Source organism: Amphiura filiformis, chromosome 14 (genome assembly GCF_039555335.1).
Source record: "Amphiura filiformis chromosome 14, Afil_fr2py, whole genome shotgun sequence".
In the NCBI taxonomy this organism is placed as follows: Eukaryota; Metazoa; Echinodermata; class Ophiuroidea; order Amphilepidida; family Amphiuridae; genus Amphiura; species Amphiura filiformis.
In genome coordinates this window covers 48,147,085-48,219,173 of record NC_092641.1, presented here as the reverse complement: position 1 = coordinate 48,219,173, position 72,089 = coordinate 48,147,085, and the positions used below count along the sequence as shown (strand labels likewise).

The window sequence follows — 72,089 nt, the reverse complement described above, 5'->3', positions numbered from 1 at the left end:
ACACGGTTTTGGAGTTATAGCAATAGAGTAACAGTGTGACGTCATATGCTAAATTTGGACCACGTGGGGAGCGAAAATAAAATGAGATTTATTGAAAATTTTAGTTTGAACTCTCTAGGGTAGGACCTAACACAACAATTGTCAAGGTCAGGGAACTCAATGCGACCAGGGGTATGAGATAACCCTGCTGTGTTACCAAGATAACGAAGCATCCTACATAGTGCAAACTATTCTTTCTTTTTATTTCCCATGGCATGACAAATAGGTAGGCCTAGAGACTATTTTCCTCAAAATCGGGGTAATTGTCATTTTCTATCCATAAGGAATATCAGACCTTTGACGTCACATTGTTACTTCTTTGCCCATGAAGTCGTAGGTAAGTCAAAGTATATTTTTTTCTGAATCCCTTGGCCAGAGGATCACGATGGTGTGTGTTATATGGACCCGGGTTTGAACACATTTGAGTAATTTTGAACTTGACCCTCTGCGCAAAGTTCAACGACCTTTTATCCTCTAAATGTGGGTGTTGTTGAAATGGCTTCATAGCTAGACCTGACCTAATGATCATAATAATAAGTAAATATATCTTGGCCAAAAACGGCAAATTTAAGATGATTTGTACGATGGTTACGGAAATCTATTTGTGGAATTGTAATGCATATCTATTTACAAAGTAACATATGTTATAGAGGCCTTGCATGTGACGTATCATCCCGTAAATATGGCGGACTACTCAAATGCATTCAACAAAAGCATGATTGCAATCTACCGTGACAGTTCGTCTCGCTCATATAACCCTGCACTACGATCGAATAGGTTGATGACAACATTTGATTGAATGGACTGCACTCCGCCATAACTACGGTGAAGGACACCGGTTCAAATCCTTTGTTTGGAGCCAATCGATAAAAGAATGCAAGGCCTCTATATGGTCTCTAATATTTTTCAAATAGCGACAAATTTATTCGGATTTGGTGAAGACATTCTACATATTCATGATATTCTAATAGTAATATATTAACATACCATCTTTCTTCCTGGCTGACGCCATGGTAACACTCAGCAAAAATCAACTTATCTGAAAAACAACATAAACAAGGAGAGAGTAAGTCATTCATTGTTTGTTTTTTATTCATTTTGTCTCGTTTATTTTCCAAAGTTAACACTCTTCTCCCTTTCCTTTTCTTTGTAGGCTTCTTTCTTTGTTTTGCCCTTTTGTGTGTGTTTTTTTTTCGTTGAAAGCAAGTAAACAAACATACTCCCATACAAGACCACACACCCAGGGCCGGATTACCTTTGTGGGTGCCCTGGGCCAGTCAAAAATGTGGGCCCCAAAGTCGCCGTGAGGAAGACGTGCACTCAAGTGACTTGGTTTAAGTATAAGATCGACGGTGGTGGCAGGAGCATTATATAAGAGGGAGACAGGGAGGGAGATGAGCATAGATTTTACCAGAACATTTGGCCCAAAATGAAGGTGAATTTTGCTATATAACTGGCCAGTGCGCGCGAAGCCCGCAAAAGTTGGCAATTTTGGCCCAAAACATGGTGGTTTCTGGGCTTAAAAAGGGAGATGCAAGGGCGATTTTGGGAGCCCCCAAAATGTGGGGCCCTGGGCCCGGGCCCATCTGGCCTAATGATAAATCCGGCCCTGCACACACCGGTAAACAAACACACCCCCACACCCCGATTTACACATCGACCCTACACCCCCAACTGTGGTATTCCAAATAGCGGTAATATGCATTGCCACTGAGTGTACGATATGTTTAAAAGGGTGTATATCTCAAAAATATCTCATTTTTCCCCGCATCAATTGAACTGTGGAATAAACTGCCTGCCGAAGTAGTTGAAGCAAAAACCTTGCAGAGCTTCAAGTCATCACTGCGCAACCATTGCAGTGATGTTCAACTTAATACAATTCATTAATTTTTTCTGCACATCTCCATGCGAGCTCATCGGTCAAGTTGACTTTAATATATGCTTTTAGCACAACGTCGGCTTACCAGAACCAGAACCAGAACCTCTTGGTCACTACTGGGCGTCTAATAGCATTTCTGATTGGTTGATAACTTGAAATACTCATTTCAATTGCCAATTGTGATTAGGCTTTAAACTATTTATGGTCAAACATGCATTTGCAGATGATTTTATACCTTCCTTGATTGGTTCAAAATTGGACACGATATTCATTTTGGCCAATCGGCAGGTAGTTCTCATGGGGTTAAATTTTTTTTTGACTAGAAAAAAAGGGATGGACCCTATCGGAAATATTTGCTCGTTGGTGGTGTGAAGTATGATGTACCAAGTCCATTTTTTTCTGTGTGATTTTGAGCTTTTGTTTTAAAGTGACAGTCAATTTACTGGGGCATGATGATGCATCAAAATGATTGGTAAACCCGTGCAGTTTTAATTTATAATGGATGAGTCTGACGCACCAAATTCTAAATATACGGTTTATTCAAATAATTTGTAGATTAATTCAAGTCATAAACTATATTATACAGTCTTGACATTTCAAGAGTACCCAATTCATTTGAAAGAAGCAAGCTTTTCAACTATAAACATCAAAAAATTGGTCGGTACCAATCATTTTGATGCATCATTACTGTCCCAGTAAATTGACTGTCACTTTAAAACAAAAGCTCCAAATCACGTGGAAAAAATGCACTTGGTATACATCGTGATTTTTAAAGTGACAAGTAGGCCTATACAAAGAGAAAAGGTTTGAACAAACGGAAAGAAAGGACATGACATTTTCTTCAGTCAATATTGATTTTATGAACTGAGCAGTATGTAGTTTACATTTTTCTTCTTAGTACTTTTTACAGCTTCATTTTTTGTTCAGTTTCCTTGTTTCACTTTGCTTCAGCTCTCTTGTTTCTGTTTTTTGTATTTTGTACGCTTTTGTAATTGGAGATAGGTTTTGTATTATAGAGGACAATCACGACAACGCCCGACTCATACGGATTTAGACTGGGATATTGACTTCGATAATTTTATTGGCAACATAGATTAAATTCAGAAAACGCTCTTAATAAATGCGATTTAGACTATATTTTTGGGTACGATTCAACAGCAAATCCACGCTGGGCAAAAACGTTTTTTAAGGAAGCGAACAAACTAATGAACAAAGCTAAATCTTCTCTTAATGACTGTTTTGTATAAGAAAGAACTTAGAATGGAGAAGTATAAACCGATTTCCACGGAGCAAGTTTCAAATTTAAGGCACGGTCTAACACTGAGACCATAATACCTATTATGGTCTCAGGTCTAACACTCTTCCCCATAATGGTAGAATTCATTCCTGGACTGTAGGCATGGACGAAAATTGTCCTTTTGTGTAAAAATGGTACAGAAGATCTTCACCATTTCCTCTTTACATGCACCGCCCTGAATGATATACGTACTGAAGAATTCTCCGAGCTAGAGCGTAATCTTTCGGACCAGAATTTAGAGATGTTCTGGCAATTTTTTATGGCGGGGGACTTGGATGTAAAACTGTGCCTTATGTTGGGAACCCCCTGGGACTGCGAGAATGAAGTCAACAATTGTTTTGATGTCTTGCAAAAGTTATTTAAAACGTGCATGGTCTTTGAGATCCTCTGTCTTGAAGAACATTTAATGTCCATTAATTGTCATGTCATGCCAGTATGTAATTTAATTTTATATTTTCATTTTCTACATTTTGTTTTATTTCCTGCTAACGACCCATTTCAAACCAACTTGGGTTAAGACAGACAGTTTCTTTTGCTTTTGTATTAATGCCACAATTTTACATGTACATATTCATTTTGTCTTTTTAATTTGTTTCTTGTATTATAATGTTGTTTTTGAACGCACCACTGGTTAGGCGTGTGCCACCGATACAAAAGTGTATGTTCCAATAAATAAATAAATAAATAAAATAAAAACCGCTCTGTCCAATGGTGAATTACGCTATCATCGGGTATGTACGCGGCGTACACTGACAGCTATGCATTAATATTGATAACGTAGTTTTACCACTATTTGGAATACCGCGTACCACGGTTTACCCATTTTAGTGCGTAGGCCTATACCACCATACTGTTAATATAGGCCTACAAGAGCTTACAAGGTACCCACACACACAATCAAATTTGTGTTTTGTGCATCTCTTTAATTTAGTGACCTCTGAACCCCTTGGGCTTTGCCTGGCTTCGCCGAATAATAAAACACACTCCCCCACCCAACACCAAAAAGTGTCACATTCACCGTATAGCTTCCAGGATGTCAACAATATTAAAGCCCAGCCTACAGGATGAAAAATAATTATTGCCGAGATCACTTCCTGCATAAAATGCAATGTTAGCCCGAGCGACCAGTGTGCAATATATATAGGGCCTACAGATCTGAGTATATATCATCCCGTATATCATATGGGCAACGTACATTAACAATGATTAAGCCGGGACATATATAGCTAAAATAATAAATATATAACCCCACATTTTACATGATCTTTAGAAATTACTCATTCGGCTGAAGATAAAACTAGTCATTTTTTCTGGCTGCACACAGCTGATGGGCACATTTACCAATACGAGCTACCAGTACTATTTAATAAGACGTGGTTAATATGTTTAAGCTTATATTTATACCGGGATTTGTATGTCTACTTACATTCACTATATAGTGCAGTGCTGGTATCATTTATATTTCGTCTACCGTAAAAGGTATAAGGGTACCGTGTTTCACATCAGCGATATCATAGTCGAAATATATTAAATGTTCGATGTATCTTGCAAATCCTTCAAATCCCTGGTTAAAATCGGGTTAAATTTATCGAATTCAAGCGTTTACCAGTGAAGAGTATGCTTACATGCATTAGGAAATTGTGTTTTATTTATGTACAGGACGCCACGCGTGCCAAAGGTCATACAGGGTTTGCCAAGGCTTTGGCAAATAATACAAAATCAGCAAAGCGTGTAAAAGGACGCGAAAATTACACCCACGCATTGCGGGGAAGACCTTTAAACTTCAAGTACAGATAGAGTGCAATTTATTTTGTTATATATTTCTATAATTCTATTGTTATGTATATATTTAATTGGCGTCAGATGCTTTACATCGATACAGTAGAGCAGCAGTACCACGTGTAAATTTATATAAAATAAAGTGATTACCAAATTCTTTCTGACGGTTTACCGTTTTTTACATTATTTTAATATAAACATTCATTTTTACCATTAACAACCGAGTCTGAACTGAAGCTATTGGATAAAACAGATAAAGTAAATACATGTTATAGTAATCAAAAACTATAAGGCCAAATAAAAAAATAAACATGTTTCACGTCCCCTCCCGCTTCCTTTTTTGAGGTTTTCTCAAATAAATTTTTATTTTTTGAAATTCAGTTATAACTTTTCAAAAAATATTTCTAGGAAGTTGTGATGCTTTCTATAGCCTTGTTAAGATACAAGAAACATTTTAGGAAGGTTTTGTGATCATTAGAGGGGGTGTTACTCTCAGAACAACAAATAAAAAGGGCCTCCTCCTTTTTCCAGGCATTATTGTATGTACGGATTGCACGCTAAAACAGCTCTAAGTATGGGTATTTACACCAATTTTGCGATAAAAAATAGAAAATAAAAAGCCCCCTCTTCCTCCTTTTTTTCGAAAACCCGGACGTGAAACATGTTTTATTTTTTACTTGGCCTAATCAAATTTAAAATTATAATACTTAAAACTTCTTATAATTTTTGGCGTTAATATCAACGATGATTTATGCAATATTTTAAAGTGTAGTGTATATGACCAAATTATCGGATATAAATAGTGTGACACAAAATGACTTAAAAATTATTTATTATTAGTAGTAGTATTTAATACTATGCCATCTACACCAGTCCAGCACCTCGGATGGGTCCATTTTTGAAACCGTTTTACATGAATTATTAACTTAGTTGTAGGCCTATCATATAAAACGAAATAAATAAATAAGGCCGTATAAAATTAATGTTTTGGTTCTCGTCCAGAGGATTTTCATGAATTGATGAGGGAGGAGGTTTTTTTTTTTTTTTTTTTTTCAATGTAAAATTAGCATTGTCAGTAGTTTTCGGTCTTCTCCAACAGTGCTCGAGGAAACGATGAGGCCCTTTTTTTTTTTTTTTTCAAATGTGAGATTCTGAGGGATTTAAACCCCCTAGAGTACCACAAAAAGACTTGGAAGTGATGCTTGTTCTCTAATAAACTTATTCATATGTATGAAGATTTCATAAATCATTCCAAAGTCTAAAAAATTGAAAAATCTAAAAAAAAAAAAAATCTGACAAATCCCAGAAATTGAGGAGGAGGGGACGAGAACCAAAATATTAATTTTACACGGCCTAAAATGAATAAAATAAATAAGACAAATAAAATAAATAGATAAATAAATAGATAAAATAAATAAATAAATAAATAAATAAATAAATAAATAAATAAATAAATAAATAATAGAATAAATAGAATAAATAAAATAAATAAAACAAATCAAATTAATTAATAAAATAAAATGATAAATAAAATAAATAACATAAATAGAATAAATAAAATAAATAAATAAATAAATAAATAAATAAATAAATAAATAAATAAATAAATAAATAAATAAATAAATAAATAAATAAATAAATAAATAAATAACATTGAATACCTGATTGCCTAAGTTCTTATCAATCTTCGCATAGTCAAATTACATAAATTATGTAAATTGTTAAAAGCTGAGCTAAGAATATTTGTATAACGTTTCTGATATTAGCTTATACCAATTAATTAATGACAATGATCTTTCATCGGTCATGACATTAAACACACTCATATATGAATCTCGTCATATATATCACAGGGTTTGATAGTTCTATCAAGATATACATTGAATGTTACATAAAATTGGTCATTATAGGGTACCCTTTAATTATAAGCATTAAGCATAAATGTATACATGATAACGATAACGGTATTACAAGTATAGATATTGGATATTACGCTGAATTATCTTCATCCATTTACTGTCAAATTAATAACGGTATTTTCATATTAAAGCTGATCTTGTTACATATCCAAAAACAACGATATACCAAAGAAAGCGCAATTCAATTTCAAGACGCATTGCTGCAAAGCTGAGACGAAAACAAATTTCGTCTCAGTTGCAAAGTGCAGTCACAATCAAGTTTCCTCTGATCTACAAACTCAGTTGTAAACATTATAAATATCTTTCTTCCAATAAGTATGGTCCTATTTACAGATCCGAATCATATTGTTGAGTCGTTTCGACGAAAAGTTCGCTGATATTCCTCTACCGTTCCCATTATAGCAAATAAAAAATGATCACATTCAGTGGTATAAAAGACAAGAAATCCATCATAAATGGCATAAATTAGCTCCCAAAAAGAGTTATACACTCCTATACCATGGTGGAAATACTTCATGCACAGTGAAACATTATAGACAGTATATCTGTAATTATCTTTTGCTTGAATCGTGTACTTTGATGGAATAATTTTACCAGATGAAGATCCACTAAGCTCAGCCACAACAGAATGTTCTGATGTTGATGGACATGCCACAACTTATAGCGTTCTGTTCCTATAGTTCTGGTCATAGCATATGCCTAAGCCAATTCTGTGTATCATTGTGTATAGGTTCAATGTTCATTAATCCAATCAGATTTTATCAGATGCCGAAGTGCACTGATTGATTCCATAGCAGAGTCTCTTGATGCTGATGTACATAGCTTCTGGTGTTCCATTCAGTTTAATAGTATTATATTATATTTTTAGTACTGATCATGACATATCCAAGTTCTTGAAAAAGTTTCAATAGATCTTATTCTTTGGTGGAGTAATTTTATCAGATCAGATACTGACTTTCCACTAATTGATTCCATAGCAGAGTCCCCTGAAGGAGTCCTGACGCTGATGGACATTGCCTCTTGTCTGATTGTAACTCCTACAGTTTTAGTACTGATCATGTCATATCCAAGTTCTTTGTAACAGTTTCAATGGATCTTGTTTTTTGGTGGAGTCGTTTCATCAGATGACGGTCCACTAATTGATTCCACGGCAGAATCTCCTGATGCGGATGGACATTTGCTCTTTCCTCCTTGTCTGTAATTGAGTTCCGGAATATCTAAAAAACAAAAATTAAAATAAATGATCAAACATTTAGTTCTGTGAAAATGGTGATAATTCGTACTAAATATTTGAACATGTTCATAATGTTTCAAGTTTCAGAAATGTATTACTATAAAATTATTACGCTCCTATTAAAACACAATCATCACCATCAGAATTTAAAGCAAAAATCAAGAGTAAAATAATTGTAACACAACTTATATAATAATTGTTATTGTATCTATGGTAACTCCAAACATTCCTTACCATTCTGTTTGTCAATGTTGTTCAAATTCCTATCGACTCTCACTGGAAATTCGTCAGAAATTTCTGAAGGCAAACTGCTGGAATTGGACGAGGTTTCGTCATCGGAATCTATCAGAAGAAATGTTGACAGACAAGAGTTATATTTATGGTTCAATCTGATCCAAATAGTCTAAGTTGCGAATAATGGGCTATTCCAGAAATTAAAGGCACCCAAAGAAGACATGGGATTCCCAAAATTTGCCACCATTTCTTGCTCTGGGAATTCCCCCCAAAAATGGTCATTATTTTCATTATTTTCACAACCCTAAAGAAGACAATGGGAATTCCCAAGAAAAAGACACCTTTTTATTTTAGGCTTGTGAATTCCCAAACAATTTGGCAAACAAATTACATGTCTTCTTTAGGGACACTGGGAATTCCCAATTTTCAAATCATTTTATTGTCAAAATGGGAATTCCCATTTTTTTTTGATACAATTTTGGTCTGGGAATTCCCAAAAATTTATGGTACAAACTTACATCTTCTTTAGGGGGGTGTCATTAATTTCTGGAATAGCCCAATTGAACAATTTAAACACAAGCAAATAAAGGTATAGGTAAATTAGTATAACTTGAACGATAAGACCTATTACCGATAACCTATATCAACTCAAGTTCTCAACCTGAATTTTCGACATAAATAATAAAAGGCTGGCTAGTTACAAGAAATGTTTGATAGTTGATAGTTTGTGTTCGTATATTTGGTTAGAGAACATAAAACTAAGCCACAATGTTATATTACTCCCAGATTTGAACAAAAAAAGAAACGGCAAGATCCCGTTTGTGGTATACTATCAGTGATATTCAATGCGATATAGTTTTGCATGGAAACCCGGCGACAGGAAAGTCTACGTTATATTAACACGAGTATGGTACGTGTGTGTGTTTGTGCAGTGTGCAAGTAGGTCTGACCGCTTTGGCTTCCACACTTAAATTGGGCACATAATGCTCAAACCATACATTTCTGGTTATTTCCTTGTCCTGTGAATGAATGAATGATGGATGAATAAATGAATGAATGAATGAATGAAATAAAAAGATGAAAATAAATAGATAATATATGTGACCGTCCACGGCGAATGAGCCGTAAATTCCTCCCCCGGTCAATTTTGTTTTATATCGTGTTTAAAAAATAAACATCCTAAACTTAAAAATGGTATATCATTTGACTTCAAACGATATCCAGAAGCGAGGTTATGGTTTGTTAAACTTTGCTCCTTCAACAAAATTATAGCTTTTTATTTTTTTACATTTTCTCTTTTTCCACATTGTTGGCAATAAATATCAAACAGTCAGAATTGGCGGTCATTTCAAATCATCCCCAAGTCAACGAGGTTTATGAAAGTTCTCTCATTGTTAATTGTTGGTTATGCATAGGCCTACCTGTACAAAATACAATGCCTGGTAACCCACCACTTCAACAGGATTTAGCAATATAAGCAAACAAAGACCAGAGCTATTAAAAGTTCTATAGCCATCTAAGGTAGAAGCTTATTATCCACTTCAACAATAGGATTATTGATTAGATTTTGACTATCGAAATGAGACGGAGTTACCGATGAATATGACCTTCGTACACATTTTACACCGTAACTCAGAATACAATTTAGGGAATTTACAGCTCATTTGTGCTGCCGGGTCAATTATTAAATAAATAAATATATTTAAAAAAAAAATAATAATAATAATAAATAAATAAATAAATAAATAAATAAATAAATAAATAAATAAATAAATAAAAATAAATAAATAAATAAATAAATAAATAAATAAATAAATAAATAAATAAATAAATAAATAAATAAATAAATAAATAAATAAATAAATAAATAAATAATGTAATTAATAAGTTAATTATGAAACAAGCCCATTACCTCCTTCCTTCGCTCCTTCTCTCCTCCGAATGGGAATTTCATCGGATATTTCTGATGGAAGGCTTTCTTCATCCGACACTGATTTCGCTGAAAATAAAACGAAATCAGCTCTGATCAATTAAAGACTGTAAAATAATACAAAACATTCTGAATACTTAACGCTAGTTAACAGTAGTATTTCTAAGTAATTTCAAACATTATTACAACCCTGTTTAAAACTTTCAAACAACCGGGTTGTTCATGTGACCTGCTAAATGTGACCTGCTTAAACCACTTGTTTAAATAATTTATTATTTTAAAGAAACTGTTTAAGCAGGTCCTCCAATCAACCCAATTTTAACGTTTTTAAAATATCATTTCAACAATGTATAAAGTTTGACTATTAATTCATAATCTAATGCTCAGATTGAAAGAAAGGAACTCTAAAACTAACTTTAAAAACAATAATTATGCATTCAGCAGATACATGTACGCAGAGGATATGGGTCACTGTGGATGCGTGCATGGAACTCCCGGATTTGGTAAATCTACATTACTTTATTGTTTACAAAATCACGACAAACACAAATACAGCTAGTCAGACACGTGCATTGTGTAGGCCTACAGACTCACACTCAACCACCCCCTAGAGTACCTACCCTCAAAAACTACCATACATGTAGGCCTACTAATGTAGGCTTACTAATGTAGGCTATTGCTTCAGCAACAACATGATCAAAGTAGACTTTCCGGTCTCTGGATGCTCTTGCTACATCAACCAACATGACACTATGCCACGCTTTATAATATAGTCACAGCTCTACACATTCCAGAGCAATCGGTACACAATCAACACCCCATATCGACATTCGGCACACACTGTAATGAAGATATACATTTGATTAAGAGATTTTGGGTACCGTACCTGGTTTTTGAGTAGTTTTGGTCTTGACAACTGGCAGTTCATCAGATATCTCGGAAGCTATGCTGCTTGCGTCAGATTCGGACGATTCATCATCTGGATAAATGAACGCAAGAAGATTATTCTTATTTTTAAGCTCGATATTTATTTTACTATTTATATTACACATTATTATGCCAAAAAATCAACTTTGAAACAAGGATTATTAAAAGAAGATTGTACATTAAATGCTTTCTAATCAAATAAGTAGCAACTAACAACAAGGTTTTCTGGTCATAATAACAGCAGAGCAACACTTAATAAACACTTCATAAACACTTGTTTGTACAGTGAAGGTATAGGGATGTTAATTTATAAATAATTATGTTTTTAAACACTATCTTGTGTTAAAAAAACATAAACATCCTGAACATCCTTATATTTGCAAACGTGTTTTGTTGTTTATAAATTAACATCCCTATACCTTCACTGTACAAACAAGTGTTTATGGAGTGTTTAAGTGTTTATGAAGTGTTGCTCTGCTGTTTTTGAAGTAGTAAAATGAAGGAAAAGCACTATCTTGGTGGTCGCTTAACTGTGAAATTGCTCTGTTCGTACAAACACAACAAGTTTGGCTGATTAAATTAATGTTACATTGGGACATGTGTAAACATTACAAATATGCCGAAAAGTTCCCTATTTGTCAACCTTTTGTCCCATTTTCAGTCAATCTAATGACACTTTACACTTTGCCTTCACCATTTTATGCCTGAAAAAAAAATCGGGGGGGTAATGTGCCCCAGACTCTCCCTGCGCTCCTACTAATGGCGATTATAATGATGTTCGTACCTTCTTGAACGTGTTTTCGTGGTTTAACAGGGCATTCATCTGACATTTCAGAAGGCAAACTACTTTGATCAGATGCGGAGTCGTCTCCTATACAAAAGGAAAAAATACAGAAGGAAGAAAAACAACTAAAATAAAATCTGTAACTAAAAAATTGTGTTGCTGTGTTTGATATTATCGTTGTTGTTGTTGTCGCCGGCGGTGTGGTGGTTGTTGTTGTTGCGTAATTGTTGTTGCTATAATATGGCTATGACCATGCTGATTAACACGCCAACACTTTTTATTTGCACATTGGTAACTTTGCATTTCTTTATCAAACAGTTGGATCTTTAGAAAGCAACATACCTGAGTCGAATCCTTTTTCTTCTTTTTGCTTTGTCTGCCGTTTCAATTTACCTTTGGTCGATGCATCTTCTGCGTCCTAAAAACAAAATGACGAAAATTTAAGCAAATTTTACACATCACCATACCCATTTATTTATGCATCATGTTAATCCTCCTGGTCATTTGTAGAGCGTCCTTAAAACCCAGAGCAAAGTTCGTTGGTGTTCCCGCACAATTTCGTATTTTTTACGCAATTCCTCGCAATTATGAAAAATTGCTATCTTCCGCAGATCATCATGATCATACTAACCACTGGTCATAGATAACTTCAGCATAAACAAGTTTTAACGTTATCATTTTTAACGTCACGTCTCACCTTAAATCGTTTGCGATATGACGTTAGTGTCGACTGTTTCTGTAGCGTCACCATCATGGTCTCAATACTCGTCTTTAGGTGCTGCCAATCATCACTATGAGACAAACCTCTTCCCCATAACTCCTCCTCAATCTCCAACGCCTCATTGAAGTATTTTCTTGCCTCACGGTAGTTTCTGGACTTCAAACATACGGAGCCTAGCACATACAAGGCGTGTGTTGTGTCGGGGGACACCTGTCCCGATAGCGTCTTTCGGTGTTCCAGTGACTGTTTCGCCACTGGAAAAGCGTCATCATACCTGGAATATAAAAAGGTAATTAAACAAACTTTTAAATAACAGGTTGTTAAAATTGCATGTTATCTATTGTCCTCCCTTGCATTAAGTTTTAAAAGGTAGAAATCAATTATGTGTCTGGCCTCAAGACGTGAACTTAACGTCATTTGTCCTTAGCGTCCACGTGAAGCCAATTTCAGACACCTGTCCAGTGTGTCATGTTCGCAAAAGACATGACAGCACCCGCGAACTCATCTATACGCAAGACATTTCAACCAACACGAAGTCGTGTCCCGCACGCGTTATTTCTTTCTGCAACCATAATATACGTATAATGGGCCGCAATGCGATAACACGTAGTACATACATGTAATTATAGGCCTATGAGGCTAGATATAACACGAGTTTATTACCATTATTATTTCCTCTTACTTAATAAAATAAAAAGAAATCGATAGAATTAAAATTCTACAAAGGTTTACCTGGGGTTCGAACCCACAACCTATGTATCCATAGTCTAATGCCTACACGACTGTGCTACGATTCGTTGTGCCAGAAAAGTGTTTGTTTATGATACTTATTGATTACGGAATAAAGTGCATACACACAATATACTATTACTAGTATATTAGTACTAATAAATACGAATATAATCCTAACCCTAACCCTAACCCTAACCCTAACCCTAACCCTAACCCTAACCCTACCCCTAACCCTAACCCTAACCCCCTAACCCTAACCCTAACCCTAACCCTAAACCCTAACCCTAAACCCTAACCCTAACCCTAACCCTAACCCTAACCCTAACCCTAACCCTAACCCTAACCCTAACCCTAACCCTAACCCTAACCATAAGACCCTAACCCTAACCCCTAACCCTGACAATAATGAACATTGCCTCGGACTATGCGGTTAGTGATATATTGCGGCCCATTATGGTTGCAGAAAGAAATTAAGCGTCCCGCACGCTACTTTCAGTAAGAGCTAGTAAGTAGGAAGCCTGTGAACATGGTGAAGCCATTCTAGCCAGATATAAGTGATGTGCTACGACAGGAAAACAGTATAGCAGCAAACTCCTTACCTTTCCAATTCACAATACGACGTTGCGATCTTTTCTTGCGTCCTGCACACGGCAACAGCACCGCCCATCCCTAGTGCGGATTCTAACTCGACGCTCCTATTCATACATTCGATAGCGTCTTCATGTTGGCCCAGCTCACGAAAGACGTCTCCGATGTTGACGATGTATCGTGGAATGTCCAGATGCTTGTCGGAACCATTGGCAAGATGACGGCACATCTCGTAAGCCTGAATATTACAAGAAAGTCAACAGAAGTGAGAACAAATCAATACCACCGTAAAATGGTGTTGTTCTTAATTTTAAACATAATCTTATTGGTTCCCAGTTTTGGTTAAATATGTGAGCTGCTTTAATGCATCTCCCAAGATCTATGCCACTGCATTTAATTAACATTAAGGACTGTTGGCCCTAATAACCCGTTTCCTTTTTCTCAATACAGGCGTGAGAATTTCTTTTTTGAAAACTGCCTGAAAAAGCGCGTGAATTCAGCCTTAAAAGGCCCCAAAACAGGCTGAAAGAAATAAAAAGCATAAATTTGGACAACAAAACTGCATGAATTCAGGCTTCTCATGTCTGTCAATTATAGATAAAGTAAGATCATTCCGTAGCATGCCCACATGCCGAAGAGTACATTACATTTTCTTTGGCATTTGTGCCACTCGCTATGCGATCACGATCTAAATGGAAGACCGTACCGCTGCGTCACAGTGCCCTCCAAGGTTAAATAATTGATTTAAAGTGGTCTTTTATCACAAGGCAATTATACGTCTCTTATCCATGCTTACCTGCAAGAAGTACTTCTTTGACATCATTTTCTCCGAATCAGTATCTATTGTTGACGCAGCCTTCACCTTCATCGCCATACCCAAGGAATTCAACGCTCTTGCAATAAGGAAATGTTGTCCATCTCCCATGAGTTGCTTACGTAGACTAACAGCCTGTTGTAGCCATTGAATGGCTTCTGATGCCTTCTTGGTCTGAGTTAAGAGTTCACCACGTAGACAGTAGCAGGTGGCTAAACTGAACTGCTTACTGCGAACATCTCCAGAACTGTCGATCTTTGTGTTGAGTATGTCTTGTACTTCTTTGAGTTGTTGTAGTAGTTCTTCGGGATTATGTCCAAGTTCTTTGCGATACGTTATCTCATGGCACTTCAGATCAGCATATGCATGCATGTCATCTCTCTGTTTGGCCTGTTCTGCCATATGTCTGTAAAACGTCTGACCTTCTTCGGCAGACAACAACAGCTCAGATGCTAGCACAACCCACCAGAGGTTCTCAGATGGTTTGAAGTCTTCCGCACTTTTGAGAACCTCCAAGAAGCCGAGATAGTTGCCTAAATCTTGACGCAGATGAGAAAGAGCATTACATGCATCAGTTTGCAGCAGTTTGCAAATGTTCCTCAATTTCTTCCCGAAGAGCTGGATGAACCTATTCTGAGCTTTGTAGAAAGCTTTCAAGTTAGCACCACCTTTGGATTTTACAAAGTCAATAACGAAGGCACGTAAGGTATGTGACATGCTGTAGATAGCAACTTTATCAGAGAACTGATTGGATGCATTTTCTCGCTTTATATCGAGTAAACCAAGATACTTGAGATCTTGGAGATCATACTGAAGCATGGCTAAGTGCTTCTTGCGATATTTCACTATCTTCCGCGCTGTTTCTAATGAAAAGCCACCAGGAACCGTGGCGAGCTTAATGATGTTTAACCTTTGTGCTTCGTGTAACGATTCGAGTGCCGATTGTAGGCATTGCTGTCGTTGTGTACTGGATGCAAGTTGGAGACGCGATGAGGACTGCGTCACGTCTTGCTTCTGAGATGATAGTGCTGTTGAAGTTGGGAGTATGTCTGTGAGTTGCGATCTTCCATCTTGCAGTCTGTTGGCGATTATCTGAAAGAAAGTTAGAATCACGGTTATGTCACTTAAATATGGACCATTTAGAAAATTCCCCGAAGCGTATGCACTTATTACAACCATAATGTGCACATAATACTAAACCCTAACCCTAACCTTAACCCCTAACAGGTTTGCATGTTGCAGCCCGTTATGACTGCAAAAAGAATTTACGCTGGCCCGTAAGCCATTGCAATTTAACCCTAGCTATAATGTGCACGTGGTTACTGCGCAGTTTAAAGTGCGAAGTTATGGCGCATTGACGATTTGTCATGTGATCTGCCCATCTACTTGTCCATTCGAAGCGATCATACAACAATCATACATATTAATTATTATTATAAGCATAAAGTTGACATTGTTTTCATACGCACAAAATATCAATTTGAAAGAAACCATGGGAATGTTTTATCAAAGTTTGCTGCTCAAAAGGTACAGAAAGCAGCTTGTTGTCGAGAGAAAACGTTGTGATAAATTTGCCGCTGTGTCCGTCAGAACGGAGAAAAAACGCCCGAAAGACGTTGAACTATATCTCAGCCTTTTGACACATGAGTAGGTACATGAGAAAAATCATGAGATTGAAGAGTAGTACAATAATTTATATATTTTTACCTTGATGACGAGAGGATTTTTGTCACACATGTTGGCAACATTCTTGGCATCTTCGTAGGTAACGACAGTGTTGCCGGCGTGATATCGAATCATGCGTACTGCTGCGTCCATGTCGAGACCATTCTGTTGGTTGAGTAATATTCTGGTCATCATCTGAAAAAGAAGGAAATTAATAACCAATGTTATATCGAACCTGGACGTTAGAACTTTATACCAATACATTGACAAACTGACATCCTGGCAGCCGTCATGGTCGTCCGACTCACATTTTAAGGTATACCGAGAATCTTATATATTTAGGGGTTATTTTTTGTCTGTGTTGCTGGATAACTTGGTTAAAATGTGCCCAAATTCAATTAAACCCTGCTTTGGAACAAAATGAAGGGTCATCACAAAATGGTTTCCAATGTTTTGAAAGCAATTTGTTCACTAACTCTAGTATGTGATTGTGAATCCGCCCGGGAAAAGTTGCTAAAACACCATGCAGTGCGGCAGACGTTGGCGGCGGAGCGTCTCCGGGTTACGCGTATAGTATAACATTCACAAATTTTACGTTAAATTTCTCTCAAATAACTCAAAAATTTAATGGCACGATGGGCTGATTTAAACTTGCTATTGAGTGGATGATAACCGCTATGTTGTATTTTGATAATACGTTAAACTTATCGAATTATAAACATTTGTCATTGAATGATAAAAAGAAAACTAGGCCATACCTTTGAGCTTAAGCCGGCTCTCATGTCCAGATCATAAAGTGACGTCATCATGATTTTCAGTTTCGGGTTTTGTATCTCCAGGATGGTTTTCAGTGCTTCAATGAACTTCACGTATGTTGGGTTTCTTTGATCAATGGAGCCTGGGTTCAGCATGGAATCGGCGTTGTCCAAGAAGAGAACTGTGTTTGCTATGAAGAAAATTATTTAAAAAATTAATTTTCAAATCTATAAAGATAACACTTTCTTTCATTGTCATTACACATTTTATGCAAGTTTAAAGGAGTATATCGTGATCCTATAGCATCCTCTTTTTATGCAATATTTTTCAGTAGATATCCACGAAAAAATCTTATTCCCAAAATTTCAGTTGATTTCGATTTGGTGTTTGCGAGTTATGTATGATTATGTGTATTTGACTGCTCCATAGACAATGACTGTGTTGTAATTTCGTTCTGGTGTACCAGAACGAAATTCAAATTTCACGATATTTTTGCTAAATGAGTTGATCTGCAAGAAATTTCTTGTACATAGATATTATGTAGCCAGAGGTTTCCAGTGGTATAAAAATCTCAACTTTTTTGAAAACATTACGGGGATGATGCCCACGGATGATCACGAAATGCCCTTTTAAGTTGCAGAAATCTGATCACATTTTGGGAATTTTACGCCAATATGCGACAAAAACAAACAAACAAACAAACCAATCTTACCATATAGTGCGGATTCGTACCCCCTCAACAATCCAAACAAGTTATCAAGTTCATACTCTCTGCATTCGACACCAAAGGCATGCATGATGGCGTAGTACATACTCTCCATTGACGGAAGGCCATTGAGGTCAACTGTAACGAGTTTATGTGATCCTTTCATGCGTACGCAGGCTTCTTGCGCAAAACGTGTTTTACCAATGCCCTCCTCGCCACTGATGCATACGCCATGGATGTGATCATATGTCGTATCAAGAACTGATATGACTTTATTCAATAAATCGTGGCTCCCAAAGAAAGGACCTGTGTGCGAAAAGAAACAATAACACGAAACCTGGTTAAATTTCATAAACTTGCGAAAAATGTTCCAGGGATGTATATTTGAAGAAAAGGATTATCTTTATTCACTTTAAAATTGTAATGTCATTTTGGACGTTTTTGGGTAAACATTCCAAGTATAACATTGACAAAAGTATAGGATTGATATGGCTTTATGTTAAATTACACTCGGCATGATTTCAAATTAATAAAAAATAACAAAGTTCAAGTAGCCTAATCGCCTTCTTTCTTTAGGCACTCTCTTTAATTTTCTGTCTTTGTCTTGTAGGACAATAATTATACATGAATGTGAGTGAAATATGTGTATTTCTGGACATAATTATTTCCTAAAGTATGCAACACGAATTTGAAATTCTTCATTTTTTTTCTTTCAGAATAATTATGTCAGGGGCTGTTGCCTAGCCTCAGCTGATCGAGACCCTAGGATACGGTCGATGCACACGAACAACATTTATTAATTCTACACTTGACTCATTGTGGTGCCAAAAAAAGAAAAAGAAAGTGGAACCCCAAAATGCATGGAATATACAAATTGGGATGGGGTAAAGGTAATGTTGCCAACTATGATAGAACATATATACTTTAGTTGTTAGAGCCAGATCATTCAAGTTCATTCAGAGCAAAATGGAACATGACTTTGGACAGGATGCATAATATGAAAATGTTTAATGGATGTGGGCATGGTTTACTCTATATTGGATATTTTAATACTTACCTCCCAAAACGGATGAGTTCTTTTTCAGCCTCCTAACCACGGCTTTCTTCTCCCTCTCATAATCATCAACTGCTTCCAACAAGTCCATACGCCCAAGACTAATAAACAGCGTCCTCAACAGTCCGGTATCTTCATCGTGTATGCGATTTTGTTTTACCAAAATGTCAAAAATGGCAAGAGCATCGTCTACAGAGTCATCACCACAATCCTTTATCTGATTCTTGAGTAAGGTTTGAACTTTACGAATATCTTCGGGGACGAGGTTGTCAGCTAGCCATACTATCAGCCAGCGAAACCGGCTAATATCCGATATTTCGCTCATTGTGATGACACCTTGATCTGATCCAGGAGTTTGTCTTTATTATAGGCCTACCTGTAAAATTATAAGAAACAATTAATTATAATTCTATTCAACAGCTGAGGCTGTCTACAAGATATGTATCAAAAATAATAATGTGCAAAAGGCCGCAGCATTCAAATAATAGCCTGAAACTTATTGTATTGTGGAACGTCATTTTGGCTTCTATTTAATTAACATCCATTTATGAACAAATTACTATTATATATATTCGAATTTACTAAAATGAGTCAAATAGGCCTATTTATAAAAATAAAAAGACACACAAAAATAATGCTACATTAGTCATTAGTTCCCTCATTTTAATACCCGTCACTAATACGGGTCTGATACCGCTGTATGCATGTGGTATGCGAAAAGTGCCCTCACATTGTTTTGCCCTAGAAACGCAATTCACTCATTTTCCTGTGTTCGTTGCCCGGGTTCGTTGACTATTGTTTGATTCCTTTTTTTATAAAATTTGAAACATTGCTACACTATTTTTCAGCTGTATATAAGACAATCAGTTTAACATACATAGTAAAAGCCTGTGTTTGTAATATTTTAGACCTGCATGAATACCGGATGCATGGGTGGTCACGTACATGTCAAGTATGTCAGTAATTTTGGGTCGAAATTTGGGTTTTAAACAATCGTCACGTTTTGATAGAGGGCGTAGTACCATAAAATCTTTCGATCGCTTGAAATGATTTCGGGAAATTCTTGTTGTTATGATAACTTACATATTTTATAAACTTACAATTCAAACCTTTGACGTTTGTATTATCAGTCATAATTCTCATTAATACGGCGGATAGGACGGCGATGAAACCATGTAATTTTATTATAAAATAATGCTTTCCCTGCGAATAGCTTGCACTAATGACAATCATCATGTTTAAGATTTTGGTGACGATTATCTAAAACTGCCTCACTTTCTAAGTATTTTGATATGTTATTTCATTTCTATTTCAGAGAAAATGAAAACAAGAATTACATTATCTTAACAACATTTGACATTATTCGAGACGTTGTATACATTTCAAGTGCATGATAACTATGATTATGCCGTGGAGATAAAATCACGCAAAAATGCCGATTTTTGGCACTTCAAATATTTCACCATCGGCTGCCGAAACAACTTGCGCAAAGCACAAAATTCCATATTTATTTTTGATTTTTTTCCTAATTTCGATTAAAAAGAAACCAGAAAACACGTTTGACTCTTTCTCTATACCAGTCTAACGCAATCAAAAGCACTTGATTATACTGTAGACTTCTACAAGTCTTCCCTCAATACCGCCTGTTTGGCACACGCGTCTCTTTTGTACTACGTCAATCTAAATCGGGTTATCGTGGGTGTTTTCAAAACACAAGCTAAATTTATGGTGGAACTAATAATACAGGGTAAAGTGCATTGTATTCTGTCAACAAAGCCCTTATTTGCAAACTGAACAGCCCTTCATATACCTAGTGACCCCGAGCTATAGTCCCAGTGGTTCCCGTCGCTCTAATATCGGCCGCCGACGCGGTGACGAAATGACAAGCACGTCTTTAGGAGAAACATCTGGTTTTGCCCAGTTTGAAAACCAACTGGCACCAGCTAAATGGTATCAATCTCTTTCATGATAAGTCATGCATAGTAATAAACCGACGCCACGCTACCAGGATAGACACAGCGTTGCTTACCATGCCATGTATAGGGTATATGATGGCGGGTATTTTCCCATGGAGTGAATGTCTAAAAATCGGACCGCGTGCCGAAATTTGGCAAAAATGTTGCCACATTTTAAGTTTTCTTTCACATATTATTTTGTGACTTCAAATACAATTTACTACCTGCTTACATTTCTAATATATTATTTCAATCATCTATATTCATTAATTAGGGGAGATACACCCCTTACCCCCTAAATCTGACAGGCAAAGTGCCTTTGGTTCTTCCAAAGGGCGCGGCACTAGAAATTGGCACATTGGAGGAGCACGAACATAATGACAACAAATCCTGCATTAATTTAACTTCTCAACAACTAATTTATTCCTAAATATTGGTCAGAATAATTTCAATCATACATACATATAAATGGAGGTGTATATATTATTTACACCCTAGGAAAAAGTTATATCCCCTATACACAGGGCCACGTGGCCCCAACCACCCTATTTCCCGCCATATATTATTTTCGGCATGACGAGTATATATAATATTATCGCGCCTAAAGTCAGATGTACATGTATTTGGCACAGACGATCCCGCCAACAAAAATATGTAAGGTCAATTTAAAGGCCGCTTGTGACTACATTATGCTGATGACGTGAAGTGCACAGCATATACTTCGCACACCAGTATTATGGTACCCCTTTACTCCTTTTCCCGGCAAAATATAAGAATGCCGAAAATTGGCGCGAAAATCGGCTTAATATTTTACGAGAATGTCTGCATGAAAAGATGTTTAAATATATGATTTTTTGATGAATACAAGCATTTTGATTGACTTCTCTTTTTTGCAGATCCCTATATATATTGCATTGCATACATGTATAGCTACATACCAGGATCCAAGTTAACGCTAACAGATGAAAAATGACGACTTACCTCAATACTGTTGACGAAAATTGCTGTAAATTTATTTCCCGGTTGTCAATACATTTCCCTCGATTTCGATGTCATTTAATGATAAATATTTCCTGTTTTGAGCTCAAAATAATATATTTTTCTTGAAGAATTTTGCAAAGCACTAGTGTATGTGCAGTGCACAGCCATATAAATAACGCTGATGTTATGTTGATGATATTAATATATGCATTCGTCATTGACGTCTGCGCACTGTGCATGCCCAAAATCGATCTTGGATGGTCGAAGCTATCAATAAAATGATATCGGCAAAAGATGAATTATGTGAGCCAGGATGCATTCTATTCTTTCAGATAATTGATAATTTGTTTTCATAGAAACATTTATTCTTGGCATAGACTATATTTTTGCTTCATGAACTTATCATTTACACTTTACACTCACTATTCCCACGGTAAAGATGTCGTACACCACAACTTCCTTTTGGGCATCATGAATGCGATGGAGTCAATTAGTGAAGTTGCGCATATATTCGTCCCAGCGCAAAGGAATAAAAAAATAAATCGTTCAATACAACTCAATATTATATGATTTAGCATTGAACGATCCGAACCAAATTATCAACACATTTTCATATCATTAGATGTACTGTATGATTGCTTGCGCTGCAGCAAAAAGGCATGTCCAACCCCTGTCCTAACCCTTCCCGCAGCATTTGACAGAGCGCCCTCACTTAGGGGATGGGGTTTCTTGGCACTGTCCGTTGGAGTCCGTCTTTAAGATAACTTATATTTATCATAAGATTTTTCATTTTCAAAAACAACGAGGTTTTACCTGTATTGGGTGATTACAATTTAAGAACTGGATTCTCTAAAGTATTTTAATAATAAATAGATTTTGAGCAGTATGTTGAGATTGGTCTCAATATCTGCACCACACAGTTGAATTTAGTACCAGCATATCCCTCTCCAGAATCCACTGACAATTGCTTTGGTGTTTGTTTGTTTGTTTAAACGGTCGCTCCGTGTGGAGACACGCATGGATCCTGATGGGACCAGGCTCAAACAAAATGCTCAAGCCAGGCTAAAAAGCATATATAAGCATCTCCAAGACAAGGAGATATGCAGTTCAAGAAATACTTCCAAAGACACCTTCAAAGAGGCATTATAATGGAGTGCTCATCTATATTTAAGGGTAAAATAAGGCTCCGAATTGTGACTGCGCTGATGCTCTACCAATGAATTACTTCTCTGCTGAAACGATAAAACTATTTTCCCTCGAATCATTATCGAGATTGTTGAAATAAAAGTGTATCTATACCTTTAACAAATGGTCCAAGTCTTGTTTTAGCCTACTACGTATCTTCAATACGCCCAAACCTAAGCCTACACAGACTAAAGTGACTAGTTTCAAGTTCAACAATAAATATACAAAAAGAATCAGTTGCATTTTTCAGGTACGAACTTACAGACTTGGTACAAGTATACGTATTAAAACTAAAACTTATAGGCCAATATCAGTAATTTCAATATTTTTCAGTGATTGACTAAAAAGGGAAAATGAAGCACCTTTGGAATGCGTATAGACTGTAATTGGTCTTTTCAAGACTTTATAGGCTTGAGTGACTGTTACAGCATACAAAATAATGCAAAACACCATAAAAACGCATGTTTTTGGCCTTTATTTCCCAATTAAAATTTAAAAAACTGGAATTTTATTGCCAATTATAGGCCTATATTTTATATTATTTGGCAAACCAGGATAATATTTGTGAATACCAAAAACTTAGTAATGCATCAGTACGAACTCCTTAATCATATTAATCGCGATTATACATTTGAAACATTTTATACGAGTAATGTATCATGTCACTAATGAACGGACAAATTTTTACATTTGGCAAATTATAATAGGCCTATAATGCATGGACCTATGGATTGTTTTGATACTGTTTCATAGATCAATTCTACATCTTTAGTTTGAACTAACTGCATGTCAATGAGGTGGCCAATTTTGGGAACTATAACATACTTTTAGGGCGTTTTTGTATTTTGTGACAATCAAGCCTAAAGACTTGTACAAAGTCTAATATCAGTTTATGCACTCTAATTTTTAGCAAACACATTTTCTCTTTTATTTCAAAACAAATTATTAAAAATGAAACAAAAATAGCAAGATTAAGAGCAATGTTTTATCCTAAATATTTAATACAAACCCACTCAAGATTCTGCATGTTTAAACTTAATTTGTGTCAAGTCTTTGAAATTGTAAAAACGTTTTTGGCCGTTATTGCCAAACATTTGCCAAACAATAAAAGTGGGCTTTTAATGCAGTTATAATTTGACTCATTGAAAGTTAGGATTAGGATTTAGCTATCATTCTGAAAAACAAGATCAAATAGTGGTGTATTTTTCTAGAATTGGGACTGATCATGTCAGCCTAATGCGTAAAGATGTGACTTTGTGTTTTAAATTGTGTTTTTCGGGGGGCAGGGGTCCGGGAAAAAATGGTACGGGGATGTGCCACGCAGACATTTGGATGCTGACTTTCTATGTATTTACTTTTGGCTGTTTTTTTGCAACCCATCAGCAGGGCCGGATTTACCTTTTTGGGGGCCCTGGGCCAGGGCAAAATTTGGAGGCCCCAACGCACCGTGAGGAAGGCATTTGCACTCAAGTTGCCCAGTTTTTAGATTTTATTAGGACATTTGCGCGCGCGAGAAAAATTTCAATTAGACTATATTAGCCCGAATTGAAGCTGATTTTGCTAAATAATAGGCCAGTGCGCGCGAAGCACGCACAATTTTGTAATTTTCGTAGGCTATTTTGGTCCAAAACATGGTGTTTTTCGGCTAAATTGTAAGATGCACACTGCACAGGGCAATTTTGGGGGCCCCAAAAATTGGGGGGGGGGCCTGGGCCCGGGCCCATCTGGCCCTATGGTAAATCAGGCCCTGCCCATCAGCATACAAAATGTCAGCAAAATGTTCACAAAAAGCAACCACATTTGCCCAAAAGTCTCCAAATCCCCACATCCATTGATATTCTACATTGCTGAAAAGGTACTCAAAAAACCGTAGCATATCCCATTACACCTTTAATTTGATGACTAAGAGTCCCCCTTCCCCCGTATGTTTTCAGGCAAGACACAAGTTTCTTTTATTAATAGACAATTGTTTTCCCCTCAAAATGGTCCATTCCAAAAACATTTTTGATGGAATAAATTACCATTCGGGGACATGACCCTGTGTAATGTCCCCGGTTTTTTATTGCATTTTGATGCTTTTTAGCCATAGGGGATGCAGGGGATTATAGTCTCTCCAACCGAGGACGTCCCCGGTTGGCAGATGTCCCCGATTGTGTAATTAAAAACACACAACTGTCCCCGGAAGTGAGCATTTTCAGGTGCACCCCCCCCCCCACACACACACACACCCCCACACACAATCCGACTTAGCCCTTAACCCTATGAGAACTACCTGCCGATTGGCCAAAATGAATATTGTGTCCAATTTTGAACCAATCAAGGAGGGTATTAATAAGATCATCAGCAAATGCAAGTTTGACCATAAATAGTTTAAAGCCTAGTCATAATTGGCCATTGAAATGAGCATTTCAAGTTATTAACCAATCAGAAATATGCTGTTTGGTTTTTTTTCTAAAAATAAATTTTAAAAAAAGGCATAGCATATAGCCTTTGTGGCCTATTAAGCTATATACATTACTCTGTCATTAAAATTTGTTCTTTTTCTTATTGGCCTACTGGTATTCGATCACAAAATTGGGAAATCATTATTAAATATTTTGGTAACAAACTTGACAATGTACTACTAGTTAACGTAAAAAAATAAGGCCCATGAATATACCTTTCAGCCGGAAATCATATGGTATAAATAAACTTCCTTTTCCTCCTATACCAACCTTGTCGATAGGCTACCAGTCCAGTGTCATACCAACCCTGTTGATGGTATATCCTCTGCTTTATCACCAAATCTTGGTCCGGAAGCCTGCTTTCTGGGTTGCTGAAGACCACATTATCAGTTCATTTCGGAAGTTTTTAGCCACGTTTACCCGGGTTGATTTATTTATAATTAATATGAATGAATAACACTATCTATAACGTCCTGCATGTTGGTTACTGCACATCTTCTCTGGTATATTCTCTTCTGGTAACTGTAAAATAATGTGTGCATTTTTGTATTTACATGAAGAATCGATTACTTAAGTGTTATGTTTTACAAGTCTTGTGGAAAAACAAACCCAAATGTGATTCTTTAATTATTGGTTGAGAAACAACGTCATCTTGATTCTACCAACAAGGCGTATGCCTCTTTCGCATTAACGTTGCAAACAAGAACAGTCTTTAAAAAGACAATACCACGGATGATGATCATGTTTTATAACGTTACATTGAGAAGTGCCTGGAATGCTGGTAATTTGTGTTGTGTGGAATAATCGCGACAAAAATAAGAAAACCAATGGGAACAAAGTCTCATTAAAAGGAGCTCTCTGTGATCAGCTAATTTACCGGAATAGTAGAAATATGCAAAACACAGGAACAAAAATGGAGGAGAGATAACGACATAGGCTATTGCTACAGAACTCTACAGTTATTACTTGTGTGTGCTAACACACGCACAGGTTGACTCCTATATTCGGTAAGTGAAACATGAAAATTGGGTCATTTCATTTGAAATTGCCATAGTCCCCGTGGAAGACTTTTTAAAGCCTTCCACAGAGGGAGTATGTTTTTCAAATGGAATTAGCTAGTGTTCATTATTTTATTAACATAAATTATACTCCCCTGTATATGTCTGTACCTATTATGTTCCACAACTGGCGTGCATGAGTATTTCAAATGGAAGTTACCCAAATTTTGTCTATCCTATTTGAAATTGTGTATTCTCAGTGCATGAAACCCATACATCCTTTGTGGAAACATTTAGCTTAAATTCCACAGGGGGAGTGTGGATTTCAAACGAAATAGCGCGTTGTTAGCCCTTTTCTTTTGGAGCAAGAATTTTGTAAATACAAATTCTAAGAATATCAAAAATACATAAATTCAGGAAATTATACAGGGTGTGTATTAAAATTATACAGGGTGTACATTCTGAAAACGATCTACTCATTTTTAATAGAAACTTTGACAAGGGAAACTATTCAGATGGGGACAAAACAGATTTCTCTTCAAAATGAATATCATTTTTTTCATCACAATGACAAGAAACTGATTGCCTTTGTCATTAAAAGAGATGAATAGGTTCTTATCAAATTTGAGGAGTTGATGACCAGAAAAAAATACATTTGACATGATGTAGTCATGTCTACAGTATAATTCACCACGACCTTTGCAGGACTTAAACCCCATTAAAAGCTATTAAACCAAGATAACACTAATTGAAAACAGCTCAACTATGTTACATCATGAGATCTTCTCTGGTTAAATCCACACTACACATGTTTCTGTTTTACCTGTGCAATGAGCAATGAGCTGGTATTATAGTTTCAGTTGGGTGAACGATTATAAATATTTGTTCACGAAATGAGACAATAGTCTGCTTATTGTTAACCACATTCTTGAAAATGAGAAACATAATGGCTGTGGACCGTAACACGGTTTGGAAATAATTTCTTCATATTTTTTGGTGTTATCTGTCGTTTACATATCCTTCCTAAAACACAAAAGTGCGAATATTTCCAAACACCTAAATTGGCTAAAAATTTAGGACATGTTACAAAACTATATTTTCTAGAATTTCAGAGAGTACTTTAAATATTGGCCGGTTATTTTTCACACAGTGACGTTAACTAGGCAATGTCCTATTACCTATAACATACACTAAAACACCAAAGTGTGAACATTTCCAAACACCTAAATTAGCTAAAAAATTAAGACATGTTACAAAACAATATTTTCTAGAATTTCAGAGAATACTTTAAATATTGGCCGGTTATTTTTCACACAGTGACGTTAACTATAGGCAATATCCTATACTTCTAACATACACTATTTGTAGAAGTCACGCGTCAATGGCGAGAGCACTGTGTATTGTGTATAGGAAAACGGACAGTAACTGCAGTATGAATAGTTAGTCTTGTCAGATGCGGACTTAACAGGATCTTGCAAAATATATAATGAGTAGGGATTCTTGAATTTCTATTTTTTTTAAATGAATAGTTAAAATTAAAGTGTATAATTCAGGGTGTATAAGATAATAAAAACACACATTTTCCCTATTCTTAAATAATTGTGCACAATTGCAATGATAAAAATGACAATAAGACATTTTGGTTTGATAAGATAACAGATAAATTATTAAATACATTTCTGCATTTACAGGCATGTTTTCTGCAAACATGGGGACAGGTTGGTCGTTTACAGCCAAAATTAATTTTTAGATATGTTATTATGAACAACAATTAATTTGATTTTGATTTTGAATTCAACTTCCCAGCAAGAGACCCCGCATCCGGGATATCTGTTTCGCCGCATATAGCGCATGCATCCGGAACCACCTTTGACTTGCTTGTTTGTTTGTTTTGTTGGGTTTTTGTTTGTTTGTTTGTTTAAATGGTCGCTCCGTGTGGAGACACGCTTGGGTCCTGATGGGACCAGGCTCAAGCAAAACGCTCAAGCCAGGCTAATTTAAAGCATGATGATACCGTATAATGTATTTAGATGCATATTACAAGGTAACAAGCCGCAAGCTTTTAAATGCTACCGTATACAGTAAGGGGTTCTATAGTTTTAAATATATTGGCACAGAAATTTCACAAAAATAAAGAATAATGCGACAATAAACCAAAATCAACTTTTACTATGGCGCATGACCTACTATTTCTGGTTACAATACAGAGTGTCTCAGAAAGAATTGCACTGTATGATACTTTTGGGTACATGCGAATGCCCGAATCGGCATCGAATATTTTATGCATTTGCAAAGTTAAGCAGCTTTCATGCATATACTTTTTGAATTTTGAAAGTTTACATCGTTCTTGAAATATAAGAAAAACCTCAATACTCTTATTTTAGCAAATATGTGTTGTAAATTTAGCAAATTTGAAGCAAAATAGAATTTTGCTCCATCTTTTCGAAAGTTTCTAACCCCCTTTTTTATTTTGTTATACTCGCCTTTTATAAACAATGTTTTATATCGATAGACTCCTACTTCCTGATGTCGGTAGGCACATAGGCCTACCCGTCACTTCTAAAGTTGAGTGCCCCCTCCCCCGGACCAATAAGGCCATATTATATGATCGTCCCCTAAACTAAATATCGGGCTAAATATTCGACATTACATTAATTTTTGAACATGATTCCTTGTGGTGATGTACTCGCTCCTCCCCTTTTTCTGCTCCTTCATTTTCTTCAATACGAAAGGTCAAAATTTCATATGATGGACGGCTTTTCAACCCAGCTACATACACTTTAAATATATATTATTAGATCTATAAAGTTTTCTTCGAGGACTGTTATATATCAAAAATATAAAAAATATAATTTTTTAATAATTTGCCATAAAATCTGTATTAGGCCTATATCGCGAATTTTGTTGTTCCCAATAAAAAATAGTGTCCCATGGGTGGGGGAAAGGTCATTAAACTTTACATGGTTCAAACTTCATCACATTGTGCCGAAAACATTACTAATGTATTCCTCTGGTCATAAGGATTCAGAAAATGTAATTTTGAACCCTCCAGAGCTGAAAGCACAATGTTAAAGTCATTGGAAGTAGGCCTATAACAGACCAAGATGTTTCAAGTAGATCTCACCGACTTCTGACATAATAGTATTATGTAAATTTAAAGATTTTCCGGGCCAAAGACATTATTGGACCCAGTACCCATAAAACAAGATATTTCAATAATATTAATAATATATCACGTGGATGCATGGCACAACAACATTAATCTGCATGATGAATTCAGTCTGAATATCCGAATGTAAATCTTAAAGCCATAATGTACAATTTCTGTCAAATTTTAATGTTGTTATTTTTTACCCAACATGATGAAATAATATTAGTAATAACTGTCGTGAAGGGTTTTTGTCCATGTTAAACAGGTAAAGTTAAAGAAACTCGCTGGTTATTTTAGCCGGTTGATATGGCGTTTTATGGGGGATTTAATGTGACATTATGTCTAAATTGCTCTGTTGACCTACAAACACAACAAAGTTACCTGATTCCATTTAGGTGTAAGTCAGGTTGTAAGTTGGGACATGAGTAAACGTTACAAATATACCAAAAAATTAGGTTTGAAAAAAATTAGTCAATCTCATTTTATAAGATCGTATGGCTTTAATGTCCATCTCCGTCAGAAAGTCCGATGTCAATCTCAATGTCCAAATGTCACGTCCGGGTGTCAATCTCCGCTTAAGTCCGAATGTCAATCTTAATGTCCAAATATCAATCCTCCTCCAAGCTTAATACACTTATCCTTTTTCATAAATTGGCGGTACCACAAATCATCCTCGTGATCCACTTCCGCCAATCATAATCGTCACCACACGACCACGATCCATTATAGCTGCGCGCGCAATCGTCGTCGTCGTCACCAACATATATGATCATGCATATATTAATAAAATCATCATACATCTTTATGCTGCCATTTAACTCACATATTTATCTTGGAAGCTGTTGTTAGAAAACATATTTTTCGTGGAACAAATTGGAAATATTTTACATTTTATCATTGTCAAGAATTGCGGGAATTATTTAGCTGCCAAAAATCGGCATTTTGCTCCTTGTATGATACATTAGCTTAAGGTAAGTGTATATTTTTGTTGACGTCAAATTTAAAGGTCCCTGTGAGTACATGTACACTGTACGGTGTTAACGAGAAATGAGTGTGCTCTTTTCTGGCGCGATTTTGCCTGAATGTTTCGACAATTTGTTAAAGTTTATACGGACTATTTTGGTAGATTTTACAATTTTCGGCATTTCGACAACATTTTCGTCAACATTTTACATACATGAATCAAGGGGATATATTTTGCTGAGCATCTACGATATGGGTACATGGTATATTCCTGGTGTCACTTGCAGAATATAGCTGCAGACGCACGCCCTTTAAACTGACCTTGCATATTTTTGTTGGCGGGTTTAGTTCTGTCAAAATATACCAGCAAAAAGACAGGCGGGAAATTGTTGTCACAAGTTGCCGAAATATGGCGCGAAATTGGCCAATTTAGGGCCACGTGGCCCTACCCGATGTCTTTAATGTATTACAGTAGACATGGTGTTTTTTAGGTACAATTTAACGTGTATTCTATAAAGTGAAGTTAAACACTAAGAGTTACAAATTTAGACAGTTTATTTCTTGTAAAATTACGTTCAACTATCTTAAACAAAACATGATTATACTTTTCAATCTTTGCCCATGACATTAAATTGCGCCAAAAATAAGAGAGGATTTTGGCGCCATCTTCCTCCCATCTAGGGCTTATGTTTAAGGCACTATATAATGTAACACATATGACAATGTATCTCGGATATATTGTTAACGCATTGGGAAATAGTTTTGTGTTAAAATTTATATTTCTTAAAAAAGAAAAACGGCGCAAAATATCTGCCAATTTTCGGCACTGCGGATCTGATTTTCAGTCATTTACGATTTGTGGGAAAAACCGCGCCATAATACTCCCCATATATGCCATGCTAAGTAACGCTGTGCTTGCCGTGGTAGCGTGGCGTCGGTTTATTATCATGCATGACTTCATAAGAAAGGAATTCGATCAATTTGCTGGTACTAATTTAGTTTCCATGTAGCAATAAACAAGCCTTTTCCCAAATGACGCTGCATGGCATCTCGTCACCGCGTCGGCGGCCGATATTGGAGCAACTGGAACCACCGGGACTATAGCTCGGGGTCATTGGTTATCTGAAGGGCTGTTCAGTTTGCAAATAAGGGCTTTGTTGACAGAATACAATGCACTTTACCCTGTATTATTAGTTCCACCATAAATTTAGCTTATGTTTTGAAAACACCCACGATAAAACCGATTTATATTGAGGCAGTACAAAAGAGACGCGTGTGTCAAAAGGATGACTTCAGGAAGTGTATTTGTGTGACTGCTTGCCGTCACTATGGTAAAGCATATGCTATTTCTATAGGTGTATGGACCCTATGGAACATATATATTGGTAGATATTGATGCAGTGGCTTTAATTGACATGTTTCTGGCATAATTTTTACAAAAAAATCAAGTTTATCGTAGGCGGCGCTATTTGACCGAAATGAAGTAAATCGGTACGCTTCCGTGCCAAAATTCGGCATTTTCGTGTATCGGTCATAACCCCCTCTATGGATCTATTTTAATAGTGAAATTAATTAGTGTGGCCCAAACTCATGTAAACAACATAATAATAAATATTAATAAAAATAAAAACATTTGTATATCTTAAATTATTTAGAGAGATTTAAAAGTTTTGTGATTTCCAAAATTGTGTCATCATTTCGTCAACCTCGACAATATAAAGTGACAACAGTAGAATTTGTCTAGCGAACGTCATTTTTAGGTAGATATAGGCCTTATATGATTAAATTATAATACTTGTTTACAGAACAGTGAATAAAAACCTTTAAAAATCAAAAATATGTTCAATTAACATGAAACAAAAAAGAAATTAAAATGCAATTGTAAAATTTCGTCAACATTGGCGATAAAAATGGCACCGTGTGCCGAACAGCGCCCTCTTTTGACATTGACCCCTAATTGACCCTTTAATTAGCTCACGATCTTGGTATGAATATGGTTTATACCTGTGTGAAAAATCATTGAAATGGTTCTTTGCTAAAAATATATATCAATATGTTGCTGATGTGCGTATTTTAATGTTATTTGGGTTTGAAATGACCGTTCAATGGAACATGTCGTGCATTTTAACAAATTGGAATGGCATGCTCTACGATACATTTAATGCACGTGACCACTTCTCCGGGCTACCCGATATGATAAACTATTCGTACACTTTTTAGTATTTAATTAAAACATTTTATATCACTTTTTAAAGTATTATTATGTATACGTGTTGCATTAAAAGACAATAATATCGTTTTTGCAAAAATGTATACGGAATGTGGGGCTTTGTGTCGTTTTAATTTTGGGGCAATAATGAACATCACCATTGCAATAGTTTTACTATGGTGGAGAGAGCAAGTTGTTTTAAGTTGATTTGTAACGTGTGTAGCTGCAAACCTACATACACATGGTATACGATATATAAATAGTCACTCCTTAAAAACTTCATGCAAGAATTATGAACCCCGGGTTATGAACCAGCTAGCACGTAACTTAACTTTTTACAGTGTGATCGTTCACGTGCGTTAACATTATGAATGATATTATAAAGTACAGGCATATCGGGTACATTATAAAATAGTAATAAAATAATCAATGACACGCTTCATGTGGAATACGAACAAAGCATTGATATGAATACACTTCTGTGAATTTTGCATAATCATATATATAAATGAAAATCATTATTATTGTGAAAACACGCTTAATTGATAGCGCCCTCACATAATGCGTCACTGGTATTGGGGTGCATTATAGCTGTTGGGGTGCGTATGGAAGTTCAGTTACAACATGTGCTAAAGTAGTAAGAGCTGCCGTGGTTAATTTTCATGACTTAGTGGACACCCGAGATATCTCTGAAGAAACGTAATGTTCATAAGGGACCGGGAGATAGGAGCCTTTTAAGGGGAATGCAACTGGGGGGGGTCTTGATCAGGGGAGTCTGGATTTTTTAACAGTTTGAACAATCGGGGATGTTAAGTTTTAAATGTGGAAAATTGGGAACAACAGCGGGGTATTCGAAAAATTTGATCGGAAGCCGCGGGGAACGTGAAATATTTTTTTGATTTTTTTTAAAATTCCAATTCCCCCTGGCGCTCTCTAAAGTTTTGTAAATAAAATGGCACACGTGAGCATTTGTACCTTGTTCAACCTTTTACCTGTGCATAGAGGGACTATTGGGTCTTCTGGAAATGAGCAGACCCTGGAAATGAGTGTATATGTGGTTTATTACTTAATGCTATATGACATTTTAAAAACTAAGGAAATTGACCGGGGAAATTGAAATCAATTGTTATTTTATTTATATATTTTTGCATTCAACAGAATAAATTGTGGAAGATATTGACATCGCCGAGGATGGGCGAACTTACCGATATCAGTCGATTCCGCTGGCTAACTGTCTGGCTAGCTGACAACCTCGTACCAGACGATATCCACAAAGTTCAATCTCTGCTAAAAGATCCATTGAAGGGTGTCGACACTGGCGATGATGCTCTGGCTATTCTCGATGAGTTGATAAAACAAAATCGCATACATGATGAAGATACAGGACTGTTGAGAGCGTTGTTTATCAGTCTTGGCCGTATGGACTTGTTAGAAGCAGTCAATGATTATGAGCGAGAGAAGAAAACGATTGCAAGAAAGCTCAACAAAAATTCATCGTCTCTTGGAGGTATGTAAACTTTTTAAAAATTTATAAGCTATTTGCCCAAGAAAAATTATAAGCTATTAGCCCAAGAAAAATGTTTGTCTCAAAGCGTTTAGCGCATGATGTGTTTGAAAGCTTTTGAATCGTTTTCTAATAATTTCCCAGACAGATATCGGTAAATTAAACATTAAATCATTATTTAATTCAAATTTAGTGAAGAGGAAATACTAATAGTAAACTTTGATACTTTTGAAATGAATTCATGCTCATTGTAACCAAATGTGTGTGCAGTTCAAGGGAAAACGGTATTTTCTTCAAAAAACACGCATGCTCAATTATTATGATAATTATTATAGTATTTGCAAACGTGTTGCTATCATAATAGTTAAGAACCTTCTTTGCATACATATTTGTGAGATTGTATTCTTTCAGATTTTTAGAAAAACTACCATAAATGGGCTGAAATGTCGGTATTTCCACTTTTTGAGATACTGGCCAGGCAACTTTTACAAAAAATAAGCTTTATGTTTCTGCGGCATGTTTGCAAGTAAAAATCAGTAAAATGGAAGAGTTAGGAAATCCTTTGTTTTCTATTGTTTTTTGAGAGGTTCATTATTATCTCAAACGAAACTCTGTCGTCATTCATACAGTCCATTAGTGTTGAATAAACATAATATTATTTGCAGTAAACTGGATGTACGACTTGATGACATTTTAACAAATTTACTTTATTTCATTTATTGCAGGTCCTTATTTTGGTAGACACGATATGTTGGATAGTGTTGTGTCCGTTCTAGATACGACATATGATCACATCCATGGCGTATGCATCAGTGGCGAGGAAGGCATTGGTAAAACACGCTTGGCGCAAGAAGCTTGCGTACGCATGAAAGGATCACATAAACTCGTCACAGTTGACCTCAATGGCCTTCCGTCAATGGAGAGTGTGTACTACGCCATCATGCATGCTTTTGGTGTCGAATGCAGAGAGTATGAACTTGATAACTTGTTTGGATTATTGAGGGGGTATGAATCCCCACAATATGGTAAGCCACAGTTTGTTAATGATTGCATAAAACGAAACAAGTCATTGTGATCATTATAATTAAATTAAATTATGAGATGTTGTTTCAGTTTAGAAATTGTTCAAAATTTTACATTTTAAATTTTTTAAATTTTTGTAAATTACATTTTTTAGTCCGACCGAGTTTCTACCGTTCAAAAATTAATCGAATTTATTTTTCATAGAATGCTTTCATGTTGCTTATTAACAAATTTGAGTAAAAAATCTTTAAAAATAAATAAGTGTTGTTATTCATTTTAAGTGTTGTCATTCATTTTGCTTAAAAATCATTTCTTTGCCCTGGATTTCTCAAAATAATATAAAGGAAATGCGGTAAAATTGCTCACAAAAGTACGAAAATGTCCACTTTTTGCGGCAATTTTGCGCAAAATTGATTGATTTTGCCCCCTCCCTCGAAATTCACTTTGCGCCCCCCCCCCCCTCGAAAAACTTTCTGGCGCCGCCACTGCTCACAAAACGTGTTTCTTTTATCCTCATCTTGATTTTTACATGATGGTATCAAAAAAATAAATCATGGTTCCGTTTACAATAACGTTAATGGTGGATTTCTCTCTTTTATTTTTCTTATAGGAACAACTATTCTACTACTGGACAACGCAAATTCCGTGCTTGATCCTGGCTCCATTGGTGACACCAACCCAACATATGAAGAGTTTATTGAAACAATGAAAACCATCCTGAACCTACCCAATCCCAAGTTGAAAGTCATCATGACGTCACACTTCGATTTGGACATAAGTGCTGGATTTAGTTCCAAGGTACGTAAGAAAATATAATACATTTAGTAGGGAACAGGTAAAAAGTTTGATGACGTCCTATTATTACAAACGAAATTGCTTTTTGTCCCCCTCTCCCCTAACGAAAGGATTTTCGTTTGTAGGACGTCATCGTAGTTTTGATTTGTTCTCTTAGAGGAAGCTGAATGTTTTTAACATCTTGAAAGTTTCAAAGTTAAGGTGACGGAACCAGTAAGACATTATGACATTATTATGACATTATTCAAATATCACAGATATACTTTTGTAGGTCCTGTGGTTCTTGAGTTATGTTGTAAAAAAAGGCTGAAACAACAACACTTTTGTAAAACGTACATAACTCATTAACAACAACAAATCAAGCAAGTATATAATTTGTAGAATTAACTTTTGCAAAAGTGTTATATGTTAATTTATTGATTTAGATAATGAAAATCGAATTTTTTTTTGGTTGCTTCGACCAACAGTACCTAGTCTACTTTTAAACCTATTTGATTGTTTGTAGCTCCTTAATTGATTGTTTTATTAATTTTATTGTTGTTTTTTTTTTTTAGTCGATGAAAGCTGTTCGACTGAATAAGTACAACGGTCTCGACACCGATGCAGCAGTACGCATGTTCCGTTATCACGCCGGCAACACTGTTGTTACCTACGAAGACGCTAAAGATGTCACTACCATGTGTGGCAGAAATCCACTGGTTATTAAGGTAAGTGGTGTATGAAACACATTAATATAACCCCCACGCAAATAAATATACCACCCCATCGAACAAACGAACAATCAAATAATCACCCCACACCAAAATTAAAAAAACAACACTTAGTCTATTTTGAAAAGTGTCATAATTACAACGGTAATATTTCAAAATTAGGCCGGCAAAATAAGAATTCGTATAATATTGAAGAAAAAATGGAGAAGAGTAAAGACGCTCACCAGGATTTTTACTCAGAACCCTTGCGTTTGCGGTAAAGCATGGTATAGCCTTTACACCATTAGTTCAAGCACTTAATTCCAAACCTGCCTCTGTTTAAAGCTATATCAACCTGCACCTCATGCCAATTGGTAACCACCATCCTTACACTCCAAATAAAAAAATACTAAAAGTTACTCAATGTTAAGTAAAGAGGGAACAGAGCACCTAAATGACTCAAACGGAACTCAATAATTGATTAAATTTTTACTCAATTTGAGTACAATTTAATCAACATCGAGTTCAATTCACTCATTTTGTTGCTCTGTTCCTTTTTTTACTCAACAGTTGAGTAATAATTATTTGCAGTGTATGTTTGACAATTCGTTAAACTCATTATGTCACCTTTTGCATCTTACAGGTCCTGGCTAACCGTCTGCAAGATGGCAACATCCATCTGAGAGATCTGCTTCCCACAACTGGCCAGAAGATAGACATCACAAAGTCAATATCCCGTATATCCTTAGCACAGAACGACCAACTTCAGCAATGTTTGAAATCCACGTTTCAATCCATTCAAAAGAAGCATAAACTGAACATGATTAAGTTGGCATCCATTCCCGGCAAGTTTTCACTTGACGCCGCTCGTAAAATTCTCAAATATCGTAAGAAGTCAAAGGATATGGCAGCTCTGCAATATGATCTTCATCATTTGAAATATCTTGGACTGCTGCAGATCGAGAAGGTGGAATCATCTAATAATCGGTTCTCTGACAAAGTCGCGATGTACAGTATCCCTGCGAGTCTTCGCGCCTTCATCATTGACCTTGTCAAAGGCGAAGCAGGTGATGAACTGAAGGCATTCTACAAAGCTCAAAATAAATTTATTCAGTTCAACGGTAAGAAATTGCGGAACATTTGCAAACTGTTACAAACTGACGTATGTAATGGTCTTTCAAAACTACGAAAAGATCTTGACAATCATCTCGGATTCCTGAACATTTTAAAGAGTGCGGAAGACTTCAAGCCATCTAAGAGTCTTTGGTGGGTCATGCTGACAGCAGAACTATTGTTTTCACCAAGCGAAGGTCTGGAATTTTACCAACACATGGCGGAGAAAGCTAAGCTAAGAAATGACATGCATGCCTTTGCTGATCTAAAGTGTTATGAGATCATGTATCGCAAAGAACTTGGACATAATCCCGAAGAACTACTACAACAACTCAAAGAAGTACAAGACATACTCAACACAAAGATCGACAGTTCTGGAGATGTTCGCAGCAAGCAGTACAGTTTAGCCACCTGCTATTGCCTACGTGGTGAACTCTTAACTCAGACCAAGAAGGCGTCAGAAGCTATTCAATGGATACAGCAAGCTGTTAGTCTACGTAAGCAACTTCTGAAAGACGGACAGCATTTCTTGATCGCAAGAGCCATCAATTCCCTCGGTTCTGCCATGAAGACGCGAGCTTTGTCACATGAGGCGGGTCTGGATATCAACGCAGAGAAGACCAAGGCAAAGACATGCTTCTTACAGGTAAGAAAATATGACATACCGTAAAACCTCGTCTACAGGCATAAGTTGTTTTTGATGAAAGCTAAAATGATGAAGCAGCAGTAAATATGCCAATACAGTAGATTGGTCATAGTTTGTGTATGCTATATAGCGGAAATTTATTTGCCCAAACTCCACAATTTTATCATTTTGTCGATGGATGGCGCCCGGATTAATTTAGCTTTCATCAAAAGCACTATATATGCTAATAGACGAGTTTTACGGTAGTTTGTTTGTTTTTCACTTAAATAAGACAAACAAACTCAAACAAACGAACGAACAAGTTTGATAATCGAAATTAACTAAAAACTTAACAGAAAGTTTTCCTAAAGATATATAATGACTCGCGCGCCCTACATGTACCTTGGTGTGGGCATAATTAATCCCCTCGCCCACATACACACCCTCACATCTCACCTACATACACCCCTACCCGCACACCCCACCCATACCCACACGTACCTCAGACATCCCCCACACATACAAATCCAAGAATTTAATTTCAGCATTCTCTGTCTATCGATATCAGCTTATATAATTATGAGCAAGCAAATGAATCACCAAGGTTGACTTTCCTGTCTTTGGATGTTCGCACATGCAGTATAGCTACAATCATGGAAATAAGTCTTGGAACGCTTGCATACGGAAACTGTCACCCCCTTTCCCTCATGCAATGTTGAGAAATGCCAATGTCTTCAGCGGTTTCCCAATGTGTCTAACATTGATGGATGGGGAGGGGGAGGGTAAATCATTGTTGTTGATGTCATGTTTGTTCCCAAGCACATACGTCATTTCCATGATCATTAGAAATTCTGCACGGAATTTACGGCAGAGTGTACCAAGCGTTCCAAGTACTTATTTCCAAGATTGTAGTTGAAATGCGTTCAACGTTTTGGGTTTTACGAGTAGGCCTACGCTGGACATTACAATTGTCAAGCTTTTAGCACTAAATGGCTCTCATGAGGTCAGAGAGCAACTTCTGCAGGTGTGACAACTTTACATCTCTCATCGAGTACTCTTCTAGTCTAATAAGTCAATTTAATTCATTTCCAATGTTGATTTCACTTTTGTATTTAGGCTTACGAGATGTGTCGTCATCTTGCCAATGGTTCCAACAAGCATCTGGACATTCCACGATACATCGTCAACATCGGAGACGTCTTTCGTGAGCTGGGCCAACATGAAGACGCTATCGAATGTATGAATAGGAGCGTCGAGTTAGAATCCGCACTAGGGATGGGCGGTGCTGTTGCCGTGTGCAGGACTCAAGAAAAGATAGCAACGTCGTATTGTGAATTGGAAAGGTAATTTTTAACGTTTTAATCATTCAAAACTAGTTATGTAACCATTTTAAGGGCTCGGTCACCAACGTTTGCACAGTGTTTTTGTGGGACCTGAGTGAGAGCACGTCCGACACACCAAATTATATTCTGAATACGAGGAACGTCCTGATGATATCAAATAATTTTGATCATGGCAAATTATTAAAAAGTTACATTTTGACATTCAAAAGACCTAAAACTTGGAGGGTACAACACTTCATGGCTTTTCATTTCAGCTACATACACTTCTTACATAACATTATATTTATAAATTCTACCTAGTTTACTTCGAGGACTGTTAAATGTTAAAACGTCCAAGTTTAATAATTTGCCATAACAACAAAAGCATGCAAATTTACAGGTCTTTTAAAACCCTTAACAATAGGGCCTACACATACTATGTAAATATTTAGACCTATATAATTGGTAAATTACAAACCTCCAAATATTTCAAAGGAAGAATTTGATATCAGAAAGTTATGTGCTCACCCGATTGGTCATATTTTTGAAAACAAACAAAACCAAGAAACGTGTCTTTCTTGATTTCGCGGTGTAAAGTGGTATATAACACGAGTGAATCACTGCCAAAATTTCAATTTTACTAAAGAATGCTGTTTTATTTGTTTAGTGCCAGCATGGGTGTAGTGATTAATTGTTTTTTAATTGTAACACAAACGAATGCAACAACTATTTGGTAAAGTGCTAGAATTTACTACGCTTTTGAAAAACACTATATAATAATTGTTTCGTGTTAATCATAATCATTTACAAAACTTTTGGACTTAGTGGAGCATAAAATTGTTCGATTAAGGTGAATCGTATTTTGTTTTAAATTTGTGTTTTTAATAATAATTTACAATTTTTTTGAAACATTAGGGAATTATGGGAATATTAATGACCAATTTTAAAGAAAATAATGCAGTGTATAACTCGAATTGTGTTTTTGATCGATTTATTTTGAAGAGTGACGTCATGAAATAAAATAATTTGAATGATTGTCAGGAACAGAAGTTGATAAGTGACTTTCGGTATAAAATATAAGTTCCTTTATACACCACGACTACCAATAGCACAATATCAACGATAGTCATGCATTGAGTTATTCCAGTTGAAATCCATACCCCCTATGGGAGACATGAACTTAATCTCCTACACAGGGAGTGTAGATTTAAAATGGAGTCACACATTCAGGTAACTCCATTTGAAATTCACACTCCCGGTGTGGAAGATTAAGGAAATATTTTCCATTGGGGGTGTATGGATTTATGGATTAGCACATTATTGTCTTTAATAACAGGCACATATTATTGCAAACTTAGGATGAAAAGGCAAATCTACAAATATGGGTACTATATACCTTAAATTTCATGGTTTACCACAATAAATTTCAGCTATGCGCAGACCTACGCTAATTAACGAATTGTTTTAAGCTATCTTTTAACATTCTTTTCCACCAAGTCAAAATGTATGCTCAGCTAACCAATATCACAATAACATTAACGTAGCAATTTGCTGAATAAATAACAAAATAGTTGTGGGGTAACTTGACTTTTAAAAGCGTAATGATTTATAATGCGCTACGCACATAATGCAGATGCATGCATAAACCCCCAAGCATCATCAACACAACAGGAATTCACTGACCAATGTGCAGTAAGACCCCGATCAAAGTCCCACCATAATCCGTTTTAGCAACAATCTTGAGACTTCAGTTATATAAGAAGTGCACACCCTAAACATATACCACAATAGACCATCGCAACCTGGATCAGCTCCCCGAGGTCTTGTACGGGTAAACCGAGACAATAGGCAGATAGTTCCTTGGCTCGGTGGAATTTCAAGAACCAGCAGGTACTGTGCCGGGACTCGAACTCGCATCACAAAACACCAATTATACAGCGGAATCGCAACTCCTTTCTGACTGCTATTGTGCTATAGTATATATAAGTTGTTCAGATTTGAAAGTCGCAAAATTACGAGGTATACCCACCAACTATTATAATGCTAGCAGCTTTCTCGGTTGATTTTCTTCGGCCACAGGCCTTCTACCATTTTTGAGAAACAGAAACCACAATTTTCCTTTTTCCCATACAGATACGAAGACGCAATTCCAGTGGCCAAACAATTCATGGATCGACAGAAGAAACTTTCGGGACAAATCTCTCCCCAGACATCGCACGCTGTGTATGTGTTAGGATCAATCTATCTAAAAGCACGTAACTACCAAGAGGCTAGGACATACCTGACAGAAGCTCTGGTGATTGAGGAGGAGTTATGGGGAAGAGGTTTATCTCATAGTGATGATTGGCAGCACCTGAAGACGAGTATTGAGACCATGATGGTGACGCTACAGAAACAGTCTACACTAACGTCATATCGCAAACGATTTAAGGTGAGCCGAACTTTTGGTGAGGTATCTGATTATTAAAGTTAGTTATGAATGTAATGGAAGGTTGAGAATCGCATTTCAAAAGTGACAAATTTGGATATTTCCTCCTTCAAGGCGATTTCTGCTACCTTTTGTTACGGGTTCAATAAAGCCTGACGCATGAACGCTCACTCCACTGTGATCAATATCTGCGTGCGTCAAGGGAAAAGTCAATGCAAAATTTTTGCTACTTTTGAAAAGTTCTCTTTTTTATTCAAATTTCTATAAGTTAGGAAAATAAAATCGTATCCTGCCGAATGAGGCATCAAAATACGCAGAACAAAATTCTCCATATTTATCAATAAATTTATTTGGTAATTTAGTTTTAGTGTCCTTAAGAAATGTCTTTTATTTTAAATGTTCGGATACTTTTGTGCACAGTATAAAATAAGGTTAAAGATGGGTGTCGGGTTCCACAATACTAGACATACTTTAGTATACTTTAGATATTTCAGTATGTCCAATGGTTCATCAGTGTGGTGAAATTTGCTTTGAAACATTTTGGACTAAAATGAACCAGTAGATCGGTCAAATTTCTTTGTGACCCAGTTTTACTTTTGCAAGAACAATACTTATAGCCTTATATTGTCACTCTTTTCAATTATCACTAGTTTTATCTAGCATCACCTTTAATGTAATTGTTTACTGAATAATATATATGGTCCATGGGGGCCAAAGGCGGCAAATTTGAAACTGAGATAAAGGTAAAAATATGGAGTAAAAAAACAATAAAATACCTAAGACATTAAAAAACTTTAGAACTTTAGAAGTATGCTAGACCTTTGGTGTTTTCAGTGAATGATAGCCTATTGTATGCCTCCTTTGGCCCCCATGGACCAGATCGTGTCACAATTAATACATTTCTTTTGTTTCATAGGACGCAGAGGATGAAGCCCAGAGAGGAAGACTAAATCGAGAATCGGACGAAGGAGGATATGAATCAGGTAAATATACACATCCCACACCCTCACACCCCCACCCACAAAACTACCCATATCCCCAACACCCCCCCACCACCACCACATCCCCAACACACATGTTTAGTCAATGATTCACTTGGTTGTGTTTATCCCATTGTTATTTGATAAAAGCAAAGTAATCGGCAAGCAAGGTAAACTTTCCTGTTTCTGGATGTACCCGCATGCTAAATCAACGTCACTAATCAATTTCATCATTCAAATGTTTACACACCTATAGGCTATACACAACGAACCCCTCCCATACACCCCCACGCCCCCTCCCCCCACATAAAGGACATTTTTGCTCTTATGGCAATGCATGATTTGCATTGAATTTACAAAAGCAATAATAATTTCCATACTTACGTCAAAATGTTCACTCTCCAACAACATGCTAAAATAAAGTAAGCACATGTTGTCATGTTGGTATGTACGCCCCTTCAGACTTTTTCCAACTCACTGCAAAAACAGCAGAGCAACACTTAATAAACACTTTAACACTTCATAAACACTTGTTTGTACAGTGAAGGTATAGGGGTGTTAATTTATAAACACCAAAACACGTTTAGAAATATGAAGATGTTTATGTTTTTTAACACAAGATAGTGTTTAAAATATGTATTTAGATATTTAGAAACGTTTTTATTTTAAATTCAAATTATGACTTAACGTTAATGTCTTTACAGATTCCTCTTCAGAGAAAAGCAGCCTTCCATCAGAGAACGACGATGAGTTGCCAGGAAGCATCTCATCAGAAAACGAGGATGAATTACCAGGAAGCATATCATCAGAGAATGAAGACGAGTTACCAGGCAGTGATTCATCTGAAGATGAGATGCCAGCAACGAGGAGACTAGCTTTACAAGGTATAAAAAGGAGCTTTTTTTTTATATCTATGTTTTGTTTGATTTAATGTTTGCTCCGTGCGGAAACACACTTTAACCCCCTGAGCACTCCCTGCCGATCTAACATTGCCTCTGATTGGTCAGTTACATGATATATTTACTTTAATCACCAATCAGAATGGAGCTTTGCAAATAATTGCGTGGTGAAATTATTCTAACAATGTTGCTAATTGGTCCAATTGATAATGAAAACTTCTTTTTGGCCAATCGGCAGGTAGTTCTCATGGGAGCTCAAGCAAAATGCTCAAGGGAAACTAAACGAACTATTTTTAAATAGCATGCTTAAAGGCATGCTAACCTACACTCTTAAAAATGTTTTACTCAACTTGAATAAAAAGGTCACAACTCAACAAAATAAAATAAATAATTACTCACATTGAGTAAATAATACCCAACATTGAGCACATAATTGATAAACAATAGCCAGTATTAAGGGTAAAATTATCAATGAGCTCAATGTTAGGTATTATTTCCTCAATTAGAGTAGTTTTTTACTCAATTTGTTGAGTTGTAACCTTTTTACTCAAGTTGAGTAAAATATTTTAAGAGTGTATACATACATGACAAGAAACGAAAGAAACATAATTGAAGATACAGAACAAGGAAAAAGAGGCAACTTCCAACAAATCATGTGAACACATTTATTGTCAGCCTTTCGGTCAAGAGTAAAGACATTTTTAATCCAATCTCAACCAATTAAGATTTGAAATTGAATTGAGGCTAATTGCTTGTTCTTATTTCATGCTTTGATATTGTTTTATTCTCAATTTTTTTTCAAAAACAGCAAAATCATAATGATATGAAGGTGTGTAATATTACAACCACTGCTCAGATTAAAATTTGATATCATTTTCATTTTATATAAATTTCGCATTTTATCTTTTCATTTCGCTTACAGATTCCGATGACGAAACCTCGTCCAATTCCAGCAGTTTGCCTTCAGAAATATCTGACGAATTTCCAATACGAGTCGACAGGAATTTGAACAACGTCGACAAACAAAATGGTATGTTCAAAATTTAATAATTCTATCATTTATAGTATGGTTGACTATTATAATAATGGATTATTCCAGTTACAATCCCGCAACCTTATCATGCTTATGGAAGACATCACTTTAATCTCCCATTAACAGGGGTGTAGATTTCAAATAGAGTCACTCATTCCTGTAACCCCATTTGAAATTCACACTCCCAGTGTGGAAGATTAAAGTCATGTCTTCAGTAGGTATGTGTCAGAGCAGAGGATGATTTAAGCACTTCCCAGCAAGTCTTGCGGTTAGCACAGCTGTGTGAGTGAACATGACACCGCTGCCCGCCCACTGCATACACACGTGCATGGTTAAATTTGAATTTGGACTGATATATTTACAATAAATACACATTCAAAATGCCAGTCGATTTCACATTTTATGTTATCTACAGAAGGTGTGAATTATCCTTCATGCATACATCACTTTAGATCTGAAATCGACCAAGTAATAATGACACACGGGCAATTCTAAAACAACATCTTTTGCACAGAGTTCAATGGGATTTGAAAAGTAAAGTGGCAGTTGAAACTCTAGTGATAACACTTTTACAGTGCATGATGGGGCTTCCTTAAATCATCCTCTGGTGTCAGAGAAGATCATCTTCTCTGGTATGTGTGTATGGATTTTAACTGGAATAGCTGCAGCTTTCAACAACAAAGTCACGTTAAGAGTAGACGAGGTACGAAGCAGCCACAAAATCGATTTTCATTATCTAAATCAATATAATTATTATTGAAAAATAACACTTTGATGTTTTGCAAAAGTTCATTCTACAAATCATATAATTTGAAAACTTGCTTGATTTATTGTTGTTAATGAGTTATTTATGTTTTATAAAAGTGTTGTTGTTTTAGCCCTCTTTACCACGTAGGCCTACAAGATAATTCAAGAACCACAGGACTTACACAATTATATCTGTGACATTTGAATTCACACTCGCTATGAAATGATCAATACAATTTTTGCCAAAGCTCACTAATATCATTCACAAGATGCTGTTAACTACCAAATCGCAACAGTTTAAAATAGTTGCTAACCTTAATATAATATTCTATTACCCCCACGGCCCATTATTCAAAATCGCGCACTGTGATTTGTTGAAACGCGTCACGTGACAGACCATTAATTAGCGATAAAGTGTCAAGGGCAACGAACTTTATGTTCTTCTATCATCACACCGCACAGCACACCTGCTTATGTAGGGGAGAATGGAATGTCAGGGGTGTGTTATTGTATGTGCATACCTGCTTATAGGGAGAATGGAATGTTAGGTTGTGTTATTGGAATGTGCATACGCTTTGGCTACGCGTATGCGCTCCACCTTGAGGTAAACAACTTGAAATATTTGGGCAAAAAATTTGATATTTTCTCTTTAAATCACACTATTTTGTGGTAATAGAATAGAAATAAAGGGTGCAGCATTATCCTTTACATGCAAATAATGTGTCCTCGGCAGTAAAACGTTTAAATAATGGGTTCGGCTGCGCCTCACCCATTATTTACGTTTTACTGCCTCGGACACATTATTTTCGTGTAAAGGATCATGCATTACCCTTTATTTTCTTAAATATTATGAAAATATATTATATGTGTATGTGTGAACGCAGCACGGATGATATTTAAACAATAACGCTAATGGTCATCAAAATATCTATAACTTTAAAACATCACCTTTGTTTATTCAGCAGGACCTAGTTTTACCCCAGAAAGGAAGCAGTGTCCATCTGCATCAGGAGACTCTGCCGTGGAATCAATTAGTGGACCCTCATCTGATGAAACGACTCCACCAAAAAATAAGATCCATTGAAACTGTTGCAAAGAATTTGGATAAATATGTTATGATCAGTACTAAAACCGTAGGAGTTAAAAGGGACAGAACCAGAAGTCTATCAGACAAGAAGAGCAGCGTCCGGACACAGGAGAGACTCTGCTATGGGATCAATTAGTGGACATTCAGAATCTGATCTGATACAATCACTCCACCAAAGCATAAGATTTGAAACTGTTACCAAGAACTCGAATATGCCATGTTCAGTACTAGAAGTAGGGTTTATAGTGAAAAAATGTTTATGTCATGATCAGTACTAGAACTATAGAAAAAGTGGAAACACGCCAAACACGGCCATCAGCATCAGGGACTCTGTTATGGAATCAGATTGCGGACTTTACATCAAGCCATTGAAGCTAGTATAATGTTATGCGAACAAATGGAATATGTCATGATCGGGATATTGAACTATATATGCGTATAGCAAAAGTTGGCATTGCACCTATTTATTTGATTTCTTACTGCACTTACATCATTATGATATATATGATTGGTTCTAGTATCGCATTTTATGGTTTATATGATGTCGCTATTATTATAAATGGAAGCTTTGAACATGAACAATGATGTTGATCATACCATTATTTCTTATTGTTATGGACCTCGAGCCTATCTTTCTTGTGACCGAGTCTACATGGAAACAGTTGAATCATTTTAACTTATTTAAAACTCTCTGAAATAATGGACCAGCGTGTGATTTTATATATTTTGGTGATTAACAGGACCCAATTGAGTAGTACCGTGTGTTTGTGCACGAAATAATGGTATCAGAACGGACCAAAGATGCATTTTGCAATCAGGACTGATCACTCTGGAAGAATATATAAGGAAGAACATGTTGGCTATATACGCGTCCATCAGTTGGTGATATATGGGTGTGCTTGCTCCTGTGTTTGTTTAATATTTTACATGGAAACAAAAAAGGGAATATGACTTTATGATAAACTATAAATTGGTGGCGATTAAAACTGTTTTTCATTGTTTTTATTCTTTCAACCTCTTTGAGGAACCTATTAGTTCTGTTGAGGAACTTATATAGTAAATACTGTATATGTAAATATCAGTAAGTCGTTGTAAATACCCAGACTTATTGTAAATACCGCGGGATAAGCTTTTAAGATTTTTTAAGCTTTTAACATCTTTGATGCTTCTAATTTTATTTTACCATTATCTAAACATTTTGTGCCCACGAACGAATTTCGCTAATGAAAGGTTTTGATTTCTTACAGCTTGTGCCCGTATACCGGTATAATTCCAAGTTGGTGGAAATAGTTAAATAAAAAGAAACTTGATTTTGCGCATCGAAAACAACATTGTTTGTTGCATTGAACCATTCCAGTTGAAATCTGTTGATACTGTTGGATAATAATTATTGAGTCTGAACAAATCGAGAAATTGAAATACCATGATATAACTTATAAATATTATAGGTCCTAAACTGTTATTGGATTTGTATTATAATTGCACGTCTGAGAGAAAAAATACTATAATATACATGTATGGCCCAAATCTGTATTCCTCATACTTATTCGATATATTCCGATATTTAAATATTCAAGTTAGTAGTATATGCTCGCAAACTATTATCATAATGATAATGCATGCATTACGATGCTGCAGCAACAATTAATTACATGAATTAGACATAGGTATGCGGTATAAGTGTCCCAGCATACACAAAATGTTTTTCACATAATTCGCAAAAGGTTAGCAAAGATTGTCAGAAATCGTTTAAATGTCGGGTTATATTAAGGGTATAAAACGTTTCCGTAACATTCAAACACATTTTCTGAAAACGTGCTGCCAAATATTTTACTATAATGTTATTTAAATGTTGACAAGATATTTTGTAAAACATTTTGGAAAAATGTTTAATGAAAATATTGTACTATAACATTTTGACAACATTAAAAAAATATTTTTGTATCATTTTTCATATAAAACGTTTTAAACCGTTTTCATGACCTTTATATAACCCGACATTTTAATGTTATCAAAATGTTTTCACCTAAACTAAAGCCCAAAATATAATCAGTTTAAAACGTTTTAAAAACGTTTTTGTGTTTGCTGGGGTGTTGTCTGCGCCCAACTCGTGTGATAACACATACGTATAAAGGTATGTGAATAGGTCAACAGCATCACCCGCTCCCATTTTTATCATCAAAACTGAGGTTTTTTGTATCAGTAGAAAGCTCATGTTAATTGTCTTAATACCCTAATCAAATTAAATACCCATGTTGTTTTTAGATGGTATTAACTAAAACCATGGAAATAGTTATCTACTATTTCCGTGCTAAAACGTATACCGCCACCGGAAATAAATATTTATTTTATTACACATTCTTGTTTCATATCAACATGATTAAAACCGCTCAAATAAATAGAAACAAATTATTTAAATGGTTTGCCTCAATGTAAGACAGAAATCAGAATACGGTATGCACATTCAAATTTTAATATGGTAAAATGAGACAACAAAGCTTGCAAGTTTTATTGAAATAAATATTTTGATATTACTACGTTATATTGGTAAAACGTGTCTTGTGCATTTTCTTTTCTTTTCTATAGTTTATGACGATTTCTCTTGAAAACATAACTTGCTATCTACCCCTGATAACACAATATGCACGTCATCATGGTACAGAGAGTGTTGCTATCTACCCCTGATAGCACAATATGCATATCATTATGGTACAGAGTGTGTTGCTATCTACCCCTGATAGCACAATATGCATGTCATCATGGTACAGAGTGTGTTGCTATCTACCCCTGATAGCACAATATGTATGTTATTATGGTACAGAGTGTGTTGCTATCTACCCCTGATAGCACAATATGCATGTCATCATGGTACAGAGTGTGTTGCTATCTACCCCTGATAGCACAATATGTATGTTATTATGGTACAGAGTGTGTTGCTATCTACCCCTGATAGCACAATATGCATGTTATTATGGTACAGAGTGTGTTGCTATCTACCCCTGATAGCACAATATGCATATCATTATAGTACAGAGTGTGTTGCTATCTACCCCTGATAGCACAATATGCATATCATTATAGTACAGAGTGTGTTGCTATCTACCCCTGATAGCACAATATGCATGTTATTATGGTACAGAGTGTGTTGCTATCTACCCCTGATAGCACAATATGCATATCATTATGGTACAGAGTGTGTTGCTATCTACCCCTGATAGCACAATATGCATATCATTATAGTACAGAGAGTGTTGCTATCTACCCCTGATAGCACAATATGCATATCATTATGGTACAGAGTGTGTTGCTATCTACCCCTGATAGCACAATATGCATGTCATCATGGTACAGAGTGTGTTGCTATCTACCCCTGATAGCACAATATGCATGTCATTATGGTACAGAGTGTGTTGCTATCTACCCCTGATAGCACAATATGCATGTCATCATGGTACAGAGTGTGTTGCTATCTACCCCTGATAGCATAATATGCATGCCATTATAGTACAGAGTGTGTTGCTATCTACCCCTGATAGCACAATATGCATGTCATTATAGTACAGAGAGTGTTGCTATCTACCCCTGATAACACAATATGCACGTCATCATGGTACAGAGAGTGTTGCTATCTACCCCTGATAGCACAATATGCATGTCATCACGGTATAGTGTGTGTTGCTATCTACCCCTGATAGCACAATATGCATGTTATTATGGTACAGAGTGTGTTGCTATCTACCCCTGATAGCACAATATGCATGTCATCATGGTACAGAGTGTTTTGCTATATCTTCCCCTGATAGCACAATATGCATGTCATCATGGTACGGAGTGTGTTCCTATCTACCCCTGATAGCACAATATGCATATCATCATGGTCACAGAGAGTGTTGCTATCTACCCCTGATAGCACAATATGCATATCATTATGGTACAGAGTGTGTTGCTATCTACCCCTAATTAGTAATAGCACATTATGCACGGCATTATGGTACATAGTGTGTTGCTATCTACCCTGATAGCACAATATGCGTGTCATCGTGGTACAGTGTGTGTTGCTATCTTCCGCTGATTATAGCACAATATACATATCGTCATTGTACAGAATGTGTTGCTATCTACCCCTGATAGCACAATATGCATGTTATTATGGTACAGAGTGTGTTGCTATCTACCCCTGATAGCACAATATGCATGTCATCATGGTACAGAGTGTGTTGCTATCTACCCCTGATAGCACAATATGCATGTCATTATGGTACAGAGTGTGTTGCTATCTACCCCTGATAGCATAATATGCATGCCATTATAGTACAGAGTGTGTTGCTATCTACCCCTGATAGCATAATATGCATGTCATTATAGTACAGAGTGTGTTGCTATCTACCCCTGATAGCATAATATGCATATCATCATGGTACATAGTGTGTTGCTATCTACCCCTGATAGCACACTATGCATGTCATCATGGTACATAGTGTGTTGCTATCTACCCCTGATAGCACAATATGCATGTCATTATAGTACAGAGTGTGTTGCTATCTACCCCTGATAGCACAATATGCATGCCATCATGGTACAGAGTGTGTTGCTATCTACCCCAGATAGCATAATATGCATGCCATTATAGTACAGAGTGTGTTGCTATCTACCCCTGATAGCACAATATGCATGTCATTATAGTACAGAGTGTGTTGCTATCTACCCCTGATAGCACAATATGCATGCCATCATGGTACAGAGTGTGTTGCTATCTACCCCTGATAGCACAATATGCATGCCATCATGTACAGAGTGTGTTGCTATCTACCCCTGATAGCACAATATGCATGCCATCATGGTACAGAGTGTGTTGCTATCTACCCCTGATAGCACAATATGCATGCCCCTGATAGCACAATATGCATGCCATCATGGTACAGAGTGTGTTGCTATCTACCCCTGATAGCACAATATGCATGCCATCACGGTAAAGTGTGTGTTGCTATCTACCCCTGACAGCACAATATGCATGTCATCATGGTACAGAGTGTGTTGCTATATACCCATGATAGCACAATATGCATGCCATCACGGTAAAGTGTGTGTTGCTATCTACCCCTGACAGCACAATATGCATGCCATCATGGTACAGAGTGTGTTGCTATCTACCCCTGACAGCACAATATGCATGCCATTGTGGTACAGAGTGTGTTGCTATCTACCCATGATAGCACAATATGCATATCATCATGGTACAGAGTGTGTTGCTATCTACCCCTGATAGCACAATATGCATGCCATCATGGTACAGAGTGTGTTGCTATCTACCCCTGACAGCACAATATGCATGCCATCATGGTACAGGGTGTGTTGCTATCTACCCCTGACAGCACAATATGCATGCCATCATGGTACAGAGTGTGTTGCTATCTACCCCTGATAGCACCATATACATGCCATTATGGTACAGAGTGTGTTGCTATCTACCCCTGATAGCACAATATGCATGCCATCATGGTACAGAGTGTGTTGCTATCTACCCATGATAGCACAATATGCATATCATGATACAGAGTGTGTTGCTATCTACCCATGATAGCACAATATGCATGTCATCACGGTATAGTGTGTGTTGCTATCTACCCCTGATAGCACAATATGCATGCCATTATGGTACAGAGTGTGTTGCCATCTACCCCCTGATAGCACAATATGCATATCGTCATGGTACAGAGTGTGTTGCTATCTACCCATGATAGCACAATATGCATGTCATCACGGTATAGTGTGTGTTGCTATCTACCCCTGACAGCACAATATGCATGCCATCATGGTACAGAGTGTGTTGCTATCTACCCCTACTAGCACAATATGCATGCCATTATGGTACAGAGTGTGTTGCTATCTACCCATGATAGCACAATATGCATGCCATCATGGTACAGAGTGTGTTTTTATCTACCCCTGATAGCACAATATGCATGCCATTATGGTACAGAGTGTGTTGCTATCTACCCCTGATAGCACAATATGCATGTCATCATGGTACATAGTGTGTTGCTATCTACCCCTGATAGCACAATATGAATGTCATCATGGTACAGAATGTGTTTCTATCTACCCCTGATAGCACAATATGCATGTCATCACGGTATAGAGTGTGTTGCTATCTACCCCTGCTAGCAAAATATGCATGTCATCACGGTATAGAGTGTGTTGCTATCTACCCCTAGTAGCACAATATGCATGTCATCATGGTACATATCGTGTTGCTATCTACCCCTGATAGCACAATATGCATGTCATCACGGTATAGAGTGTGTTGCTATCTACCCCTGATAGCAAAATATGCATATCATCACGGTATAGAGTGTGTTGCTATCTACCCCTGATAGCACAATATGCATGTCATCATGGTACAGAGTGTGTTGCTATATCTTCCCCTGATAGCACAATATGCATGTCATCATGGTACGGAGTGTGTTCCTATCTACCCCTGATAGCACAATATGCATATCATCATGGTCACAGAGAGTGTTGCTATCTACCCCTGATAGCACAATATGCATATCATTATGGTACAGAGTGTGTTGCTATCTACCCCTAATTAGTAATAGCACATTATGCACGGCATTATGGTACATAGTGTGTTGCTATCTACCCCTGATAGCACAATATGCGTGTCATCGTGGTACAGTGTGTGTTGCTATCTTCCGCTGATTATAGCACAATATACATATCGTCATTGTACAGAATGTGTTGCTATCTACCGCTGATAGCACAATGTGCATGAACAAATTTTGTTTACGCTGAGAAATAATCATAATATCGAGGGTTGACAGACAAAAGGCCTTAACTCACTTTTGGCCATTTTGAGATTTTGGTACCAAAATAATCTGTAATACCCACAGATTCTTAAAATCATAAGCCTTAAATCAATTCAACTTCCTATTGCATCTATAGCACAATAATACTTGGTCACATCTCAATGCAAAATATTATTTTTTCTCATTTTTCTCAAAAATGCACTTTTTGAGTTAAGGCCTTCTGTTTGTCAACCCTCGATATATTCTGATCAAAAATAATATTGTTTGTATCAAGGTAATATGCGAAATTTACAGGTTTTCGTCACATTTTAAATCCTAAAATCCAGAAGGCCTCGTTCTCTGACCCCCGGCCCACATTGTGTTTTTCCTCTTCGAACTCCACCAAGGGACATGGCTCCCTGGCTCCCACTTACTTCGGCCTTATTTGAAAACCATGGCGTCGCTCCTGTTTTTAAAAGCCTTGTGTAGAACGCAGAACTTGTCAAATGTGATATTAGTTATGCATGGCTCCACAGCAAACACAAATCCTTTTAAAATTGTTTTAAACGGGTTATATTTTGGATTTTGGTTTTGTAAATAACATTAAATGTTGGGTTATATAAACGTCATGAAAACGTTTTATGTGAAAACACACTATAACAACATGTTTTTTTTCCGATAAGACATTGATTGAAATATTCTAATTCATCAAGAAAACGTGAAATCAGTAGGATTATTTGTTTTAAAATTGCACACGAACGAAATTGGTGTTGTTTCAAAGAATGCAAAATAGTCAAAATTACAGTTCTCACAAAATATTTATTTTTTTTTAAGTAAGAGGTGTTTAAAATTAAATTCGGTTTTCTGAAAATTGGTCGAATCTGTTTGTTTCCAAACTGGATAAATAAAACCCACTTGGGTCCGACGTCCCAAAATAAGGAAATAAGTCTACATTGAAAATACAGTGAACGTAATACTAGCAAAACAAAACCTTGAATTTCTCAGAACTATACAAAAGCTTATACAAAGTGGATTTAATTGCTTTGGAAACAAACTCTTCGTGTGCCGCGCGGTAGGCCTATTTAAAGTTGAAACGATTGACCGAGCTGATCCGGGGCTAATGAGTCAGACCGTCAGAATTCAATGTCAAAGTAAATCACCATGGTCGCCATATCACAAATCGGGTCAAGTTCGAAAATATCAACGCTTTGAACCATGCAGAGTCTATTCACACTGAATAGGGTTTTATGCTTCACAAAGTCGCATTTTTATGCCGGCTGTGCCAGGCGGCGGATGACATGATCGAGCCGGCAACTCGTGAAACCGCCCGGCCGTATGGCATTTTCCATATACTCGGTTAGTTTTGTGGGGTTCATTATCGAACCCCAACGGTTTAAGCTTGTATTTATATTATTTATCAACATAGGCCTATTTGTTTGTGATATTTCAAGCGTTTTAAAATTTCAAAATAATCCCATTCAATTACACGGTTGACGCTGAAAATTTACTGAATTTAGGGAATGCACGTCATACACCACCTGGGCTGTGCAGTGTACATGCAGTTATATAGCATTCGTCAACAGTACAATAATTCTATAGGCCTTCATGTGGTGGTCCCGTGTGGTAGGAACGATTAGCCACTATGTTTAATCCTGCTGGAGTGTGTTCCATTCTGATTTCTTATTTATCATTCACTAAGTTTAGCCAAATACTGAAGGGCAAGTCGTCTTTCATCCCCGTACCTGCTAAATATGCAGGCCCGACGAGATATAAATGGAGCAACGTTGTGGGTTCTTTCGTACATGCTATTATTATGGCAAGTTTGGGCTGCTACTGGTAAGTTGTTTCGCTAATTGTTATATACTGCAAAAACAAGTGTTAACGGATTAACACTATTTGAGTTACATTTTTTTAAACACGTTCAACTGTTATTATGTTAAAATATTAACATTTGTGTTAAAATATTAACAAATGTGTGTTATAATAAAATATTAACACTTTTATTAACACATTAACACTAATGCGAATGTTCATTTTAAACACGTTAACAGTCTCCAAAAACGAATGTTAATAGATTAACACTAATTGAGTAATACCTTTTAAACATGTTAAACCGTTAATGTGTTCAAATATTAACATTGTGTTTATATTTTAACACAATATTGTTAATATTTTAACATGAATGTTAATATGTTCATGAAAGTTCATCCAAAGTGTTAAACAGAGTACCATCTGAAATTCGGAATTATTTCGTGTGTTTGGATCAGAAGCTTAAATCAAAATCATAAATGTTAATACATTAATGGTTTAACATGTTTAAAAAGTGTTACTCAAATAGTGTTAATCTGTTAACACTTGTTTTTGCAGTATATAAGGCCGTATAAAATTAATGTTTTGTTTCTCGTCCAGAGGATTTTCATGAATTCATGAGGGAGGGAGGTGTTTTTTTGTTTTTGTTTTTTTTTTCAATGTAAAATTAGCATTGTCAGTAGTTTTCGGTCTTCTCCAACAGTGCTCGAGGAAACGATGAGGCCCTTTTTTTCTTTTTCAAATGTGAGATTCTGAGGGATAAACCCCCTAGAGTTCCACAAAAAGACTTGGAAGTGATGCTTGTTCTCTAATAAACTTATTTATATGTATGAAGATTTCATAAATCATTCCAAAGTCTAAAAACATTGAAAAATCTATAAAAAAAAAAATCTGACAAATCCCAGAAATTGAGGAGGGAGGGGACGAGAACCAAAATATTAATTTTACACGGCCTAATATAAGGGCAGTCTCCTCGCGACATTTGTACAAATGTAAACATAACTTACACCACGATGTGAGAAATGCCATCATGGGTCAGTACAAGTCATATTTTACGCCTGGGGTGGCACTCGAATATGAAAGTGACCTACCTGTGCCCACCATGGTACGAAACTAGGGGTCTATCACTATCAGTGTTGAAAATTTTAGAAAAAGGGGGTCATTCGGTGTTGGCAATGTCAAAGATGGGGTGATTTTGTATGGGAGCGCCCAAAATGTCACATCATTATATCAAAAATGGCTTTTTACCCAATTTTACAGTACAAAATAGACAAAACTCATTTATCTTTTTCAATTTTGAGGACTAATTGTTCAAAAAATGGGGTCATTCAGTGTAGGCTACTGAACAAATGGGGTCATTCAGTGTAGGATTTGCCAAAAATAACGGGGTCATTTCATGGGCACATGACGTATGTCAATATATGGGAGTGCCCCCCACCCAGGATTTTACGAACTATCTGGTAAATAGCCCATAAACCGACGCGACGTTTGTCACCCAACAAGTGACGTTTGTCACCCAACATTTACCCAGTAAATTATTTTGCCCATTGTCCCAAAATGTCCATCAGTAAATCATTTTGACCACCAAAAGATGGGTACCATATTATACAGTCCTCGAAATAAATTAACTGTTAATTACGATATATTTTTTAATAACATCTGAATTTAATTCGAATTGCTCAGGAATAAATATCACAGAGTGACATAAAAGGCAATGGTAGGTCCTATGCATACTGGTATAGGAAGCTATAATCATTGAGCAATTTCTACACAAAACCTTGTAATGCATTGAGCCCATATTAAAAATTTGAAGTCTTGAATGAAAGTTGTTTTAATATATTTGACATAATGTTATGATTTGAAATATGCATTTGCTCATTTCTATAGTCTTTATAGGGCCTTATTGGGATGATGTGCGCGCGTAGCGAGAAAAAAATGGTATTTTACACTATTTTCGCCCATTATCCGGCTAAAAAAGGGCTTTATTGTTACAATGTTACAAATGTTGTATTTTACACTATTTTGGCCCTGAATTTTGCTAGAAAAGGGGCTCCTTGCCCTTTTCCTTTTCCTTTGCCCTCCTGATTTTCTCTTTCATTTTTGTCAGAGGGGCACTTTTTCTTTCATTTTTTTTTTTGTCAGGGGGGGGGGGCACCTGCTGTGTCAAATACCTGAATGGGTAGTACTTTCTTATTTTAGAAATGTGGTTTCTCCATGTTTTATTTATTTTTTCATTACAAGCAAACAGATTTTCATAATTCCTTATCAAATAATTGCACGACTATGACATGCATGGTCAGAAGTTAAGTTCAAAATATTATTTTACCACAAAAAACACTGAAAAAAAACACCCCAAAAAACAACAACATTACCCTTCCTCTCTACTTTATTGGGTTTTTTTTACTATGCTAAGTAAATTATTAATCGTTTGAAATGAACATTTATTTGTATTTCATCACAGTAGATTTACTTTCTTGGGCTTTCTCTCTTAGATTTTCCGATTGAATATTCAATTAATTTTTTTATATCGTTTGCTGATTGCAATTAAAGAACAGAAAGCGCAGTGATTTTCGCTACGCGCAATGCCTAGTACAGTCTCCATCCTATTGTGTCCGTCGTATATCTCGAAAATGCTATGCTATATACTCTGTATAATTATATTTACAAATCAAAGGGTTTAGGCAAGAAAGCCCTATCTGCAATAGCTGCCAGGTGTCATATTTTAGAGTTGTATAATAGAGAATGCAGGAATTGTGAAAATGTCTATGGGGCAGCTATTGCAGGTAGTACCTTCTCGTCCCAACCCTCGAAATATTTCAAACTATTTGTTTCACTTTCACCAACAGCTTTTACACAACACCTGAATATTTAGAAGATCGATTGACAACATGCACAACACTGGGAGAAGTCATTACAGGCATATTTGTGGGTGAGTTGAATGACGATTTTATATCAAATTATTGCTCCAGACTGGCGTTTGCAGATCTGATGAGTATATGCTTGTCATGATTTGGTTCACCTCATAAGTTCAGTAGTGATGTAAGTGCGTATGTATGTTTTTTTTAAAACTTGCTTTCATGCCCTGCGGGGCCATTCTGTATTGGAACTCCATAATTTGCAAGTCTTTAAGTCGGCGGCCTCAGCCCTTTCGGGCTCGCGGTCTGTATGTTGACGAGCTGAGGTAACCCAATCAAAATTACCTGCACCCAGCCCGGTATGGCTTAAAAAGACATAAAGGCCGCAAGCCCGGCTGAGGCCGCCGACGTCCATGGTAAAGATTTATAGATATATATATATATTAAAGATATATAGAATAACCCCACAGGGCATGAAAGGAAGGGTGACCGACGGCCTGTAACGGAATAAACATTTTTCACTTGACCTTACTGTTTAAACCTTGTGTAACTTGAATGTAGCGTTGCTATGTTGTTAAATTAAAGTTGAAGAAATCTATGATTATAGACCATTTCATATCAAGATCGGAAAAGTTCGGAAAACTGCGGTATTTATTCAGTAAGCTTGGGGTCAAATTGGGGGACAAGAAATGTCATGAATTACGGTAGCCTTTTAAGTGAAACAACAACTTACTTAGCCAAAATCAACATGGGTCTTCGCAGGAAATGTTTGCCAAATGTATTTAGCTAAACACCATCGTTATTTGGTACTTCATAATACCGTAAACGTTCGCCTAATGGCGCACCTGAGCCTTGGGGCAAACTTCCTGTACAGATAGAGAGCCCCCCCCCCTCTAAAAATCCCTACAAGAATAAGGTTACGTGCCCTTTTTTGCTGGTGGGATTTTATTGGAGGGCACCTTTAGTTTGTGTCTAAAATTCCAGTTATGTCAACGTTTACAGTATGACAACAATGGAAAGATAACTTCGAAATGTTCGACATTTTTCGTTAGTTGGATTTTTTTTACAGAACCACAAAATATACCTCACCTCTTCCACAAACCAGTCTCTTGCACAAGACATACCACTACACGCTTGATTGCGCATTGAGTATCCTTGGCAAAAGTACCTCTCTTATCCATAATTGACTGTGTGAAAGTACACGGTGTGAAAGTTTGTGGTTATAATGCCTGTTATACACTGGAACTTCGCACAGTACTGATGCTGAAGGTGGACTTTTTTCTGCGCGTGCGATCCGTCGGGGAAATTTCATGCTTCGGGTTTAATCGAAATGAATCGGTTTGAAAAGTCTATTATACTTGTTATGTACATTGATGTTCTTTTTTCTTCCACATTGCCAGGTTATTTAATCTTCGATTCAGTTGATTTACTGAAATACCAAGGGTTCTATGCCACGTGGCCTGTGTTGGTACATCATATTTTGGTAGGTAAAATGATTGGAACAACATACCTTGTGAGAGTGTCGTCAGACGATAAAGTGCCCTTCAATGAACCAGTTGTTGATTTCTTTTATAAAGATACCTTTGTTGATCACGTTTCATTAGACAATGAATTTGGAGAAAACCTTCTGATAATCACAAACACTTGCTGAGCAGCAAGACCTTCCCTCTAAGCTTTTAATCCGATAAGCTGATTATTTATTTGTTTTCATGAATTGGAAGACATGTATTACTGAGCTCAATCATCTGAAATTACTGAAGCGTGAACCACCCATGCTGGTGGCTCAGCATAGTATTTTATTAACAGAAGGTTTTCTCCAAATTCGTTTCCTAATGTTCAACGCATCGTCATTACATCATCATCATAAACTGATATTCCCAATTACACCTTCTAAACTCTCACCTTCGGTAAGTGCGACCATTGACGTTGTATACATTTGTATCTCTGACTCCCAATGAGTCATCATAAGTTCGTACGTCCAGTTCATACTGATCAGCTAAGTGATCTTTAGGCCAGTGGATCACTACTGAGAGTTGGGAGGAGGTATATACAACTGGTGGCTGGCTTGTTTGAGACAATTCGCTGTCGTAGTGCACGTTAGTAACCATTGGTTACTGGTCCAAGTCTGGGCTCATACACCTGTTCCGAATTTTGATATGCCATATGCTTTGTGTTGTGATCATTTCGATCAGTGGTTCGTAACAAAGAAAGCGTGATCCAGTTGACCTGGGAACGTCATATTGTAACGTGCACTACGACAGCGAATAATAATAACGCTTGAAAATGTGAATTTCACTTTCCCGAAAGATCCTTTGTACTCAGACAAGTGGCTAAACCGTGGCTAACAGCAGGGGTGTAGCCAGCTTTCTTGGTCGGGGGGGGGGGTAAATTTTCAGGGGCATGGTGAGTAAAGACTTGCAATTGATGGAGTTCCAATGCAGAATGGCCCCGCAGGGCATGAAAGCAAGGGTGATGGGCTGTCTCTAACGGAATTTGTATCAATCAATTAGCATTAATCAATAATATTTTACATTGATTTATCCATTTCAGCTCTCCTGTGTGGGCATTGGTTACTTTCTCTATCACCACTCTTTCATAGGATACGTGATTCTTGCTTGTTTTGCTGAAATCAACAGTATATTTCTTCACGGACGCATGTTGCTGTTAATGTACGGAACACCAAAAACATCGCTATTGTTTAAAGTTAACAACGCCATCAACATTTTCTCGTTTCTGACTTGCCGATTGGGCAGCTTTACCGTTCTGATGCTTATGCTACATGACGATTGTAATGCAACCTCTTCGCTATGGTGCTGTGGGATCAATTTATGCTCCCTTATTCTATTTGGTATAAGTGTAGTCTTGCTCTATCGTGTACTACGAAGTGACTTCTTATCTAGGAGAAGCGATACGAATGTAGATGATGATGATGTATTAAGTAACAACAATGCGAATAGCACGAAATCTCAGTAGACAACAAAAGACCGTTCTGATCAAATATGACAGTAGATTATGTTGATGACGTTACCCCCGGAAACCCCAAACGTGTCTTTTTGTCACAAACCTTCAAGTTTCATCTAGGCCTACGTTGTGTTTGAAGGTACGTTTTAAATCTCCAAGTTTCCCTTGGCAGGTCATGGCGTATCAAACCTCTAAATGCGTCCACACGGGCGAGCCCCCTGAATGAACCTTACAAGGTATTGATCCTCTTGAGTTTCCTCCGAATGTTTTTTTTTCCATCGTGTGAACACGGCTACTAAACACAATAAAAAAGGAAGTCCTTACATATTATGTTTATGTAACCCGTCATAAATTTAAACTGCGCATGTTATGATAATTTGTTTGACACGTGATCGTGTGCAGAAACTTGTTGGCTTCAATTGTAAACCACATTTGCTACCAAATGCTCTAAATTGACAAAATTTGATACCATTGTTGCAGTTTTAAAAGTTGCAAATTAATAGGAGTACGCAGAACTGCAGAGCGTAACCATGACATAGCCTAAAATGACCGCTATGCAATTCCGACTGCGCGATCGTTTTGATTTGCAACTTTTGAAAATGCACCAAATTTCATACACTGGTATCAATCTTTGTCAATTTAGAGTCTTTGGTAGCAAAGGTGGTATCAAACTAGTATAGGGCTAATAAGATGCTGCACACGATTGTGTCAATTGTCATAATATGAGCAGGTTTAGATTTATGACAGGTTGTTTTAATATTAAACCCAGCAAACACAAAACGTTTTCGACATCATTCGCAAAAGGTTATAAAAGGTTGTCAGAAAACGTTTAAATGTCGGGTTATATAAAGGGTATATTAAGAGTATAAAACATTTTCATAGCGTTAAAAAACATTTTTTGATAATCTACTGCTCAGCAAACAAATATGTTTTACAGAAAACGTTTAAATATCGGGTTATATAACCATTAAAAAAAATTTTAATAACATTCCAAACACATTCTTGAAAACTTGATATAAAACATTCTAAACAGAATGTTATTTTGGGGTTGAAAAAATATTTTTTGCGAAAAATGTTTGCCCAAAATATTTTCAATAACATTTAAAAACGTTTTCATGACTTTATATAACCCGACATTTAAATGTTATTAAAAGGTTTTGAAAAAACATTTTAAGAACATTTCTGTGTTTGCTGGGTTCAAATATTTTAACATAATGTTTTTGCAAACAAACATTTTTGCCAAATATTGTGTCACATAATGTTATTTAAGTATTGACACAATATTTGGCAAAAATATTTGCAAAAATAGTTTACACAATAACATTTTTTGAATACATTTAAAAATATTGTTGTAGTGTGTTTTCATACAAAACGTTTTAAAACGTTATCGTGACCTTTATATAACCCGACATTTTAATGTTATTAAAACGTTTTTATCCAAACCAAAAGCCAAAATATAACTTATTTAAACGTTTTTAAAACGTTTTTGTGTTTGCTGGGAAATTATGACATCTTTGACAAAATTGTTTGTTTGCTGAGAGGACGATATCAAGGTCGGGGTTGCCAAACAGGGTTGACCGATTTGGTAATCCAACTTAGTGACATTTCAGTGTGAATATCATGGATGCCTGCAGTGATTACAACGTTTCTAATTATTTTGCATTAATTTTGCATTTCAAAGCTTCTAAAACGGGCTCATAAAACTATTTGCAAAAACTCATGATTAATAAATGGTAATGTGTAAATACAATCACTTCAGTTCTTTTATTTATTTCGATCGCATTTCTGAACAAATTTAATGCTAAGAAGTAAATCCATAAAAACCCAAAATTGACTACCAAATATTGAGTTCCGAGACAAAAAATATGCGTACGAAGCCAACCCAAAAAGATTGAAAATCGTCAACTGCAATTGGGCTACTCATTCCATTTGAAACCTATCATATCGCTGGGGAGTGAGTATTCGCAGTCGAAGTGACGTAATAATCGGGGTGATTACCATATAGCAATAGATGAATAAATTTTTTGACTATATCGCCCTGCACTCGTGCGGTACCAATGCATTGAACCATATCATTCTGATCACTCACACCTGTAAGATATGCATCTTTGATAAGAGCGGTATTGTATTCAATCTATGAATGCAGACATACACAGGTGATGAGTGCAACCTACTTGTAGTGCAGGGTGATATAGTCATATATTGCTATGGTAGATAATCCGATTATTACATCACGTCGACAGCGAATTTCAAATGAAAGTAACCCATTTGTCTATTCTATTTGAAACCCATACTTCCACAGGAATTAATGACGTCATCTTATAAATATGCAAATTGGTGACGTCATCTCATGAATATGCAAATTGGTGACGTCATCTCATGAATATGCTAATAAATGACGTCATCTCATGAATATTCAAATTGGTAACGTCATTTTATGAATATGCAAATTAATGACGTCATCTTATGAATATGCAAATTGGTGACGTCATCCCATGAATATGCAAATTGGTGACGTCATTTCATGAATATGCAAATTAATGACGTCATCTCATGAATATGCAAATTAATGACGTCATCTCATGAATATGCAAATTGGTGACGTCATCTCATGAATATGCAAATTAATGACGTCACCTTATAAATATGCAAATTAATGACGTCATCTCATGAATATGCAAATTAATGACGTCATCTTATGAATATGCAAATTGGTGACGTCATCTCATGAATATGCAAATTAATGACGTCTTATGAATATGCAAATTGGCGACGTCATCTCATGAATATGCAAATTGGTGACGTCATCTCATGAATGTGCTAATTAATGACGTCATCTCATGAATATGCAAATTAATAACGTCATCTTATGAATATGCAAATTGGTGACATCATTTCATGAATATGCAAATTGGTGACGTCGCCTTATGAATATGCAAATTAATGACGTCATCTCATGAATATGCAAATTAATGACGTCATCTTATGAATATGCAAATTGGTGACATCATTTCATGAATATGCAAATTGGTGACGTCACCTTATGAATATGCAAATTAATGACGTCATCTCATGAATATGCAAAGTAATGACGTCATATGAATATGCAAATTGTGACGTCATCTCATGAATATGCTAATTAATGACGTCATCTCATGAATATGCAAATTGGTGACGTCATCTCATGAATATGCTTATTAATGACGTCATCTCATGAATATGCAAATTAATGACGTCATCTCATGAATATGCAAATTGGTGACGTCATCTCATGAATATGCTAATTAATGACGTCATCTCATGAATATGCTAATTAATGACGTCATCTCATGAATATGCAAATTAATGACGCCATCTTATGAATATGCAAATTGTGACGTCATCTCATGAATATGCTAATTAATGACGTCATCTTATAAATATTCAAATTGGCAACGTCATCTCATGAATATGCAAATTGGTGACGTCATCTCATGAATATGCAATTAATGACGTCATCTCATGAATATGCTTATTAATGACGTCATCTCATGAATATGCTTATTAATGACGTCATCTCATGAATATGCCAATTAGTGACGTCATCTTATGAATATGCAAATTGGTGAAGTCATCTCATGAATATGCAAATTAATGTCATCATCTTATGAATATTCAATCTGGTAACGTCATCTCATGAATATGCAATTAATGACGTCATCTATATATATCTAAACATTAATAATTTGATGAGTTTTTTGAATTAATTATGCAAAAATATATAAATTCCTATAATTTTGAATGCAATGAAAAGAAATAGTTTTAATATTGGTTAATTTGAATATTCGTTACTTTGAATATTCATAAAAATTTGAATATTCGATTAAATTCGATTTAATTGGAATATTCCTTAATTCTTGGATAATTAGGTTTTGAATATAGATAAGACCGATGACACAAGCATTCCCATATCTTCAAATTTAGACACAATAACAGATTCACTGGAGTAACTATCAACCACGCAACCTCCATAAAACTCATTTTGGAATTTTCATCATATTTTTTATTGAACCTTTATTAAGTCTCCAACATTGGGGTTGAGTTGCGTGGTTTAATGTATTTTTAATATAAAAGATTCCAAAACACATTTATAACATTCATCAATTAAAACAATATTTATGTGACCTCATAGGCTCATACTAGAATGAACCATTGTGTAAATCACCGTATGTCGTATATGAATATATTCACGTGACGCGCGTAGCGCATGAACGAACGAAAAAACGTTTACGTGACTGCTTTTAGGACTTTATGAAGGAATAATGCGCGAGTAGCCTTGCTGCTGCAGAGAAACCATGAATTCGAAAGTTGGTTCACATTTCCTTGGCGTACGTGCCTAAAATCAATATTAAATTGCGTTGATTGACAAAAAACGTTTAAGATTTGAAAAACGTGATCGTTTCGTGGTGTTATGTTATTTAGTTATGCCCTTTAACCGTGCGAAAAATTGTGAATACAGTTTTAAGGTTAGGGTGAGTGTTATGTAGTGTTACTGATGATTAGAGTTAAGGCTGTTTCTAAAATGCAAGAGATGGTGCAGGTTAGTCCAGGGTTAGTGTTACCACAGCAAACACCAAACTTTTTACAGTGAATGTTTCATTGTCGGATTAGGGCCTATAAAAAGGGTATTAAACGTTTTAATAAACGATCCGTCGTCATTTTCGTAAACTATAGATGCAAAAACATTTCAACATGTTATTAAGGAGTTAACAATATAGTTGATAATATGCCCTTTAACCGTGCTAATTGTGGTTACCGATTTAAGGTTATAGGTTATGGTCAGTGTTATAGTATTACTGATGGTTAGAGTTAAGGTTATGGTTATGGTTAAGATTATGGTTAAGTGATTAGTGTTAGCTAACCGCGGTTTTGTTAATGCAAGAGAAGTTGCGAGTTAGACACGGGGTTAGTGTTACGGTTGTTACCCGTCAAACACCAAATGTTTACAGAAAATGTTTTAATGTCGGGTTATATGATGGGTATGAAACGTAGGCCTACCACAAACGTTTTTGAAAACTAGATGTATGTTATGTTCAACAAACACGTTTGCCAAAAAACATTCTGACTTCAAAACGTTTTTAAACTGTCGTGTTATTTTCATATGAAACATTTTAAAACGTTTTGAATGAAACTCAAACGTGTTTATAAGAACATTGTGCAGGATACCACAAAACGATCACGGAGTTTCGATATATAAATTATGAAATCCTTTTTCACATAAAAACGCATGCAAGTTAATATACACGCTTCTTAAATACCAATTTCGTTCTCCAAGCACGTCACACGTTTTTGTTCACCTAATCTGTACGAAATTGTATAAACTTCAAAAAAGCAAAGGTATGTGTAGTAGGCGCTTTACAGCAGGCAAGATAAAAGTCAAAACAGGTATACGATAACACACTAGTAATTACAAAAGAAAACTAGCTAAAAAGCAATATTACAATCAAAAGTTGCTGTGTTGTCCAAATCTAAATTGGGCGTTAAAAATAATTGCACCCAAATTGAGCTGAGAGACATCTTTCTCCATTGAATGTTAACAAGCCAAGTGGTCATCAAAAAGAGGTAAAAGTATATATTTTCACAAATTTGACCTTGGTTTTTTGTAAGTGCAAAATTTTTGATCCAATGGGTACATCCTGAAAAAGATGCACAAATGGAAACTATACAGTTGCTGTTATTAGTTGAAACAAAAACGAGGGAAAAAATGTCTAGCTCTTGTTGGTACGGTGTCATTTAAATTAATGACAGATATCGAATATTTAATAATAAGGCGACGAAAAAAAGAAACTCTGTTCTACGGGCGGACGGATCTTTCAATTAGTGTCGGCGATCGGTCGGCCTTTTTTTTTCTTTTTTCTTTTTTTTTAAATCACCCAAAAAATCACCAAAATCTGTAAATAATTTGCAATTTGAGAGAATACAATAAAATTTCCGAAATTTGGGTCGGCATTCAGTTGTACAGGAAAATTTTTTCTCCCAATTTATTCAAAATCTGGGTCGGTCGGTCCCGTAGAACAGGGTTTTCTTTTTTCGTCGCCTAATAGCAAAGTCTCAACATTTATCCTAATGATAATAGCAGTCGATCCAATCACAGGCCTGTGCTGGGGTGCGTCGAGCCATAGGTATTTGATGATCGAGCCCCAAGAAGACCGTGGTCAGCAATGAATCTCGCAGGTGTACCAGTTCCTAAAAACAGACGACAAAGTAGTAAGTACACTGTAAAAACAGTGTTTAGCGATTAAACACTTTTCTAAACACAATTTTGCCACCACTTTGTAAACACGTTTAAAAGCTGAACATTATGTGTCAAAATTCTCAACATTGGTCAGTTATGGTGTTTTTAAATTTCTAAACATCCATTCTGACATCCATATTCTAAACATAACGTTTCTAAACACATTCTTGCCACCACTTTCTAAACACTGTTTTTACAATGTAAGCATCTGTACTACACTGTAAATTCAAGTGTTTAGGATTTCTGCAACACTTTTTAAACACTGATAGGCGTTAACATTTTCATTTCCACAGAAAGTAATTGTACTTGGCCAGTTTCACTGGGCTAAACACATAAACACTAAAGTAAATACATAAACACAAATAGTTAACACATTTAACGTTTACTTTCAAATTGTTAAAGCTACATGTGTTTCCTCTGTAAACACTTGGTGTGTTTACTTTCTAAACAAGTTTTAAAGTCAGTGTTACAAAAACCCTAAACACTTGAATTTACAGTGTATATCTGAAATATTTTAAGTACACTGTAAAAAAATAACTGATAACACTAAAACACGTTTATTTGTATATTTTATACGTAAAAGTAGGCCTATATGAGGCGTTGCATATACGATTAACACAATAACACGTTTATAGAGGTTTTTGTGATAAAATATAAACACTCCAACACGTTTATATCACCAATATAAACATGTTTTTAGTGGCGTGGCCCGAGGGGGGAAGCTGCCCCCCTGTGAGAAGTCCTTGCCCCTCCCCTGTGGGATGTAGGCCGCCCGCTGATATGTAAGATTTTTAGCCCGTTTTTGTACTTTTTCCCCTTAAAAGTTGCCCCCCCCCCTATTTGCCAACCCTCTGAAAAAGTGCTGGCTAGGGATGGTACTCGGTGCAAATGACCATACGGGGACGTGCCGTAAACTGGTTATTCCTTCATGTAATTTTACACGAAATTAGGGTAAGGGTTAGGGTTAAGGTTAGGGTTAGTTTAGGGTTAGGATTAGGGTTAGGATTAGGGTTAGGATTAGGATTAGGGTTAGGGTTAGAGTTAGAGTTAGGATTAGCTTACACGAAATAATTACATGAAGGATCGACCCGTAAACTTGAGTAGCATTTCCGGCATTTTGGTATATCAATGACTCCTTTTTGTGGCCAATTTTGGTATATGAATGGGTCCTTTTTCCAAAATGTTATCATTAAAAAAAATATGGCCCAATCTACCCAATATTTTGGTAAAAAGTTGTAAAAACGCAAACAATTTGTGTTAAATTGGGGCACAAATTTTTTTACATTTCTAGTTAAAAGTAAATCGATGGGTCCAAATTTCTTTCGAATTTTCAGTGGCACACCCCTGTCCGAACCAAACTTGAATACCTCACTCCGTTTTATGATAGGATCTGACCATTTTCATCTCAAAACGTGTACTAGGGATTATGTTGCTCTCAGTGGCGGCACTTCGGGGGCATTTAAAATATTTCTCTTGCCCCCCCCCCCTTTTTAAGGCAAAAACGCCAAAATTATAACATCACTATAATTAGGTATGTCACAGTGGCTGCACAATAATTCTGCTACACTGTGCATACAAGCATAACAGTGAATTGAAAAGGGCGCGCTTCAAATTTGGCCAATTTTAGAAAACACCCATGTCGATAAATGAATTTCCTCATAGGCCTATGCTTCATTTATCCAAATTGTTTAAATTTTTAATATATGGTGTGTGAAGCCTTTCCGAGGCTAACAGCGGGTCCTCAAAAATTAAAAATTGTTTTGTTTAAGAGCTACTGCCTGTTTTTATGGATTTTTGAAGATCGCTCATAAATCAGTAAATATAGGCCTATTGAAGTAAAGGGACCTACCACCATTTAGCTGAAATACTAATCTTTCTTAGCATGTAAATTATTTCCGTCGACAACGAATGAAGCACTTCCCTAAAACTAGTTGAAGCAAAACATTAATCAATGATATTTTTAGGGAGTAATTTTCCAAACCACAATAGCTCTAAGCCATTGTGTGTGTCCAAGGCCATACTATTTTTGTATACACGGTGCAATAGAATGGGTGTTCCTTTTACCGATTGTCCTCCCTTGTTAATCCAGATGATAAAATGTTAATTTAAAGTCTTATTGCAACTGAATTTTTATTTTTACTTTTCGGACTTGGCTTTGAGTAATGGTGACACATACCATGTTTACAGTAAAAATGAAAATTATATTCCAGACACCGTCAAAATGTACACCCATCGTATGTGTGAGTTACGGCTTTTCACAATCCTTACTCACACCATGGAAGTAATACACATGGAAGCTGGTCAAATACTACATCAAAGTGAGTATCATACTTGCCGCGATACTGAACAAAACCAGTACAGTTGAAAGTGGAACAATTGAGTCATCACATGTTCAACGTGTACCATGTCTAAAATCAAAGTTCCCGCTTAAAAATCAATAGCAGTACGAGGCCGTGTACTAAGTCCTGACAATGGGCTGTGTTATATTACCGCAGTGCATGACTAGTTTTATGAACACAAACAGATTTTATAAAAATCCCTACGTAATGGTCAGAATGCTATCAGTTTAATTTATAGAATTTTATTAAAATAATGTAATTATGTGAAAACCTACCGATTAAATGTATATATATGCTAGACTTTCAGATAGCAGTTTTAAAACAGAAAATGAAATGAAATACAATTTATTTTACGCAAAATGTAAAGATAATACCCGACTCTGGAACATTCTGGTCAACAGCAATTTCAGGCAGCCCCAGGCACACAAATAGATGCAGGATTCATTTTATAATGTAAAGCATGTGCCAAGTGCGCATATCAATTATTACCGCTAATTAGCGGTTTAGACGTAAATGCATGATTTCCAATATTTTGAAGTTTAAGAAAATCTGTAAGTATAGGGTAGAAATCGATATTTTGAATGGATTTCTGTAATTATGGATTACAAATCTAACATCCCTGTCACTTTTTTCCGAATAAAAACAACATACTTGAAACATAATCAAGAAAAACACGATTTTTGCTCAAAATAATAAACCTGTAAATAAACGAACTGGCAACAAAGGCGGCAAGTCTGATCCACATCAAAGACACGCTGACTACATTATTATCACAATAGCTTGATACGTACCCTGTATAGAATGTTACGTAAATAATTCAATAGGTGTTGGATCGACCAGCTTCCATGTCTCTTACTTCCATGCTCACACACGCATGTACATTAAAAATACATGAATACGAGTTTTGAAGTGGTTGTTTTGATATGCTTACCTCACTAATATCTAACCTCAGACAATACTTACACTCATACCGGCTCCATACATTCGATGTATGTAGTCAAAATGTCAAACTTTTTATTTTTTTGCATTGTTTTTAAATAATTAACTGCAGTTCATTTATTCAACCTCATAACAGGATCATACTTAAAAAATTCATGATGAATGAACAGACGTTCATTAAATATTGAAAAAAAAACCAAAATTACTCATGCCTAATTTGCATAATAATATCATAAATACATAATCTGTAATTACCTAATTTGCATAATTAATTACTTTTTGTGTATTTTTTGTTATCAATTGAAAGAACTTTGTATACATATGTATATACATATGTGTGCAAAAAACCCGCACCTTTATATCATGTACGGTTTTCTATTGGCATCAATTTTGCATATTAATTAGCTGAACTTATTTTTTGAGATTTAATTTGTCTGCAGATTGGCCGAAATTGCTAAAATAGTATATTTGGTTAATTTATTATAATTATTCAATGACAGATTTTTAAATTTTGTTTTCTGTAACGAAGTCAGGAAAGATAGACATTTAACATGTGATATTTAAATTAACGCTGCTTTTTCAAGCAAGCGTCCAAATAAACCTTCAAAATCTCGAAATGTGCCAATTTTGTCATTCCAGCCATTTGTGGCAGGATTTCATTCCATATACGAGCATCTTTAAATTGACACTACATCACAATGCATTGACCGATTTCAATTCTGTTTTTTGATTTTTGATGCTTTAATAAAGCTTAATAATGTAGGAACATTAAATAACGTGTTTCTGCTGCGATTATTTTTGAGGTGATATGCCTACTATAATTATGCAAAATCAATATAAGTTATCGCGCCGACATGAGTGACGTAGCCGGGGTGGGGGAGGGGTGGGTGGTGAGAAGTCTTGCCCCTCCTGTGGGTTTTTTTGTACTTTTTAGT

At 36.1% G+C, this 72,089-nt stretch overlaps 4 protein-coding genes across 6 annotated transcripts in view; 2 read left to right on the top strand and 2 right to left on the bottom strand.

Moving 5' to 3' along the window:
* The window catches only part of LOC140170218 (uncharacterized), an 11,550-nt gene extending 6,522 nt beyond the window's left edge, over positions 1 to 5,028 (bottom strand). Inside the window, exons 1-2 of the mRNA XM_072193555.1 lie at positions 4,642 to 5,028; positions 1,027 to 1,078 (exon numbers count right to left, since the gene is read on the bottom strand). Of these exons, the coding sequence (XP_072049656.1) occupies positions 1,027 to 1,051 (25 nt within the window). The 5' untranslated portion in view covers positions 1,052 to 1,078; positions 4,642 to 5,028. The remainder of the gene's footprint in view (positions 1 to 1,026; positions 1,079 to 4,641) is intronic.
* Positions 5,029 to 7,768: 2,740 nt separating this feature from the next.
* Positions 7,769 to 19,383, bottom strand: LOC140169462 (uncharacterized). Its single transcript, XM_072192722.1, has 13 exons — positions 19,062 to 19,383; positions 18,011 to 18,310; positions 17,301 to 17,488; positions 16,585 to 16,737; positions 14,860 to 15,969; positions 14,075 to 14,301; positions 12,720 to 13,017; positions 12,365 to 12,440; positions 12,023 to 12,109; positions 11,198 to 11,290; positions 10,294 to 10,380; positions 8,382 to 8,489; positions 7,769 to 8,130 (listed from the first exon to the last, which is right to left on the bottom strand). The coding sequence occupies exons 1-13, from the start codon at positions 19,381 to 19,383 to the stop codon at positions 8,000 to 8,002; spliced, it is 3,180 nt and encodes a 1,059-aa protein (XP_072048823.1). The 3' UTR covers positions 7,769 to 7,999.
* A 6,922-nt stretch (positions 19,384 to 26,305) lies between these two features.
* On the top strand, positions 26,306 to 47,492 carry LOC140170217 (uncharacterized). 3 transcript variants are annotated; one of them, XM_072193553.1, is made up of 12 exons: positions 26,306 to 26,630; positions 34,103 to 34,451; positions 35,174 to 35,473; positions 36,082 to 36,269; positions 36,821 to 36,973; positions 37,599 to 38,714; positions 39,810 to 40,036; positions 42,149 to 42,446; positions 43,360 to 43,426; positions 44,128 to 44,307; positions 45,245 to 45,352; positions 47,065 to 47,492. In XM_072193553.1, the coding sequence occupies exons 2-12, from the start codon at positions 34,136 to 34,138 to the stop codon at positions 47,184 to 47,186; spliced, it is 3,075 nt and encodes a 1,024-aa protein (XP_072049654.1). In that variant the 5' UTR covers positions 26,306 to 26,630; positions 34,103 to 34,135; the 3' UTR covers positions 47,187 to 47,492. The 3 variants fall into 3 exon arrangements, with proteins under 3 accessions (XP_072049654.1, XP_072049655.1, XP_072049653.1); XM_072193554.1 differs by lacking the exon at positions 26,306 to 26,630 and adding an exon at positions 30,560 to 30,743 and having other exon boundaries at positions 47,068 to 47,492; XM_072193552.1 differs by lacking the exon at positions 26,306 to 26,630 and adding an exon at positions 30,560 to 30,743.
* Positions 47,493 to 55,263: 7,771 nt separating this feature from the next.
* On the top strand, positions 55,264 to 62,382 carry LOC140170216 (TLC domain-containing protein 2-like). The gene is made up of 4 exons (XM_072193551.1): positions 55,264 to 55,813; positions 58,633 to 58,715; positions 60,042 to 60,124; positions 61,192 to 62,382. The coding sequence occupies exons 1-4, from the start codon at positions 55,620 to 55,622 to the stop codon at positions 61,612 to 61,614; spliced, it is 783 nt and encodes a 260-aa protein (XP_072049652.1). The 5' UTR covers positions 55,264 to 55,619; the 3' UTR covers positions 61,615 to 62,382.
* The last annotated feature ends 9,707 nt before the right edge of the window (positions 62,383 to 72,089 follow it).

Coding starts and splice junctions, on each gene's coding strand:
- LOC140170216 (XM_072193551.1), top strand. CDS start 55,620: ATGTTTAATCCTGCTGGAGTGTGTTCCATTCTGATTTCTTATTTATCA. Junction 55,814..58,632: donor GCAAGTTTGGGCTGCTACTG/GTAAGTTGTTTC, acceptor TTTCACCAACAG/CTTTTACACAACACCTGAAT. Junction 60,125..61,191: donor TGTTGGTACATCATATTTTG/GTAGGTAAAATG, acceptor TATCCATTTCAG/CTCTCCTGTGTGGGCATTGG.
- LOC140170217 (XM_072193553.1), top strand. CDS start 34,136: ATGGGCGAACTTACCGATATCAGTCGATTCCGCTGGCTAACTGTCTGG. Junction 36,270..36,820: donor GTGCTGGATTTAGTTCCAAG/GTACGTAAGAAA, acceptor TTTTTTTTTTAG/TCGATGAAAGCTGTTCGACT. Junction 36,974..37,598: donor GAAATCCACTGGTTATTAAG/GTAAGTGGTGTA, acceptor TGCATCTTACAG/GTCCTGGCTAACCGTCTGCA.
- LOC140169462 (XM_072192722.1), bottom strand. CDS start 19,383: ATGAGCGAAATATCGGATATTAGCCGGTTTCGCTGGCTGATAGTATGG. Junction 15,970..16,584: donor AAAATCCTCTCGTCATCAAG/GTAAAAATATAT, acceptor ACTTTCTTTCAG/ATAATCGCCAACAGACTGCA. Junction 8,131..8,381: donor CAACATTGACAAACAGAATG/GTAAGGAATGTT, acceptor TTTGTTTTTTAG/ATATTCCGGAACTCAATTAC.